General features: G+C 38.3%; 5 protein-coding genes across 5 annotated transcripts; 3 read left to right on the top strand and 2 right to left on the bottom strand.

The window, feature by feature from the left end:
- Positions 1-2,827: 2,827 nt before the first annotated feature.
- Positions 2,828-9,161, top strand: LOC103966460 (homeobox protein HD1-like). Its single transcript, XM_048579953.1, has 6 exons — positions 2,828-2,980; positions 3,397-3,712; positions 3,889-4,009; positions 7,841-8,031; positions 8,150-8,281; positions 8,772-9,161. Exons 2-6 carry the CDS (start codon positions 3,431-3,433, stop codon positions 8,910-8,912), a joined length of 867 nt encoding a protein of 288 aa, XP_048435910.1. The 5' UTR covers positions 2,828-2,980; positions 3,397-3,430; the 3' UTR covers positions 8,913-9,161.
- A 25,701-nt stretch (positions 9,162-34,862) lies between these two features.
- Positions 34,863-40,678, top strand: LOC103966454 (phospholipase D beta 1). The gene is made up of 10 exons (XM_009379621.3): positions 34,863-36,161; positions 36,985-37,098; positions 37,647-37,841; positions 38,195-38,443; positions 38,562-38,630; positions 38,712-38,859; positions 39,054-39,202; positions 39,426-39,599; positions 39,697-39,894; positions 40,364-40,678. Exons 1-10 carry the CDS (start codon positions 35,199-35,201, stop codon positions 40,655-40,657), a joined length of 2,553 nt encoding a protein of 850 aa, XP_009377896.2. The 5' UTR covers positions 34,863-35,198; the 3' UTR covers positions 40,658-40,678.
- A 7,433-nt stretch (positions 40,679-48,111) lies between these two features.
- LOC103966464 (bifunctional dTDP-4-dehydrorhamnose 3,5-epimerase/dTDP-4-dehydrorhamnose reductase) lies at positions 48,112-49,897 on the top strand. The gene is made up of 2 exons (XM_009379629.3): positions 48,112-48,738; positions 49,270-49,897. Exons 1-2 carry the CDS (start codon positions 48,292-48,294, stop codon positions 49,720-49,722), a joined length of 900 nt encoding a protein of 299 aa, XP_009377904.2. The 5' UTR covers positions 48,112-48,291; the 3' UTR covers positions 49,723-49,897.
- Positions 49,898-62,189: 12,292 nt separating this feature from the next.
- Positions 62,190-63,454, bottom strand: LOC103966466 (transcription factor TCP9). The gene has a single exon (XM_009379632.3). It carries the CDS (start codon positions 63,446-63,448, stop codon positions 62,306-62,308), a length of 1,143 nt encoding a protein of 380 aa, XP_009377907.1. The 5' UTR covers positions 63,449-63,454; the 3' UTR covers positions 62,190-62,305.
- Positions 63,455-67,591: 4,137 nt separating this feature from the next.
- On the bottom strand, positions 67,592-71,859 carry LOC103966465 (hydroxymethylglutaryl-CoA synthase). The gene is given in 14 exon segments (XM_009379630.2): positions 67,592-67,894; positions 67,896-67,994; positions 68,372-68,385; positions 68,388-68,520; positions 68,602-68,742; positions 68,861-68,948; positions 69,052-69,107; positions 69,222-69,297; positions 69,400-69,473; positions 69,643-69,801; positions 69,922-70,065; positions 70,199-70,331; positions 70,755-70,861; positions 71,622-71,859. Coding segments are annotated over 14 exon segments (1,395 nt in total). The 5' UTR covers positions 71,685-71,859; the 3' UTR covers positions 67,592-67,786.
- Positions 71,860-72,089: the final 230 nt, after the last annotated feature.

Genomic DNA, 72,089 nt, shown 5'->3' with positions numbered 1-72,089 from the left:
GGTAAACTAAATAGTTTTATCAATCAAACATATTCTCCAACACAGTATCCCAAATACTTGATAACCTTAGGTGTTCGTTTTAGGTGACTACAAGTTTTGGGCCTAAAATTTATATATTTGTTATTGGTACAATTTCGTGCATTCCTCCAACCAAATAAGAACACATATATTAACATCCTCAACTACCAAAGGAAAAATGAAAACAAGGCACTCAAATATTAGACATAATCTTAAATAAGAGATAATGATTTATATGGAACGAGTCCCACATCATCTCACGTCCTTGTTTAATAATATATTGTTATGTGTAAGTTACCCTGCAAATGACAATATATTATTAAACTAGAACGTTATAAAGGCGATAAACTAAATAATTTTAGGTACATCAATGAAACATATTCTCCAACACAGAATTCTAAATACTTCATAACTATAGGTTTTCGTCTTATGTGACTACAAATTTTGGGCCTAAAATATATATATATATTTGTTATTGGTACAAATTCAAGCATCCCCTAGGGCCTAAATTTATATATTTGTTATTGGTACAAATTCATGCATCCCTCCAACCAAATGAGAACAAATATATTAACATCCTCAACCCAAAAGGAAAAAATAAAAGAAAACACTCAAAGATTAGACATGATCTCAAATAAGAGATAATAATGATTTATATGCAAAGAGTCCGTCGTCAGGTGACGTTCTCATTAATAATGTATTGTTATGTGTGAAATTGTCGGCAAGCAACAGTATATATTATTAAACTAGAACATTATGGGGGCAGTAAACTAAATCGTTTTAGGTAAGTTGTTTTATTTTATTTTTTTTAAGTTTCAACAAACAAATTCGAAGGGTTGGCAACTCATCTCTTGGACCCACAATATGCCACGTAGATTGTATAGAAACAGTTGGTACTTGGTGGTGGGTCATTTTGTTTCCCAACAAACGAGTGCCTTAAGTTTTTCTATTGAGTTCTTTTTGTCCCAACAATAATCAAAATATTTGACAAATGGGGAGATAATATTAACAAAAAATCAAATTTGAAAATATGAAAAGCATAATAATATTAATACAGCAGGGAAGGAAACGTCAATAGTGACAGCTCAACCCTCAAGCGACTTTCTTAAATAACAAAACATAGAAAATGCAGACTTGCAAAGGATTTGGTACCAACAAACGGTGCCAATGTGTTGATTAATGGAGCGCCCCCCCCAATCAACTACTTAGTTGGTACTTGCAAACCTTTTCATTTCGTAACAAAGTACATTTCACATTATCCAAGTTTAATTAGTTTCAATTAATCGGCTCTGAAGTTTGTTTTACGATAAGATAAGATACGAAGTTTAGCTTTTTCATATTGCACTGCGATGTTTTGTTCAATTTTCAGTATTTGTTATGGATTTTATTTATTTATTTTTGGGTTGTACATGTATATGGCATGTCCTTTTCCGGTGTCCTTTTTGACCACAAAGGCTACAATTGATCAGAATGTGTAAATTGGCTGGATTTTAAACATCACGGGTGTAACGTTAGAAAATTAGAACTTTTTGTGACGCGTTTTGAAAATTGATGTCAAAATTGAATGGTGCCAAATGTATTTACCCAACTAAATATTTTAACTTCAACATGCTGAAGTCAGTTGCTTACGTTGATGTTAATTACACATGTTTTGGTCATTAATGCACATATGCTTCATAGGGCATGAACGATCAGAAATCACTTGCGCGTTGCTAATGGCAATATTATATTTCATAATTTTTATCAATTATACATGCGTTTTGTGTACTCTATAAACAGAATACATAATCATAGAGAAAATAAAACAATGATATATTATGTTATGCGACGACGTACATGATTGTTTTGTGTGAGAAGGAACGAGGAAAAATTACTTCCATTCATTTTTCTTCTTATGGGACAACCCTCTCAAATTCGATACACGATGATGAATCTAAATATGAAACCTTAAATATGAGCATGAGTACATGTAATAAAGGATGATACTTGCATCCTTATGTGGCGATGCACATATGCACCCATTTGCAAATAATGTATCCTGATCGAATAAAATAACTATGGGAACCGTTCAATTTCTTAATCTTTATTTATAGGTCACCCTAACAAAAAATAATTAATCGAAGATCATTTAGTCATTCACATAGAACAAATCAACTATGTAGGTACTAAGTAACTTATTTATAATAAACTGTCCATTTATTTGATACGTTTGGAGGATAAAACGATCTACAATTCGATGATTTTTTTAAAAAATGATCTTCAGATGAAAATTAATAAATTGAACAGCTCCGATTGTACACACATATACAACTTAGTATCATATTCATATGCTTATTATTTCATCCAATCCTTTAAAAGTTAATTTGCATTGTAAATTGTTTATTGTTCTACAACTTAATACTGTATGACCGCAGGAGCTAGATGGAAAGATCTGGTGTCCGTGTAGTGTTAATCAACAATAATCGGATAGTAGGGAGTGCTCGGTTTATTATCCTGTGAAGTGTCCAAATCACTTCTTTAAATAGATGGTTGAAGCCTACTTGTCATTTTGAAAAGGGCAAATTAAAAATAATTCATTTGTCTGTTGATGCATACCTAATCAAAATTCACTTTTGGTAGCAAATAGTGTTTTATCACAGTGACGAAAAGACATAATGCTTCTGCGGTGTGAGTTTGACTCTTACCGATTCTTCTTTACTATAACAATTAACAAGTTAACTCATTGACGCTATCATTTATCCAGAAATAAAATAAACCCTAATAAACCAAAGATTAGTTATAATTAATTGTATTTAACCACCTCAATCAAACCCTTTTGCCAAAGTTGAATTAAAACCCAAAACAAAAATCAGAGGAAAAAAGAAGAAAAAAAATCAGAGGAAAATCTTTCATTTGTCAGGCCACAGAAGCAACCAGCTTTTATCTTGTTCTTTTTACGAGCTCTCCTGCAGCCGCTTTCATGGTAATGATTCGTGCTATTGCCCCATATTTCTGAAATCTTCTCTCCCCCAAAAACCAAAACAAAACAAAACCTTGAAAACCTCACAACACCGAAGCTTTAAAATCTTTATTTCTCTATGTTTATGTAAAATCTTTGTTTCTCTCAGACGTGGTGCAGAAAGTTGTGTGTCTCAGATCCCAATACACGGCTTTCTTCCCCCACGGCATCTTTCTTACGCCACTAACGATTTTAAACTATACTCAAAGCCTGTATCAAGTACTTTCTCTTTCTTCCTTTCTCTCTCTAACGCACTGTTATACACCATAACGGCATAAAAGCCCCACTCTCAAACCACAAGGGTTTCTACTTTCTCTGTGGTCCAAGCTCTGGATTACCCTTTATAATTCTCCTCTTTCCTTACAAAACCCATTTCTCAGAATCTCCGACGGATTTGAATCGGGTCGTCTAGAAATGCAAGAGTCCGGGTTGGGGATGATGGTTGGTGGCGGCGGCGACGGTCATTATGACCAGCATAACCGGCAGCTCAAGGCTGAGATAGCCACGCACCCTCTTTACGAGCAGCTCCTGTCTGCACACGTGTCCTGTCTCAGGGTGGCGACGCCAATCGATCAGTTGCCGCTCATAGACGCTCAGCTGTCTCAGTCGCACCACCTCCTGCGCTCTTACGCTTCTCAGCAGCAGCATGGCCAGTCAGTCTCCCCACACGAGCGCCAAGAGCTTGACAACTTTTTGGTTAGTCCATTTTATTAATTTGTTACTGTCTAATTAATATATTTGTATTTATGTTTTTATTTTTTTTTTATAATCTGGTTTAATTTGTTGAGTAATTGAATTTGTACTTGTTGGGTTTTATTAGCTGGTGATTTACTTTTTTTTGGTTAATGGTGGTTTATTAATTGTTACTGCAGGCACAATATCTGATAGTTTTGTGCTCCTTCAAAGAACATCTTCAACAACATGTTAGAGTCCATGCGGTTGAAGCTGTCATGGCCTGCCGTGAAATCGAAAGCAACTTGCAGGCTCTTACTGGTATGCCCTCCTCGCTTTTTCTCAAAACTTCACCTTCCTAGCTATTATTGTTAATTTTTCAGACTCTGAATCTCGACTATTCATCGTGTTGATATGTGGTTGAACTTATATTTTTAACAATATAAACCTGACAAGAGAACATTAGATGTCGTAATATATGTTTGAGATGGAAATGTTTAGAATATATGAGTTACAAGTATAAATGTTGGCTTTATCATCAGCTGGTGTTAGAAATGTTTAGAATATTTGTTTAGTTTTGTCAATGGGAATGAAATTTGCTTCTGTTATCTGTGCTGGGACGTTTTGTGATGTTTTAATGTGTTTGGAAGGCATAAAGATAAGAAGGACCTGGACCAGCTATTCTGGGGTTCTGGAGGTTTGAGTACTTTCCTTGTAAGAAGTGGGTGCGGTATGGGGTAGAGTCTACGAAAACTAATTAATCAAAGTTAAGTGGTGGATAGGGGTTTGGCTAATTAGGTTCAACCGGTAATGAGGATAACGGTGAAGTGGTAATATTAATCGACTTAATATAATACGAGTAGATAAAAATATTGTTATATGATAAACCTAAGATATAATATCATCAATTATAGTTACATAATATACGTGTTATAACATGAATAAATTGATAATTCTATGTAGTGTTTAACGTGTCGACGACAAGACTAAGAAACTTTTGCATCCTCCCATGAGTGGTCTCCATGACCTAACTAATAATGTTGCAGTAGAATATTTGGTTTTGATGATTGCAGCGATTAATATTTTTTTTTTTTGGGAATATAAATATAGAATGCATGAACTTGTTTGTTTGTTGGATTATCCATATGTTGGAAGTTTGGTGATTAGTTTGGTGGTGGAGTATAACTAAGTGCATATAATTAACTAATCACATTACATTAGTTAATGATGATTATACATAAGGGTTGGATTTGTGGGGGACCTGCTAGGTGGAGACGGTAGCTGAAACTGGTACAAGGTCTCTTCACTAAATTTATTAATACCAAAAGAATAAAATAAGATTTACGAAGCTTCAATAAATTTTTAAGTTATGGAAAAATGCCTCGTTAGTAGTATTTTAGCCAGTAAGAACCCTATATGATTTAGAAGATCTTTTTTTTGTATGACTTGTATTACTTGAAAGGTAAGTAAAATCCATAATGATTAGAATAAATAATAACACAAGAACAGAAAAACTACAATCAAATTAGACATCTGAGTCCCTTCTCCCATCTCTCTGTCGTCCCCCTCTCCTCTCGATCTCCCTCTAAATATTATTTACTACTACATTTTCGGATTTATATCCTGATTAATTGGTTGTTAGGGTTGGGGACACTGAATAAAAAGTAGAATACAAGTTGCACAAGATATTTTCAACAGTGCTAGAGCCTAGAGACATCAAAGATAAACCCTAAAAGTTTTGATCTCACCCTGAAAATTTCATATATGCTTTGCAGTCTCTGTAGATTATAGTATTATTGGTTAAGTAATTACTTATTTTCAAGCCAATTTTAGGGTTCATGACATCGAAGGCTGCATATACATGGTAATGGTAGCCTGGAATATTAATTTCTTTCTTTTTTTTTTTTTTGCTTAAGAAGAAAGACTCAAAGGCCACTGAGTTGTAAAGCTGACTGGAATGGTCCAAATTAGACTTGTCTGTTTGCCTTAGTTTAAAGTGATGATATGTTGACAAGGGTTTAATAAAAAAGAGTTTTAGTTGTTATCAAGGTAAAGTAAAAGACAAATTAGTAGCAAACATGGAAGATGACAAATTATTAGTGAAATATACTATCAAACACTGACGAGTATATCTATTTAATTAACTATGTAATACAAATTTCGATCTAGCTAGGTTTTACCAAGACCTAAAAAAAGAGAAGAAGAATCCTACATTGTTGTTCTTTTCAATTCTTGCATGCATGCGGAATATCATAATGTATATGCCTTCTAGCTAGAACCAACTGGTGATTATATACATATATATATATATATATAATATACATATGTATATTATATATGTGTATAGAGGGGGCGGGGAGGGATGGAGGAACCTATAATAACTTCACTTGTGGCCAACTTAGACAAAAATTTGGTGATATGTGTTTTGTCATTCCAACATACATAAAATTTAGTAAGTTATCTAGTTCAATTTTTGCCCACCAGTTGAATGTGACATTCTTCTTACGTAGAAATATATTCAAATTTACCAAGGGAGAAGATAACTTGCAATTAAAGAATAAAACTACAATTAATAGTACCTTTATATATCATGTATCCTTTATTGTTTTCCTTAAACCACTAACACAACAAACAATTCATGTGATGTAAACTTGAGATCTCGTAAAAATGACTATACATGGAATTTATATATGTTGCTTTCTATAAATGAAAAAAAAAAATATATATATATATATATGTTGCGAGAAGATTAGACTCAAGGACTTGACTGCTTTCTTGAGCCCCAATAATTAAGGATCTGTTTGATAACCATTTGATTTTGGGTTTTTGGTATGAAGAAGGATGATGGGAGAAGGAAAAAAATTGAGGAAGAAATGAAAACAAAATCTTAAATGAAACAATTTTGTGTTTTAAATTTTCTTTTTGTGCTCCTTTCAACAACAACAAGCCTTACCCCATTAAGTGGGGTTGCTGTATGAATCTTAGAATGTCAGTGCGCTATGGTTTGCGTTAAGTCTTCCATTAGCTCCAAGCACTCCATTTCTTTTCTTAAAGTCTCTTTCCAAGTCTTCCTAGGTCTTCCTCTACCTCTTTGTCTCAAGCGCTTGTCTCATAATCGCATTTCCTAACTGGAGCATCTAATCTTCACTTGCAGTCACTCCTATTTTACCTCAGATATCCTCGTTCTTAATCACATCCTCTATCATGTGGCCACACATCCAATGAAGCATTCTCATCTCATATACACTAATTTTCTGCACGTGTTGATGCTTGACTACCCAACATTCTGTATCATAAAGCATTTTTAGCCTTATTGTCATCCTATAAATTTTTCCCTTGAGTTCTAATTGCATATGACGGTTGCAAAATACACCCGATGTCTTCTTCCACTTCATCAATCCAGCTTGTATTCTTTGGTTGAAATCTCCATCCAATCCTTCGTTCTTTCGCAAGATAATCTAAGATAACAAAAGTGTCACTCTTTGGTACTTCTGATTCCAATCCTCACCCTATCTCATTTGGGCCCTTGTTCGAACTGAACGTGCACTCTTAATACTGAAATTTGTATTTAACCTACTTAGGTAAAGACCTTTAGATTCCAACATTTTTGGCCAAAAGTTAAGTTTCGTATTTACTTCGTCCTGCATTTCATCGTTCAACATTATATCATCTGCTAAAAGCATACACCAAGAGATATCATCTTGAATATGTCATTCATGAGTTCTTACGGCAGTCATTGCTTCATCATACATATCCTTTATTTCTTGTACATTTTGTGCGTCTTTCCTTGTACATTTTTTCTACATTTTCCTTGTACATTTTGTTCCTATGGTTATGGGAAAGCTTTCATTTCATGCGTCTTTCCTTATACATTTTTGTACATCTCTCCCACCATCATTCATTCACTCTTCTTCATCCCTTACTTTCTCTACGTATTTCTGCTGTGTCTCTTAACACAAAAAGTGAAAATTAAAAACAAAATGGTTATCAAACGGTTCATGAAATTCTTAGTCAGTTGACTCATTTCTGTTAACCGTTTATTAGCATAACATTAGCTAAGCTAGGCTGAAGCCACCTGAGCCCAGCCCAAATAAAAAGTAGAAATAATCACTGATATTTGAGGCCTAATTGCCTCTGTTTCATCTCTTTCAGGAGTGAGTCTGGGCGAAGTTTCGGGTGCAACAATGTCCGACGATGAGGATGACATGCCGATGGATTTCACAATGGATCAATCCGGCGGCGAAGGGCATGATATGATGGGATTTGGCCCCCTACTCCCAACTGAATCTGAACGATCGTTAATGGAAAGAGTTCGACAGGAATTGAAGATTGAGCTGAAGCAGGTAAAACATATACACACAAAAATTACACCATTGCTGCAATTAAGTTGTTTCGCTTTCGGGATGTGAACTGAGCTTTCTGTATCCTATATAACAAACGTGCATTGTTAAAAATTTGCAGGGATTTAAGTCAAGAATTGAAGATGTAAGAGAGGAAATTCTAAGAAAAAGAAGGGCAGGGAAATTGCCTGGGGACACAACTACGGTGTTGAAGAATTGGTGGCAGCAACACTCTAAGTGGCCCTACCCAACTGTAAGCAAACAAATTCACCATTCATATATGATTTTATTACACTCCACACACACACACACACACACACACACATATGTATATGTATATGTATATGTATATATACACACACTTAACATTCTGCTTAGACTACAGCGTTAAGAAATGATGGCAGAAATCAGGGAGAAGCTCTTGAATAACATTAATACTGTAGCGAATCAACAACATTGGCAAGATTGACAGCATATTGATACATTATTTGTGACATATCAAGACTATGTGGCACTAGTTACTATCGTTGATTCGTTATAATGGGACTAATAGTGACATTATCAACATCATATCTCGATGATAACAGTATAATGAGACTTTTTGTTACGATAATAGTGCTTTTTGGGAACATTTCTACATCGTGTCAGAGATGATAGCGATATAATTGGACTCTTTGCTATAACAATAGTGTCATTTGACTCCTCCTCGAAGAATTAATGAAAGATTCGCATGATATATGCAGGAAGATGACAAGGCAAAGCTTGTGGAGGAGACAGGGTTGCAGCTGAAGCAGATAAACAACTGGTTCATTAACCAAAGGAAGCGGAACTGGCACAGCAACTCTCAATCAGTCACCTCCTTAAAGTCCAAGCGCAAAAGATAGACGACAACACCATAACCACCGTTGGATCTTGTTTGATAATCGGAGAAACTGATGAACTCATGACTTTTGTGTCTGCTGAATTGTGTGACATTGGGGAAGTATATATAGTCTAATTAGCCAACACTCTGAAAACAGAGAAATTAAGTAACAAATGGCCAACTAATTACATGTGAGAGGTTGTATAAATTCATGTTTTCCAAATTTCGATCGGTAATGGTACTTCATCTTTATGTACTATATTTCCATTTACTTTTGTCTGAGTTGATTTCTTCGCTACTTACGATTCACAAATGTGGATTGGTTGTTGATTTGTTTCTGTGAAATTGCTGCAACATTTTCTAACATTTACATTGGAGCAACGTTTTGAAATTTACAAATATAAGGGCTGCGTGATGCTTGTTGGTAGGGTAAAAACCCCTAACGCCGATCTAGGACCAATTTCAGGCATCAAAAGGACCCGTTGTTTGGACCGAAATCAAGCAATGGGGGTGTTTCGGTTAATATTTGAGCGTTGGGCTTAGCAGAATAAAGGCCCAAAGACACCAAGACGAGATGAACTTGCTCGAAGCCCAGCTACGAAGCCCGAAGCCCATTGAAGCCTTCTCAGCCAAGGCATAGGCCATGTGCCTATGGTTGAAGTGACAAGTGACAGAGATCAACTTACTACCAATCAAAAAACACTTTTTGATGGCATAAGGGTGTAAATACAAGATGACTCACTACCCCTGAAGGCCCTTGGCCAAGAAGGAGGCTAAAGCAGTCGGGCCAAGGTGTCTATAAAAGCCAATGGAGACAACAGAGACAAAGACACTTAACCAATGAAACAAACAACATACAAACTATGCTCTCAAGCTAGATTTGCATCCAGAAAAGCTAAAACTCATCTAGATTCAATCATTTTAGCAATAGTTCCCTTAAAGTAGTTCCACTGGGGGTGAGAAAGGCCAGCACCCAGCCAAAAAACCAGCATGGCACCCAGTGAAACCACTCCAGCCTAGCATTTTGACCGGCACGCAGCCCAAGCTGGTCTTCAGGCTAGCCCAAAATCGACAAAGGTGTGAGTCGACCCGTATGACGCCATGCTGACGTTAGCGTGACGTCGTGGGCCTTTTTTTATTTTATTTTTCTGCAATCTCCACCTGTACCCTTACCGCAATCTCCACCTCCATCACTCTGTCGCGCCTCCGACGTCTTCCGATCCCTGGAACCCCATCTGATACACCCGTACGCCTTTTTCATCTACACCCCATCTCAAATCCCTCATTCCTCTTCCCGACTTCCACTCCGCCAATCCTAGGGCTCTGGTTACTCCGCGCAGAGATAGCTCTCTCTGATTCGAGGAACAAGAAGAAAGACCTGTTGGTCTTTTGATCCAAATGAAGGGGAGACGGTTGGTCAGAGAAATAAGGGGAGAAAGGACCAGAGAAGGAATGGAAGTAGTGGGAAGGAAACAAAAATGCTAGACCTTTCGAGAGAAAGGAAGAAAAAAGAACAAATAAATTAAATGATAAAATATTAATTGATATGAATACAATAAAATAATATTAGATGGGCTGGGTGCCAGCGGATTTTTAGGGGTGGAGATGCATTTGGCCTATTACTGTTTATTGGGGTCTATCACTGTTCACTGAGTGGATAAATGCATTGGGTGCTGGCGCATTTGTGTTAGGGGTGGAACTGCTTTTAGAAAAGCTATCATTTGTCTAAGTGTAAAAGCTCTGCTACCTTCCTTAGTGTTGTAATATCGATTCCCTTGTGTAAAACTTGTTTACCATCCATACCTTTTTAGCATACAACCTCTATAAACTTAAAGAAAAGTGGATGCAAGAGGTGCGACCTTGCCAGACAAGGTGAAATCTTGCCCGAGTCTCTTTGTTCATCCTTTAATTTAGTAGATCTATCATTTTAATGTACTTTTTAGCATATATTCAAGTTATTCCCACCTGTTTTATACTCAATAGCCCCATCTGCATCCAGATCTGGTTAACTTAATAAACCTGTTTTCATTAAGAATAAACTGGAATCGAGGAAATGGTTTAAAAGGCTCTAGACTCCCTTTTTTTTGGACATATAAGATTATGAACTAAAAGTCCTTGTTTACAAGGCAAGAAAAAGAACTTAATGCAGACTTAATCCATCTGCGACAATCCTTTTATAATAAGAAGTTTAAGTAACATGGGGCGCAAGTAATTGACTTAAATCATATCTATTCTACATCTGTTATACTGAGATAACAATGGCACGCCTAAATCTTGGTTAGTTTTGATTGTGAGCCTCAAGGCCTACACCAAAGGCCTTACAAAGGCACCTCTCAGACTAACTTTGAACTCTTCTTGTAGCACACCAAACAAGCAAGAATTCGACTAACAACACACCAAGTGCCAGTTAGCCCATGAGAGCTGTGCGAAGGGCCGACACCATCTTTGCCATGAACATAGTTTTGGCACGCCTGGTGGGACACATAGTCTTTTATGCCAAAAAGAAGAAACGCGCGAACTTTCAGGTGGAACACAGCGTATGGGCCACTTCATTGTCTACCAAGATCAGACATGACAGATTTCCCAGAAGATTTTCCCTCTCTACGAGGCCATGCGATCCTGGAGAGCCCAACTTCTTTTGAGAAGTTGGGCGGAAAAGTTACCAATGAAGATTTGCAAGTCACCATGGTGCAAGTATTGAAAAGTATGGAGAAGATCTCTCTATAGACTAGAGGTGAAGTCAGCTGACTTTGTTCATTAACTGGGAGTTTGCAGAGAAGATTAGATCTGGAGTATTCTTCGCTAATGAATGATCAAACCAGAGAAATAGTCAGGGAAGCAAGCCCTGAAAGAGAGCCAATAATTCCCTTGTTTCATTTGCTTGAGGAAAAGAATGATAGAAGGAATAATAAGGTAGAATATGGAACCCGTCACCTAGAAGCGGAGGAGATACTGGAGACAGATTTACCCGATCCTCTATTATTTCCACTAGATAGTAGGGGGTAGATTGGGCAAGATAAGAGGAAGTATGGAATAAATCAACAAGTTGGGGAGTCTAGCGAGAAATATGAGTCCGCAGCAATAAGCAAGCCTCCTTCTTATAGGCCACCACCAAGGGAAGATGGGCCAAATGCAGACAACTTGAACCAAAGAATGAGGCTTTCTCGGGCAATGAGCGTAGCCCGAAGTGGGAACCTTCTTACACCTTACACAACAATGCAGCTAACCAGTAACTCGGAGATGAGTTGGCTGAGCTAAGAAGAACGATGGTCAAGACTGCCCAACCACAGGCTTACCCCTTGTTCAGGATCACCTACCAGAAGCCCTACCCTGAATATATTGATGAGCATAACCCTTTACCCCTTAACTTCAAGATGCTCACGTTCCCAACCTTCGGTAGGGAGGACTGTAATGTATCTTCTAGGGATCACATCTTTAAGTTTTCCAACTACTGTGTGGCATTTGAAGACAATCCTAACTACAAGTTAAGGTTGTTTGGAAATTCGTTGGTCGGCTTAGCATCCTAGTGGTACTCTCTATTACCCCTTAATTCCATTGCCTTGATAATTGGTAACTGAAGTCGAGGTGTCTGGTGATTCAGAGTTAGTGATCAATCAGCTGAATAGGAATTACAAGTGCAGACACATCACTGTAGCTGATTATTATTTGGCAGTTACTCAATTGTTGAGTTATTGGGGTACTGAGATTCTAGTCAATCATGTTCCCAGAGAATTAAATTCAATTGCCAATGAGATGGCACAAATGGCTTTTGGAGCACTAATCCAAGAAAGAAGGTTTAAAGTGGATGTAGAGGTACGACAAAGAAACCTCTATTCTATCTTTAAAAGAGGGTTCCGTCTAGATATAATGACTAAAGAACATGAGGTAGAAGACTGGAGAACATCCATCATCCAGAACTTAAATAATCCTTCATTCCCCACAAGTAGGAAGGATAGGTGGCAAACAACTAAGTATGTCGCATGGGATAGAACTTTGCTAAGAAAGACTCCAGATGGACTTCTGTTGAAATGCTTGGGCCTGGAAGAGTCAATGAGAGTAATGACTGAAGTACATAAAGGCAATTGTGGGGCACATCAAGCTAGAACCACAATGAGGTGGTTATTAAGAAGGTATGACCACTTTTGACCCGACATGGAAAATGACCGTAAGGCTTATGCCAGAGGTTGTGAAGAATGGCAATGGCATGGGCCATTTCAGCACATACCCTCAGTACCTTTAAATATAGTAGTAAAGCCTTGGCTTTTCAGAAGGTGGGCTATAAACTTCATTGGGCAAATTTACCTAGCCTCTAGTAAGGGGCACACCTTCATAATTGTAGCAACTGACTACTTCACCAAGTAGGTAGAAACCTTAGCCATGAAGACCATCACTTCAGTTACTGTGAAGAAGTTTATTGAAGCTAAGATCCTGCACAGATATGGAGTGCCTGAGATAATTGTTACAGACCTAGGGCCATCTTTTATTTCAAAAGAAGTAAAGGAGTTTGCAGACAAGTTCAAAATAAAGATGATCCAGTTTTGCCCCTAATATCCCTAATCAAATGGTCAAGTAGAGGCTAGCAATTAGATCTTAGTAAATATCATTAAAAGAATAGTGGCAGGTAGTCTAGAGAAATGGCATAAAAAGTTGGGGGATACTCTTTGGGCCTACAGAACCTCCAAAAGGGCAGGAACTGGAACTACTCCTTACGCTTTAACCTTTGGGCAAGTTGCTATTTTCCTTATGGAAATCAATGTCAGTTATGTCAGACTTCAAAATCAGTTTGGTCTACATAGTGAAGAATACATTTAAGCTATGTGTCCAGGAGTTGAAGATTTAGATGTAGCTCGAATTGAAGCCTTGAACAAAATTCAAGAAGGGAAGAGAGCGGTTGCCTGAGCTTATAACAAAAAAGTGAAGTTGAAAACCTTCAAGGAAAGAGAGTTAGTGTGGAAAGCAATTCTACCCTTAGGAGCTCAAGTTAGAGGCTTTGGAGAGTGAAGCCCCACTTGGGAATGACTTTTCAGCATCAACAGGTTGTTAGACCAAAGAGGCTACTACTTAGCAGATTTAGAAATAAGTTTGCAAAAACATCTAGGCAATGCTAAGTTTTTGAAGAATTATCACCCAACTTTGTGAGATGTCAAAGACTGTTATATTGGAAAAGCCTAAGTATTTTGAGAAAAGTTGAATTGAGTTTGTGCATTTACCATAGTTAAGCCTTAAAGAATAAAAAGACAAGTGAAAGGGAAGAACGAAGTCATTTCATTTCATCAAATGAGGAAGTTGCAAAGATCCTAGCCTAACAGCTTTACATCTCTTGCCAAAACAGCTATTCTAGAATGATATGTTTGCATGATTGTAAAAAATCTGCCAGGGTTTTCTAAGTACATGCTGTTGTTGGCTAGTTGGGCCTCAGAATCGTCTGCTTCCTCGTTCACCTTCTTCATTTCTTCTATTTTCTTGTAAAGTTAGCTAATAAGGGTCATCTGCTTAGCTTTCAAAGCAGAGAGCTACTCATCTAGCTTCTGGATCTTGGCTGCAACCACCATAATGCGGTCCTCCATGGCTGAGCCTTCCTTTACTAGCTGCCTCAATGAGGCTGAAGTCTAAGTATGCTTATCATGGTAGCACTTAACTCTATTTGATTTCCTCTCAACCCTTTGGTGTTGATCTCTTAAAGCCCGCAGGTTCTCAAAGAAAGAGATAAAGGCCTTGAACTGAACCTTTGACATTTGCTCAGCTTGATATAGCTCAGTCAAAGCCTTTTCTACATCCTGGAGAGCCTTGAGACTGAAAGAGGTGGTCAAGCTCTTCATCCAATCCATGAAGAGTCGGCACGAGTTTTGAAGACTTTGGGGCTCATAGGAGCACTTAGGAGACCTCAATTTGGTCTTGATTTGCCTGAACTTGCGGACAAGTTCGGGCAAAGAAGCAGTGGCCGAAATGGATGCAAGAAGTGGTGGGGGCATCACCCCAGCACCCCTGGAAGCAGCAGCAGAAGAGCTAGCTTCGGTAGGAAGTGAAGTAGTGGGACCAGAAGAAGTGAAGACATGAGTAGCAGCATTCTTGGTTTTCTTCTTTGGCCAAGGAATGGGAATCCCTGTAACCCTACAAGCCTTGGGAAACCTAAGAAGATCTGCTTTGCGCACCACGGGTGGAGGAGATTGGCCCCAGCCTTCGCCAAAACCCTGTTGCAAACCAAGGAAAAATGAATTAGAAGGATAGCCTGCAATTGAAATTAAAGGAAAACTAGGAAAGTGAAGGTTGTATAACTGAGTCGAGCTTGGAACTTTAGAAGGAGATGGAAGGGTGTTGTTGCTGTTAATGGCTGAGGAAGGTCAGCCCTGTTTGCTGAAAGAAGAAGAGAATCGCCCGAGCCCTTACCAAAGAACTATTAAACCAAAAGAAAAGGCAAGTGTTAGTAAGTCAATTTGTATAAGAGAATGACAAAGGTAAAAGACTTGTATACCTGAGCTGGACCCGGAACAAAAAAAGGAACCACCTTTGTGGTTACAGTGGCCTAAGGAGAAGCCAGTGGGTTAGCTCGAGAAGCAGCCTGAGGAGCCTTTACGCTAGTCACTTCTGAGACCACAGAGATCTTAGGGACTATTGGCTCCCCAAACGTGGTTGATGGTGGTTGATAGTCCTCATGCACTAGAGATAACTTAAAAAAAAACAAAAAAAAAAACAAAAAAACAAAACAAAATAAAGTATAAGTACCAGGTAAGGGGAACTTCAAAGAGAAATTCAGAAAAGTTTAAACGGGAAGGATACTTACTAGATTGCTATCATCCTCAACGTAGTGTAGCAACTCCCCAGTGGTTGGGTTGATTTGAGAAGTAGGTGCCACCACCATAAGTGGAATGAAAGTATACTTTTGAAGGCTCGGCCCGAGAAGGAGAAAACCGTGTTGCTTGAGCTGGAGGAGAGGAGGCCTCGGGCTAGGCAGTCCCTTCACCTCTAGTATCCTATTTCAAAAAACACAAGTTGAGAATCAGTGCAAGCATTGAGGAAAGTGAATTTGAAGAAGAGCTAAGGACTTAGAGAATAGAAATTATACCTTTAACTCCTCGAGAATGGTATCAAGGACTACCTTGTCCTCAAGTTGGATCTCGACGCTCAACTGCCCCTCTTTGGGAGTGGGGGAATGCTTCTTAGTCATTAGAGGCCTTGGTTACAAGAAAAGAAAAGAGGGTGAGTTCATGCCTCAAGATGAATAAGAACTATAACTGAAGGAAAAAGACTAAGACTAAAAGTACTTACTAGAAGACTTTTGCTTATTTCTGCCCACTTCAGCTGAAGGGGTAGTTGAGGACTTAGAGGATTGGGAGGCCTTGGAAGTTTGAGCTTTGGTCATTTTCCTAGTAGGAGTTGCCATCGGGCCAAGTAGAGTGAGGCGAGGCTGAGGTTGCTCATCGGGCTCGCACTCAAAAGACTATACCATCGTCACCCTTGTCCACCAAGGTGCCTGAGTCTCTACTTTAAGCTCAGCTTCACCCTTAGAATCTCCAAATAGCTCGAAGATGTCCCCAACATCTCCGGCAGCATGGTTGGACCCAGCCCCTTGTTTCACAGCTTCAATCGCAGCTTCTTGAAGGACAAGGGCATCCACAACTTCTTTTAGCCCGACATCCACTTCTTCAATGTTGCCTTGGGTTGCAAGATCAACATAACCAAAAGAAGAGTTAGTGGAGGTCAGATCATAGAGAAAGCAACATAAGATAGAAGAAGAGGGCAATAAGATATACCTATCAGAAGAAGCTAATTCTTCTGGTTGACCATCTCTTTCTAATTCTCAAGCTCCCTCGGCTTAGGGTAGGACTTGATGGAGAGTTGCCCTAAGAGACGGTCATGAGCCTTTCTAATGTCATCTCCATACTTCTTGGACCACTTGGCCTTCTACCAAGTGGCGAAGAAAGGAATGCATTCAAAGTTTAAGGCTACAGGCTTACGGGAAATCCTGCTTATCACTTTAAGACTGCGCCTAGCTGCCCAAAATGTAACATCCGAGGGAGAGCGAAGGTAGTAGGAGGTTCCACAGTGCATTGAATCAAAGAAAGGCATTAGGATGACATGTCTGAACCCCAACTACCTACCACTGAAGTTGGAGTGGTAGACCTCTAACCCGCGCTTATATTTGGTGTTGTCGATCCGTACTCCCCATGCTAGATCTCTCTGCTGGATGCAACTAATAAACTTCTCTTTACAAAGGCTACTAGCATCTTCCTCGAAAGCTGCCTAGAAGATTTGGTCCGAAAACCATGGATATCTTTGCAAGACGGAGGCGCCCTACTCCAAGTCTGCCTGAGTCCAGCAAACTTTGAAGAAATAGAGGCAGGAGAAGGTTGAGTGATTAGTGGGAGATACCTCGGCCAAGATATGAGCTGGAGCTACTCCTTCAGGGAACTCCAGATTGGGCGCCTGAAGCTCGGGGAAGTACCACTGGAGCCACAGTTAAACCATCAAGGTTGGCCCGTTAAGGTTGGTCTCGAAGGGCTTACCTCTGGTTATCTCAAAGAGAAGGTGGTAGAGGTGAGCGAAAAGGAAATGCCTCATGGCCACGTCATCAAAGGTATGGAGGGCTTCCACAAAGGGGATCTACTCTAGCTTAACTTCTTTGGATTTGTTGGGGAAGACATGTTTGTTGAGCTAGTACAAGAGAAAGTACATGTGTTTTTGGTCCCTATTCGCAGTGGCAGATGGCAGGCTGAAGGTACTCTTGGCAAAAAGGACGAAGCCAGTGAATGACATCCCATAACTCTTGAAAGTTAAGGGAGTATACTCCAGGTGAATAATAGAGTCAGAAGTGCCCGAGCCTTCAGCCGTCGGGCAAGAAGAGGAAGATCATTCGTGGGTAACATCCACGCATCTGCCCGAGGGCTTTAGCCTGAAAATTTGGGCCATATCAAAGATTGTGAGAGACATGCGACCCATTGTTCATCTACTTCTTCTTCCAGATAAGCTCGAGCCCCATTGTGACCAGGCCTCATCCTTCATTAGTAGGAAGCCTCTACGATGAGTTGACCATTTTAAGGCCGAGATGCTAACGTTGGTGGAGTATGGGTTGGGGGTTAACCAATTAACTTTGGTCATGTTATTCTCCACCACAATTGGGACCCTAAAAGTCCAGGCAGGCCAAAGGGAATGTACTATTTCCTCTTCGAAGAAAATTAAGGTGTTCAGGCCTGCTCGAGAGTGATGAAGACCATTGAGTAAGGGGTGTATGTTGACGATCCCTTCGCCAGACTCACATCCAGGACGAACAGTTTTGGGAGCCATTGAATGATTTTGGGTAAATGTGAGAGAAGGTTGAAGGCAGAAAGTAAGAATGAACTATGAAAGCAAAAGGATTCTGGAAAATCTGGGAATTCTGGAAACTTGGAGAATAAGAATTGCTAAGGTATTTGGCCAAGAGATTTAAGTGGGGATTATATAGTAAGTAGTTAGTTAACATTGGAAATCGTGGGTTAGTGCAAAGGTTTATTCGAAAATAGTTGGTTAAATAGTGCAAGTCCTGAGGAAAAGCATGCGGCAGCTGTTTTAATCATTATTAATGTCTCGGATTGCAGACTTAACAGTGATTAAATGGGGCACTATTTGGGTTAATATTTGAATGTTGGACTTAATAGAATAGAGGCCTAAAGACACCAAAATGGGATGAACTTGCCCGAAGCCCAGCTACAAAGCCCGAAGCAAATTGAAACCTTCTCAGCCAAAACATATGCTATGTGCCTACGATTGAAGTGACAAGTGATAGAGACCAGCTCACTACCAACCAAAAAGCACTTTTTGATGGCATAAAGTTGTAAATACATGATGACTCACTACCCCTGAAAGCCTTCAGCCAAGAAGGAGGCTAAAGCAGTTGGGCCAAGGTGTCTATAAAAGCCAATAGAGACAACAGAGACAAGGACACTCAACCAATCAAACAACTAACATACAAACTCCACTCTCAAGCCAGATTTGCATCCAGAAAAGCTGAAACTCATCGAGATTAAGTCATTTTAGCAATAGTTCCCATAGAAAAGTTATCTTTTGTTTAAATGTAAAAGCTCTGCTACTTGCCTTAGTGTTGTAGTATCGATTCCCTCGTCTAAAACCTGTTTACCATCTATACCTTTTTAGCATACAACATTTGTAAACTCAAAGAGAAGTGGATGCAAGAGGTTTGACCTTGCCCGACAAGGTGAAATCTTGCCCCGAGTCTCTTTGTTTATCCTTTAATTTAGTAGATCTATCATTTAAGTGTAATTTTTAGCATATATTCAAGTTATTCCCACCTGTTTTATACTCAATAGCCCCATCTGCATCCATATCTGGTTAACTTAATAAACCTGTTTTCCTTAAGAATAAACTGGAATCGAGGAAATGGTTTAAAGTGAAGGAAATATTTGTGAAAACTAGTTCATTTGAGCAACATCTATGCATGCAATTAACAACTAAAAGGCGGAATCATGCTTGTATGCACTCAAAAACAAAACTTTGCCCATGAAATTCAAGGCCTAGTAATCGTGGTGAACCAAGACTCAACTCAAATCTTAAAGAAAAGAGTTGAGAAACTTTTATACCTTTGAAGCACCTTTTTGCTTAGCAAAGGATATTCACCCATGTGAGGGCCTTCTTTCCTTAGTCTCCTTGCTCCGTGACTCCATGGATGTGGATGGAGGAACTTTACTTCTTGGATCCATAACTTCTTGGATGGATGAAGGAATTGATTCTCCAAGTTCCCAAAATAAGGAACCTCTAAGTCTCCACACTAAGGAGAGCATTGAGGAAGAGATGAGTGACCTTGAGGAAGAAAGAGTGCTAGCCATTTTCCTCTAGGGTGGCCAACCTCCTAAGAGAAGAGACAACTTTGTGTTCACATATTCTCTTTAGAAAATCCCTAATGAACTTTTGGCTATAAAGTCCTTTATATAGTCACTTCACTTAAGTGACAAAAAGAACCAAAACCAATTCATTTACAATATGGCTGGTCTTCTAAAGGCTTTGGGCTGTTTGGGCCCTTTTGAGTTTTTAGTCATTAAGTTGTCATACAATTTAAGTTAATGGGTTTGACGGTTCTAAGCCCAATGGGTCTTGAGGTCGAATAATTACTCAAAAGCTAAAACAAACTTATTCGTTTGATTAATTAACATTTTAATTAATCCTAGCCGTAAATAATTAAAACATTTAATTATCCTTACTCATCTCCGTTGTTTCTTCAATCTCTACCTTACACGGTGTACGATCCATTTGGTTCCTTTTAGCGAGGTAGTGGGTGATTAGAACTTATCAAATCGATTGTGAATTAAAACATACTTTCAATTCTCCCTTTAGTGATTATACACCTTTAGGGATTCCACAAACCATGAGTGATACCTAGCAGTATATCATGGCTACCTAAGCTAATCAGAAGAGGTGGAAAACCTATTCAGATTAGGATTACAATGCAATACGGTTTTTCTCTAATACAATACACCTTTAGGATTAGACATCTATGATGCCTCAGGCCGAAGGACTACTTTGCATATTGCAACTTACGAGTTCTTACATGACATGTATGTTCGAACTGTCTTTTGATCGTTGTGTATTATACTCGATTACCTTTTGAGCACTTATGTGTTTGTCTTAGTGTCCAACACTAAATGACTTGAGACTAGTCATATTCACGCTTGAGTTAACATAACACATATTAACCTTAGCGGATTGTCAATGCCCAACTGGCAATCCTATGGCTAGGAACGTTTTAGGAATGAACATAAGAGAAATGTCTCGTTAATCTAACTTACTTAGATCACTTCTCTCTTAGATTAAATACATTCCTTGGATTCCCTTATTGCTTAAACATATAATACAATAAATAGTGATTAACAATAAGCTTTGCCCTTTCGTAAACATATAATAGTTTAACATAATAAGTATTCTAAAAGCTATTACATCAAATGAGTGGCTTTATGGGTATACTTCCAACACGGACGAGATCGAGGAGTACTACCAACTGCTAATGGAGTGCAAAGACGTCTTTGCTTAGACCTACAAAGAAATGCCCGGCCTTGACCCTACTATCGCCGTGCATCGTCTTGCAATCAAACTTGGAATGCGACCGATAAAGCAAACTCAAAGACGCTATCGATTCAAGCTCATCCCACAAATTGAGGTTGAGATTGACAAGCTAATTGAAGCAGGCTTATTCGAGAGGTGTAATACCCTAAATGGATCTTCAACATCGTCATTGTCCTTGAGAAATCTGGACAAATACGTGTTTTTGTAGATTTCTACGACCTCAACGATGCTTGCCCGGAAGGATGACTTTCCCTTACCAATCATCGAAATCATGGTAGACGCGACCACTGGCCATAAGGAGCTATCATTCATGGATGGCTCCTTTAGGTACAATCAAATCTACATGGCTCCCAAAGATGAGGAACTAACAGCCTTTCGCACCCCAAAATGTATCTACTGCTACAAGGTAATGCCCTTTGGCTTGAAGAACAAAGGGGCTACATATCAACGTGCAATGTAAAAGATCTTCAACGACATGCTACATAACAACGTAGAATGTTACGTAGACCATGTAGTTGTCAAGACCAAGAAGAGATCCGATCACTTGAAGGATTTGCGAATGGTGTTCGATAAACTTCGGCCTTACAACCTCAAGATGAACCTATTGGAATGTGCATTTGGTGTCGCCTCTGGGAAGTTCCTTGGCTTCATTATCAAGCACCGTGGCATTGAAGTGTACCAATCGAATATTAAGGCCATTTAAAGCATGCTAGAGCCAAGGAATCTACACGAGCTGAAAAGTTTACAAGGATGGCTAGCCTTCATTAGGCACTTCATCTTTAACCTTGCCAGATGGTGTCAACCCTTCAGTCGTCTCATGAAGAAGGACACTCCATTCATATGGGATGACGCCTGTCGTAATGCTTTAAGAGCATAAAAAGGTACCTGGTAAGCCCATTTGTCTTAGGAGTTCTCGTGCCTGGAAAGTTGCTCATCCTATATATTGTTACAAAAGAAGGTTCTGTTAAAGCGCTATTGGCACAAGAAAATGAAGACCAAAAGGAAAGAGCATTCTATTACCTAAGTAGAACTCTCACTGGTGTCGAGCTTAACTACTTACTGATCGAGAAGATGTGCGTTGCCTTAGTCTTTGCCGTCCAAATGCTTAGAAACTACATGCATGCTTACACCATCCATTGGGTTGTTAAAGTCAATTTGGTCAAGTACATTATGTCCAAACCGGTTTTGATAGGGCGACTAGCTAAATGGACATTGCTTCTTAACCAACACAAGATCATCTACGTCTCAGCTAAAGCTGTCAAGGGACAAGCCCTAGTGGACTTCCTTGTTGATCATCTAATCCCAGTCGATTGGAAAATCTCGGACGACTTGCATGACGAGGAGGTGTTCTACATTGACATCTTCCTAACATGGACAATGTTCTTCGACGGATCCTCACGAGCAGACGAAGCGGGGGCATGAATAGTATTCATGTCGCCACAAAGACAAGGACTACCCTATTCCTTTTGACTAAGCGAGTTATGCTCCAACAATGTCATTGAGTACCAAGCACTGATTATTGGACTCCAAATGGTGATCGACATGGAAATCACAACGCTAGAAGTGTATGGCGACTCCAAACTCATAATCAATAAACTCTTGACTACATATGAAGTAAGGAAAGATAATCTCGTTCAATACTTCTAGCTAGCAACTCAACTGCTACAAAAGTTCGAGGCCATGATGCTAGAATATGTGCCAAGAAAAGAAAATCAAATGGTAGACACTCTCGCTAACCTAGCCTCAAGTATGGCACTAGGAGAAGATGAAGTTGGGGACATGCCAGTTTGCCAAAAATGGGTGATCCCACTCGTCACTGAAATTTTACTAAAAGATACAAATATCATCTCAATACTTCCAGTTGACACTGAAGAGTGAAAACAATTGTTGATCAACTACTTAGAGCATGGAAAGCTTCTAGATGATCCCAGACACCGCTTTGAAATACATCGACGAGCATTTAGTTTCCTCTACTACAAAGGAACACTCTACCAACACTCTTATGAAGGAGTACTTCTAAGATGCTTAGACGAGGAAGGAGCCAATCAAGCCATAGAAGAAGCACACTCAGGCGTATGCGGAGTGTATTAGTTTGGACCAAAACTACACTTCCAGCTCAAGAGAATGGGTTACTACTGGTCGAGCATGGTGAAAGACTGCCTGGAACACGCCAAAAGGTGCCAAGCCTGCCAATTCCAATCCAACTTCATACATTAACCACCTGAACCATTATACCCTACAGTTGCTTCATGGTCGTTTAATGCTTGGGAATTGGATGTTGTATAACTAATCACACCAAAATCATCTGCCGGAGAAGCCTACATCCTAGCCGTAATAAATTACTTCTCAAAGTGGGCTGAAGTCGTACCCCTAAGGGAATTTAAGAAAGAAACTATCGTTCATTTCATCAAGGAGCATATCATCTACCGATATGGTGTGCCTCACTACGTCATCACCGAAAACGAAAAACAGTTCTCCAACCGACTCACGGACGAGCTTTGCAAAAAATACAAATTTAAGCAGCACAAGTTTTTTATGTATCATGCTCCAGCCAACGGTCTTGCGGAAGCATTCAACAAAACATTATGCAACCTCCTGAAAAAAGTAATCAATCGAACAAAGAGAGACTGGAACGAAAGAATAAGCAAAACACTTTGGGCATATAGGATGGCACATAGGACTCTTACCCAAGCTACGCCTTATTCTCTCATATATGGTGTGGAAGCTGTTTTGCCACTCGAAAGTAAAATCCCCTCACTAAGGATGACTATACAAGAAGGCTTGACTGAAGTGGAAAATGCAAAGTTATGACTTCAAAAGTTGGAAGCACTCTATGAAATGGGGCTTGAAGCTCAACAACACTTGGAATGCTACCAAGCACGGCTATCTAAGGCATTCAACCAGATGGTCCGCCCAAGGTCTTTCCAAACTGGAGATCTTGTCTTGGCATTATGAAGGCCTATCATCACAACTCACAAGACAAAAAACAAGTTCACATCAAAGTGGAATGGACCTTACGTAATACAAGAGGTCTACACCAACTGTGCCTACTTAATCATGGCGGAATACGGCTTAAAGATCGGCCCCATCAATGGAAAATTCTTGAAGTGTTACTACCTTTAAAACAAACAAGCAATGCTCCTCGCCTGCAGAAGCCTAAACTGCACACGGCACAATGCTCCTCGTATGCATGAGCCTAAACTGTGCACGGCACAATGCTCCTCGCTTGCATGAGCCTAAACTGCACGGCACAATGCTCCTTGTTCGCACGAGCTTAAAAAGCAACACCCAATGCTCCTTGTTTGTATGAGCTTAAAAGGCGACACTCGACACTCCCTGTTCGCATGAGTTTAAAAGGCAACACCCAACACTCCTAGCCCACAAGAGCATAAATTGTGTACGGTAAAACAAAAAGCAAAATCACCATAAAAAATCCATCACTCTTTTGAACTACATCATGACTTGATCCTTCCTCAACCGAGGGTGAGTAGGCAACTTGAAACTTTAAAACTTCAAGTACAGTCACATCATCAACAAAAACACAAGCACTTTGAAGAATAAAGAGCAAATTCAAGAATGTGAATATTTTCTTTAAAGGAAGAATTCGGCTACAAAGCCATATTACAAAATGAGCAAAAAACAAAGACGGTTTCTCTAGTAGTCGACAAGGTGTTATTCCAAGTCATAGCTCCGCTACTGATGCGATCGCCAAGAAGCTCAAACAAAGACGATGGATTGTCACAAACATGGTGCGAAGGATTCAAAATAAGAATCCTCGACATGTACATCTTCTTCTTCGTATTCAGATGACCAAAATCCGTCACCTCCCAAGATACGTCAGAAGACCACGACTTCATATGCATCGAGTTGTCTTTTGCAGGAAGAACAAGCGCCTTAGGGCCAGTTAATGGCGTATAAAGTTTCAACGTCGTTCCTCTATCTTGCATATCACCTTGCTTCACAAGAATAGTGATGGTGTTGCTCGTAAAGCACTTGAAAAATACCATGGCTGCAACGAAAAAAAAAAAAAAAGGCAACATAACCATAAGGTGGGACAGCAAGAAAAAAAAAAGATTGCTTCACTAAAGCAAAAGACATGCGAGAAAAACCTCATGAGCGTTGAAAGATGACGATGACAAAGTCACAACGACGAAAAGAAATCAGCCACAAAGCTTGAGCAGCACAACAAAGAGCGCAACTACAAGACGGTCCTTCAAAGCACGCTACAGTAGCAAAGAAAACCAAAATGCTATGCAATCACACTACGCAACCCCTCAGCGATTATGCAAGTAGTTTCTTGCACTGCATGACAACGCCACCACCGAGGGAAAAATTGAGACCAAAAGACATTACACAACGTAACCTCGCTACAGTCTTTTACACAGCACCACGCGGTAAAAAGTGACGCATTGCTCCAAGCAAGCAACCCATGGCAGCAATAGCAGCAGCACACATGGCACAACATCAAAGACAATGCACGACAAGGAATTGTGAAAAAATACACACCCAATTGTCCTATAAATAGGTGTCAATTGCTTCCTAATGCTCTAAGGGAGAGTACATACCAAATAGCAAAAGGAGGAAAAAAAAAAAAAGAAAAAAAAAGAAGCATATTCTAACCAAAAGAAGGTAGCGATTTCCAAGCAAAAAATGGCAAGTTTCAACCAATCTGCGCAGGCAGGACGTTTTTGGTGATAATTCGACTTTCCGGAAGTTTTTGATGCAAGGCCAGAAGGAAGCTAAGAGGCTAATGATCGTTGTGTCCAAATTTCATAATTTTCCCTAGAGCCAAACGTTCCACTTTTCAAAGTTAATCCCGCAGAAGTTGTTTTCCCGTCAAAACTGCGCAGCTGTGGGAAAATGACGAGTTGAAGGCTTTCCCGATTTTTCTTAGTGGTGTGCAATGTATGCCTGGAAATATAAGAGATAAAGCTACGGTTCGCATATTTTTACAGAATTTTCCAGAAGAGAAATCGACCTCAAACTTGGCATGCAAGTTAGATGACGTGTTTCTCAAACCAACAAGGGAAATGTATGTTGTTTTTGCAACAAAAATCAGCAAAGAAAAGAAAAGGAAACAAAAAAAATAAGGAGAGGGCTTTACTTTCCTTGCCAAAATACAAAAGGGAATCCCTCCAAAGCAAGGACAAGTTTTCAAGTTTCCCAAACCAAAGGGGAAAATACCCTTTTTTCTGTGGAAAAGAAAAAGGTAAAGAAAAAAAAATGCAAATCCTACTCACCCAAGGACAAGCATTAAATCTTTCCGAAACCTTGAAGGAAATCACCAAAACTTTCCAACACTTTGAAGGAAATCACCCTCATTACCAAAATTGAAGGAGGTTCCTACCTAAGGAAGGAAAAACGTTTTTTTTCCCCCACAAGGAAAAAAAATTCAAAATACACCAAATGTATTTTGTCAAAATTATGGAAAATTCAATACGCACAATAAGTATGTGCCAGTTTATTCATTTCCAAAATTTCTTTCAATATCAAGCCTCTACGGCCCTTGAAGAAAAAAAAAATCTCATTTCTTTCAAGATTAAGCCTCTACGGCCCTTGATTAAATTTCCATTTCATTCAAGATCAAGCCTCTACGGCCCTTGAAGAAAAATTTCATTTCACTCAAGATCAAGCCTCTACAGCCCTTGAAGAAAATTTCATTTTCATTCAAAATCAAGCCTCTACGGCCTTTGAAGACAATTTTCATTTTTCATTCAAGACTAAGCCTCAACGGCCCTTGAAGAAATGTTTTGTTCAAGAAATACACCTCTACGACCCTTGACGAAAATCATCATTTCAATTCAAGAAATATGCCTCTACGGCCCTTGAGTTAGAACATTCACATTGCAGGATTTCAAAACATGTTTCCTACATGTGACAAGCACATGCCTACAACGCGCCTTGAAGTGGGGGCATTTGTAGACATGGAAATTTCATTGCATACAAATGATGCATCACAAGGCTCCACGTGGCATATAATTCATCACAAATAGACAAGTCATCAAAGACATATAGCAAAGAAAGCTCAAAACTTCCCAAAAATCGGCAAAAGGGAGAAAATCCCTCTTAAAAACAGCAAAGGGCCCAAATTGCTCCCAAAACTAGAATGAAAGCTAAAGCATTTTCACAAAACAAGGAAGAATTGAAGGTTGCTCACAAAATAGGCAAGAAAGCCCTATAATTCGGCCAAGCAAGAGAAAATGGCTGAAATTAAGACACAAAACATGCCTAATTCTCCCATGGACGAATCAAGACACAAATCAAAGCCAAATCCATCCAAAGGCATGGCTTTGGAAGTCTATAAATACAAGGTCCCAAGACAAGCATAAGGTCGACAATTTCTACATTGAAGGGCCAAAATTCTCACAAAGGGAGAACCTCTGCCAAATCTTTGAAGACTAATACGTTGCCAAAGCACTCGTCAAAGAACGCATAACCAAAGCCAAAGCTTTCTTTTGACCAAAGCTAAAGCATTTCCTTGAAGAATCAATAAGCACCTGTGCCGATTCTTTCAAGACTTTGTTGCAAGCTCAAAACTTGTAAAAATGTCTGATTCAAGATCAAGTCGCCAAGACCCTTGAAATAACGAAATCCTACATCAACACTCCCTTTGCCGCAGCCCTAAACCTGAGGTGAAGACCATCCACGCATTGTTTCAAGCTCAAAACTTGAAGCAATCATTCAATCGTTCATCCGAGATCAAGTCATCACGACCCTTGGATCAACAACCTACGCATTTACATCAAATTTGAAGCCTAAATCAAGGGAAAATTGTAAATAGAGATTGTAACCTAAAATTCAAATCAATACATATTTACTTTGTACATGTGTTCTCGTTTCATTCCTTACAAAAAATTTTTGTTTACACAGGCGTTCTACAAACATTGATAGAAGTAGGCAACGATGAGGTAAGGATCTCTTGGACCATTATTTTGACCGTAATAGTGCATTTCCTGATGCGTACTTTAGACGTCATTTAGAATGCAACGACATTTGTTCAACAAAATCATGATTGCTATTTGCAACCATGATTCTTACTTTGTGCAAAAGAATGATGTTTTTGGTGTCATGGGTCTCCTTCCTGAGCAAAAAATTATTGCAGCCTTGTGGATGCTTACATATAAAGCATCTGTAGACCAAGTCGATAAGATAACGAGGATAGGGAAAACAACCATTCTGGAGTCCCTGATGAGGTTTTGCTTTGCAATCAAATCTATCTACACCAAAAAGTACCTCCGAAGACCCATTACAATGGACTTGCAAAGGCTTTTGAAGAAAGGTGAGATACGAGGTTTTCTTGGCATGATTGAAAGCATCGACTCTATGCATTGGACCTGGAAAATGAGCCAAAAGTATCATTTTGGAGGCGGTGTCATCATTTGATACATGGATTTGACATGCTTTTTTTGGTGTTCCAGAAGCTCAAAATGACCTCAATGTCTTTGCTCAATCCCCAATGTTCAACGATGTCCTGTAAAGAAAAGCTCCTCAAGTCACATATACAATCAATGGAACCGTACACTCAGAAGCTTACTACCTAGTAGAAAACATCTTCCCAATGTGGACATCATTTGTCAAAATAGTCACATCCAAAAAGTAAAAAGGAAAAACACTTCGCAAGATGTCAAGAGGGGTGTAGGAAGGACGTGGAGCGTTGTTTTGGTATCCTCCAAGCTCGTTAGGCGATTGTCAAGGGTGCTACCAGATTGTTTGATTTAGAGTCGCTTTCATCCATCATGATGACGTGTGTCATTCTTCCCAACATGATTATGGAAGATGAGTATGATTATGATGTCATTGATGAATTTAAGCCAAACACGATGAACAATTCCAAAATACAGATATATTGTGCTTATGATGCCATCGAAGAACCCGTGCAACACAAGCCATTAGAAAGATATGGACGTTACAATGAAAGGCTCATTCAACGATATACTTCACTCCAATCCTCATACTATCACAAAGCCCGACAAAGTGACTGGATAGAACACTTGTGGTTGTTGAAACAAGCTCAAGAAACTTGAAATAATCTCTCAGCAGCTTCAACTTTTGCCTTATCTCTAGCCTTATTAGCCTCAAATTTAGCCATTTCCCATGCCAAAGTCAATTCACCTTGGCGAGCAAGTTATTCCATATATTTTGCATAATCATTCTTGGAAGAACTCCCTCTTCTCAATGAAGCCTTCTTACCTTGAGACCTAAGTGGATAATGGATCAACCCCGACACTTGTTCAGGGGTTGCTTCCGGCACTTGTTATGTGTCGCTTTCATTAACATGCAAGTCATGATCTGGCGTAGAGTGTAGAGATGTGTTGTTCATGACAACTTTTGGATCGACAGGCACAGCTCTGAATTTAGGACAATCTTTGACAATATTCCAACATTTCCACCGATTGAATGATTTGTTTTTGTTTTTGGCATTGTACCAAGCTTGTGCTTGAAAGTGTCTACAAAATGCAAGAGAAGAAAAAATTATAATCAAAGTAGCTAATGTAAATTTTGGTATACTACAAACAAATAAATAATATATTGCTACCTGATCAACGTATTTTTCCCCACTTTGAATATTAGTACTAGATTGTGCCAAGGTGTTTCTCCAATGAACAAACGATTGGCTAAGTATTCTCCAACAACTTGAGAGCGATTGTTCCCCTCTTTCGCCACCAATTTTCTCAAGAAAAAGGGAATAAACAATGCTCCAAATTGCTCGTAATTGCATCTCATTACTTGTAATCGGATCATGAGTAACTTCAACCCAGGTAGAACATAATGCAACATCTTCAGTAAGCACCCAATTCGTACTTGCATCATTGGCCATTTTTTTGGAAACAAAAGTATATAGAAACTTTGAGAGAAAGATTGGAATGTGGTTGAAAGTATTTGAGAAAATATGAAAGTGTGGTGTAAGGTGGAAGATAATGATAAGGTACTTATAGAAAAATAAAATAATTTTTAAAAATTTTTAAAATTTTTTTTCGGATTTTTAATATATATTTTTAATTTTTATTAACTTAATTAATTTGTACTGTTGGATTATACAAAATTTGAAATCCAACCCTCCAGATGGTGACACATGGCATAATGGTAACATATCAGATTTTTTTTTATTTTAATTTTTAAAGCCGAAAACTTAGACCATTGATCTGGATTTGAAAGGCTTAGATCGTGCCACGTCATCTAGCCATTAAGGGAGTTTTGAAATTTTTTTTTATCATTGAAAATCGAACGGTCCAGAAAAAAGAGTCGTTGAAATCCAATGGCCGAGTGGGTGCCATGTTGCACCTAGCAATGGCTACAAATAGCCTGTCCAGCACGGGTCTCATTTCTTGCAAATCCTGTCAGTGACAGACTTGCTAGAGCAGCCGATCCCCTTGGCGTTTTACCATGCTAGACTTGCTCTTAGCAACTTGGATCAAAGAGAATGACCTGAGAGAGAAAGGCTTACCTTAGAAATAGGAGATGGTTCTATAAAAGGCAGTAGAAAGGAAGAAAAAATGACGCTCAACTCAACATATAAAAGACTTCAAAGCTTTGTAAGCCTACTTTTACAAATTTCTTTTGTACTTCAAGCACCATGTACCTTTATAGCTTTGCTACATTACTTGTAGTATCAATTCCTTGTATTAAAATTTGTAACGACCCATCCCCAAAAATTACGGTTTTTATAATTTTAAAATGTGAAATTACGAAAATACCTTTTAAGGCGAATGCGTTGACTTTTGTTGACTGCTTTGTCATGTCACCTAAGATTCATTTCCTTAGCATATTCTGGTAGTAAGCGGAATTGAATTTGGAGCTAAAACAAAGATTTTACGGGACTCGGAATGATAAGGGCATTTTGGGATCTCTCATTTGCTGACATATGGCGAAATCTTCCCTATGTCTGGGGTGTTTCATTCTCTCCTGTGAGATACCTCTCTGAAACTCTTTCTCTATAACTTTTCATCTCCTTTCTTTACTAACTTTGGAACTCTCTCAACTCTCCCTATACTCTCTTCTTCTTCCCGAGCAACTCACACATGTACACAGACTACTAACCTACTCTCTCACTGTTCCCTCCCTTCCTTCTCAACTCTCACCTCTCTTTGTGCACATTGCAATAGAGAAACCACAAACCTTCACCATCGTGGCTTACTCTCTGACGATTTTTCTCGATGAACCTCACACTCACACTCCCAACTTCAGTAAAGACCCACACCATGTCATCTTATCTTAGTTTTCAATTTCTAGCTCGATCTCAAACTTACATACGAGTTTTGTATAAATTCTATGTAGAAACCAGCTCGAGAAAACATTTCCCAGTTTTTCGACGAAGACATTAGTTTTGCAGGGCATTTCTGGCCAACGTCAACAATAACTCAGCCCCAAATTGGTATGATTTTGTTCTCCATGTTTTAAGCTTCAATATGGCTTTTGAATCATCAATTTTGGTTGAGTTTTGGCCCTAAATCGAAGCCGGGGAGGTTTCCCGGCCAAAAACCCCATGTCTGACCTTCTTCTTTGTTGGGTCTAGCGACCCACGAACTTAACCGGGTCAACCCAACCAGCAAACGGCAAACCTTAAGCCTGATCCATTAACCCAGCCCAAACCATTGGGCCATGCAACCCATCTAACTAAGCCCAACCATTATCCGGCCCAAATCTATGAACCCATTTGCCAAGCCAAACCTTATAACTCGGCCAACCTAACAACCCAGATACTAAACCAAGCCTAAAACCCTTGGCCCATTACCCTAGGCCCAACCCAACAATTTGCCTAATCCATTAACCCTAGCCCATATTCAACCCGACCCGGATCTCAGCCCAGGTTCCATGGTCAGAGCGTAGGTCCGCACGTGGGCTCGTATATACACTGCCATAGGCCAGCATATGGAGTGCATGCGCCTCTGCCGGAGGTACTGTGCCACGACTATGGTAACGCCGATGACTTTTTTGGTGAACTTTCCAGCGACCCAACTCGGCGCATGGCGGCACGTAAAGGAACCTGAGGTCCCTCTTTTGGTTTTTCGACGTGCTGAATCCGAATCTGTCGTCCATTTTGCAAAGTTCGATAATTTTAATAGAGTTTTACTAAATGGCCTCTATATATGGTTAGGTGCATTGGTGAGAAGTGACACCATCCTTGCTTGTTCGAGCGGCTCTTGGGCAATGGAATACCAATGAATGAACCCTTTCTAAACTTGCATGGTTTTATAAAATATTAGGTTTGCATGCATTGCATATTTCATGCATTGAATATGTCTTATATTATGTTTTCCGAATTTCTATATTTATGCTTTATAAAAGTGATTTATTAAAATTGTTTTTATGCATATTTATGATTTATTGAATTTACGTTTTTACTGAAGGTTAAGAATTATGGGATTTTCATAATAAGAATTCTATGGATTTACGAATGTGAGTTATCTTGGATTTATGTGTTGAGGCTTTAAGCTTTTGAGCTCCAGATTTGGATATGAGATTTTGAGATATGTTTTCGGTACGTATCTAATGGGTTATCATACAACATATCCACACAAAACAGGTATGTAGATGTCTATGGCCATATGACACAGTTGAGGAGATTTATGTATATAAATTTTCTCCAGCGTAACCTTCGGGTGATGGACCATAGTTTCTTCACTAGCGTAACCCAGTGTCGTTCAGTTTCACCTTTGGGTGATGGACAGGCACTGCCTTCGGGTGAATGAAGAGTGAGATATTTATGCTATACCCCCAGCTAGACTAGCCAGGGATAGTGTTGGTGTGTGATGTTATATATCCTCTTCTCCAGCGCAACCCGGAGTCGTACAGCTTCACCTTCAGGTGATGGACCATGGTTTCTTCATTGGCAAAACCCAGTGTCGTACAACTTCACCTTCGGGTGATGGGCAGGTACTGCCTTCAGGCGACTATGATACCCCTAAAGAGTACAGTATGATGTATTTAACGGATTTGCCTTCTGAAGGTGGTATTCATTTCTGAGCACGGTTTTATACGTACTGATTTTATGAACGCTTGCATGGTATGTAGAGTTTTCAAAAAAACCTATATACATATGAGTTTTCAAAACAGAGGGTTAGTATGTTCCTAAATAAAATGGTTTTTCCTATTTCAAAACAGGGGGTTAGTATGTTCCTAAATAAAATGATTTGCCTTCGGACTGTGGTATTCATTTCTAAGCACAGTTTTATACCTCCCTTCTGTAGGTCCCATTCCTCAGTTCATACCTTTCCATAATCATTCTTTCCCATTATTCTTGTTGAGTTTTATGCTCTGAACATCTAATTACATGTTTTAGTTATATGCGTGTTTAAAATGGCTTTGTCACCCTTGGATGTCGACCAGCACGTGCCTACCCTGATATTTGGGGATATTGGGGTTGGGGCGTGTCAAAATTTCTTTCACAAACACTTTCTACATGTACTAGGATCTACCCGATCGGTGGATAACTATGCCTAACTATGGGTAAAACTTGCCTTAATAGGTTTAATCTTTGCTCGATCACTTGTATTATTTGTTTATTTTCAATTTATTATATTTTCATGCAATTTAGTATGGTTTAATTAATATTTTGCAAGTCTTGACAGCTTCTTACTTTCACCTTTTTACTTGTACTTTGTTTCGTTTTACTTACTGTTTTTTCATTTATAACAAAGATTGCAAACTGACTTAGATCACTTTTGATCAGTTTGTGGTTCTCTCTTAGCATCAATATAAAAGAAAATAAAAGTCATTGTCACACCTTGTCACCAAGGCATAAAAAGAACTTAACATGGATTTAATCCTCCATGGAACAATTTTTGATAAGAAGTTCAGTTTACTTAGGGCGCAACCTGACAAACTCAACAAATACTTAATAAACAATCAATCTGTTGGTCTTAACCAACAGTGGCACACTTGAAAGCAATCAAATTGTTTATAAGAGCCTAAAAACCTACTCAAGGTTTTGACAAGGCACCTTAAACTAACGCAGAGTTCTACACTCATGTAAAAAACGTGTGGGGATTGACCATCCAACACTAGTAGTGTTTTCATAAACCACTGATCACGTCACAGGATATAAGGACATGTACACAAATTGCGTCAATAATAAGCAAAGAGATACGTCACACAGTTGGCCCGATCAATACGTGAAGGATTTACAATCACTGCAGTTTATTAAATTCAAAAAGCTGTTACATATAGCAATCACTGGATACTTTGGTCCTCATAAGCTGCATGATAAAAGTTCATTAACATCGAAAGGTGTCCTAGTGCTCACTAGTTACTAAAGATATGACATCACATGCTCACCGCATAAAAGTTAAGGAAAACTAAAGAAAATGATTTGAAAATTTTGAGTTTTAATTAAAATGACAAAAATGTGTTGTAAGTGAATAGTACCATAAGTGATATTTTAGAGTAAAAATATCTTTTTGTTAAAAGTGAACATTACTGGAAGTGTTTTGTTAAAAACCCCATTGAAAATTAAGCATCAAACTTAAAGATATGACATCACATGCTCACTACATAAGTTATAACACAATATTTTGCATAAGATTTTGCGTTCGATTTTTTCTCCTCTAATATTGCTCGTATTATGTAGTAATTAGACAATATCATGCATGACATGCTTCTCTGAAATTTCAGGATGTGTTCGTGTTATTTTTAAAATCTCATGATAAAACATGAGAGAGTGTTGAGATAATAATTAAATTATATCAATTATCAAGCATGGTAATGCCATGGAATAACTTTAAAACCTCAAAGGGGTTTCTTCATGTAATATTCCAAACTTGATCGAACTTTCCACGCAAAACCAAAGACAATCAATCATATATAATTTCTCCCTATTTTTAATGTCGTGTTGATTATTCAATAACTCTCCATTTTTCAAATAATTAAAATAATGGGAAAGTTTGCGTCTTCTTCCTTCTTCACACTCATTCAAATTCAACTGCTGCTGCTTTCTATTTTATAATATTCATCTTTTCAAGGCCACCTTATTTTACTAAGTCTAACCCACCCACCATGTTTTTTTTTTTTGTCCTCCCTTTAAACCCCACGTTTACTCTTATTTTTTGGCCTATTCCTTCTGGTACTCCAATATTTCACCAGAACATCTGTTTCTTTCTTTTCTGGTGGAGCAACAAGAATCTTTGGGGTGTTTTCTGAATTGGGTTATCGCCATTTTTTTATTTCGAATCCTGTTTAGCGAAAGTATTTAGTTTGATATGTAAGTGATATAGATATCATCAAGTTCAAAATCTTTGAGTGGTGAGCAAGTACTCTTGATTATATGGCGTATCCTGCGTACACGTCGCTATCGTTTGGAGGTTCAGAGCATGGGCAGGGCCAACAAGTTTTGCCATTCAAGACTGCCAAGGGGTCTCTCAAGGTCTGTCTTTTACATGGCAACTTAGTTATATGGGTAATGGAGGCCAGAAACCTTCCTAACATGGACATGGTTCATAGGACTCTCGGCGACATGTTTGCTAAATTTCCAGGGAAGTTTGGCAGCAAGACCGAAGGGCAAGCGCCGCAGAAGATAACCAGTGATCCCTATGTGACAATTTCTGTGTCAGGTGCTGTGGTTGGGAGGACGTTTGTGATTAGTAATAGCGAAAACCCGGTTTGGGGGCAGCATTTTGATGTTCCGGTCGCGCATTATGCTTCGGAGGTGCAGTTTGTTGTGAAAGATAGTGATGTTGTGGGATCACAGATCATGGGTGCTGTGGGAATCCCAGTTGAGCAATTACTTTCTGGCATGAAAGTAGAGGGAACATTTCCGATACTTAATTCGAGCGGGAAAGCGTGTAAGCCTGGAGCCGTTTTGAGCTTGTCAATTCAGTATATCCCAATTGAAAAACTGACATTTTATGATCAGGGAGTAGGTTCGGATCCTGATCATCAAGGCGTCCCCGGCACTTACTTTCCTCTTAGGAGAGGCGGTAAGGTGACTCTGTATCAAGATGCACATGTTCATGATGGTCGCCTTCCGAATTTGGAGCTTGACGGCGGTGTTCAGTATGAGCAAGGGAATTGTTGGCAAGACATGTTCGATGCAATAAGTCAGGCCCGTCGCTTGATATACATTGCAGGGTGGTCTGTGTACCACAGAGTTAGATTGGTTCGGGATAAGAATGATGCCGCGGATTACATGTTAGGTGATCTTCTTAAGGCCAAATCACAGGAAGGTGTGAGAGTGCTGCTTCTTGTTTGGGATGATCCAACTTCCCGGAGAATTTTGGGATATAAAATGGTAAGGCCTTCGAGATTAGTAAATATAGTAATTCGGGATTCTTTCGGTTCACATCAAATTTATTATACTTTTCTTGCATATAAGGATGATTTTATAAGTTTTTCCCTTCGATTGAACAAGTTATTATTGGCTCATTGTTGAACCTCTGAAAAATGCTTTCGCAAATCTGAAATATTTCTATCTTAGGCGCCAAGAATACTGATTGCTACTTATACCAACTGTTATGCTTTGTTCTACTTCCTCATTTCTCTACAAGAAATAAAAGTGATCAAATCATCAAACATCGTAAGAAATGACATAAACAGAACAAAGTTTGTGTTTGTTCTTAAAAAAAAATTATCTTTCACTTAATGTTTTAATATTTGAGTTGAGAATTGTGTATAAGAAATTGAAGCAAATGCTAAAAACAGAAGATAGAGACAATGTAGGGGCGGCTGAAGATGAACTCGAATCTTGATGAGAGCGGGACTGAGGAGAGGATGATAGAGAGCTCGGATTAGGTTTACCAAATACTACTAGATTCATTTGATTTTTGCCTGATGTTGTACTTCAAAGCAGATGCAGTTATGTATGATGTACCAAGCTAATTGACCAAAACGTTATAAGTAACTCTAAGGTGCATCTACAAATTGCCCGTTTTCTGCAGTCTCGTATTTCCCTTTGTACTTTTTAAATTTTGATTTTGATTTTCATACATGTACCGGATTCAAAGGCTATGCTCTTGATCCGGCTGACACCAAAGTATAGCTTGAATAAATGCTTGAGAAGGCTAATCTTTATTTTGTACATCATTGTCCATTTTGATTGACTATATGATATGCAGGAAGGGGTCATGCAAACCTCTGATGAGGAAACTCGGCGTTTCTTCAAGCACTCTTCAGTCCAAGTGCTGCTTTGCCCTCGATCTGTTGGGAAGGGTAGCTGGGTCAAAAAGCAGGTTAGATAAAATAACCAACTTAGTTATGCTGCAAGTTGAGAGGTGAACATTGTTCAAGTCATTTTGTTTTTCATACGTGGTGCTAAAATTTTGCGTTTCCTTCACTTATTACACTAGTAAATGGACCTCGTAAAATGAAATCTGGAAAGTCCAGAGTTCTGTTATGATATGCCAAGTTGCATATCAATTACAATTATCCCACTTCAACTAATTTGGGGCTGAACATCAAGTAAATCCCACACAATCTTTTGGAGGACTAGGAATCAGTGCTGCTTATTCTTGACATGGTGATATTATCATCAACTGAGAAAATATAATCGATATCTTCTATGGCTGGCAAGCTCTAATCTTTTGTAGTATGTTAAAACTGTATGGACATATATATAGGACAACTCAGATTTGATTTATGTTTTCGTGTTCTGTTCGGATACTTATCAAAAGAAATCATCAGGTGTATAATTGCCTGTCTCTATCTCTTTGTATTTTCATGCTTAATGTTCTGCGTGAGTGCTTCTTTGAACCTTTATACTTCTTGTCTTTGGTCATAGGAAGCCGAAACTATCTATACCCATCATCAGAAAACAGTGCTTGTGGATGCTGATGCAGGCAATTCTAAAAGAAAGATCATTGCATTTGTTGGAGGTCTTGATCTATGCCTGGGGCGCTATGACACTCCGGATCATCCAATCTTTAAGAGTTTACAGACAGTGCACAAAGATGACTGTCGTAACCCTACTTTCTCGGTAATCATTGTATTAATTTTTTATTTTTCTGTTGGATTAACATCCATTGCTAGATGACGTACACACAATGAAAAATTGATAGTTTATAAGCAATTTTTTTTTTTTTTTTTTTGTGTAACACGAGCAATAATACTTATTAGGTATTAGTGCATTACATGCCCTCTTCTTAAAAAGTTCTCATACTTTTGTGATCCTATAAGAAGTGTGTAAGTCATTGATGTTACTAGTTTACGAGCTCCCTGTCGAGTTTTCATGAAAAGATAGAGGATCACCTTGATGATTTGATTCAATAAATAGTATAGTTATGTCGAATTTTTTCTTCTTTACCATATTCACCTTTGCAACACAAACAGGAGCGCTCTGTTGGTTGTCCAAGGCAGCCATGGCATGATTTGCACAGTAAAATTGATGGTCCAGCAGCATATGACATCCTTGCCAATTTTGAGGAGCGTTGGTTGAAAGCTTCAAAACCCCGCGGGCTTCAAAAAATTAAAACACCGCATGATGATGCACTACTAAGGATTGAGAGAATTCCTGAAATTATTGGGATGGCGGAAGTTCCTTGCCTGAGTGGCGATGATCCAGAAGCTTGGGATGTTCAGGTATATTAGATCTCAATCAGCCATGTGATATCTTTTGTCTTCTATGATTTCTAAACAAATTGGTCAATTTTTAATCTTCTCCTCCCCCCCCCCCCCCCCCCCCCCCCCACAATTGAAGGTTTTCCATTCAATTGATTCCAATTCTGTGAAAGGATTCCCGAAGGACTCAAAAGATGCTACAAGCAAGGTGAGAAATTTGGCTTAACTTCTTTGCACTAATATAAGGTATCTCACAGTTTACACTAATGTCTCACCATGTCTGCAACAGAACCTGGTTTGTGGGAAGAATGTGCTGATAGACATGAGTATACATGCAGCATATGTCAAGGCAATCCGTGCGGCTCAACATTTCATTTACATAGAAAACCAGTACTTCCTTGGGTCATCATATAATTGGAACTTATACAGTGATTTAGGTGAGGACTCTAACCTTTGAAGCAAGTAACCCGAAAAATGAATATAGGTGGTTCATAAACATGTCGGTGCTCTATTTTTCCCTTCCCACCATGTAGCAGCAATGCAGCATTGGGATTTATGAAGCTAAATTTGTATTGTATTTCCATGTGATTTATTTTCGTAGAGACATCGGTGATGAGGCCTTTTTATGCAGGTGCAAACAATTTAATACCAATGGAAATTGCTCTTAAAATCGTAAACAAAATCAAAGCAAATGAGAGGTTTTCTGTATATATTGTAATCCCCATGTGGCCAGAAGGTGTTCCTTCAAGCACTCCTATTCAAAGAATTCTCTTTTGGCAGGTAATCTGATTACTGTTTAAGAAAGTACTTGTACTCGAGCAGTTATCGTTGGCTCGAGACTCGTTAGTGTTCTAGCATGCCTTATGAAGCTTTCTAGGCCGTAATAACGCGAGAACAATTTCAAGGCATTTTTTTTTACCAATCAGATGAAACATCCATAAAAACACTAACAATGCAGCACAATTTTGTTTTTCCCATGGCTTTGTTTTTTTCTTCTCTGCAGAATAAAACAATGCAAATGATGTACGAAATGATTTACAAGGCTCTAAAAGAGGCTGGACTTGAAAACAAGTATTGTCCACAAGACTATTTGAATTTCTTTTGCCTCGGGAATCGCGAAATACCGAATGGTGAAGAAACTTGTGCTGCAAACAAAAAAGAAGCAAATACTCCCCTGGTATGTCCCCTAAATTTTTTCTTGAACACACCTTTAGCTTATGAAGCTAGGTTTTCCGATATATTTCAATTGCTTGTGCTGGTTTTCTGTAATGCAGGCGCTCACTCAGAAGAATCGGCGTTTTATGATTTATGTCCATTCTAAAGGAATGATTGTGGATGATGAATATGTTATAATAGGATCTGCAAATATCAATCAGCGATCCTTGGAAGGTACCCGGGATACCGAAATAGCAATGGGAGCATACCAGCCTCATCACACCTGGGCTAGAAAACTCTCTAGTCCACATGGAAAGGTAAAGCCTTAATTGTCAAAGCTTTCTGTACCCATATTGCTAGAGGTTTTCCGGTGCATCTTTTTATCCTACCTGATTCCTTAAAGTTTAAGGTTGAGAGAAGTTTCTGAATCATGGCAAAATGCAACATGTAGCACTATTAAAATTTTCGAACATAAGTATGTTATCCGAGTGTCCAGATTTTGGTGTTAAGTAGAAGATACAACTGCAAGATTTTCAATTCTGTCTGTTGAATAATTGGGAAATGATTTCCGAAACCTTTTTCTCCTGCACATCCCTATTTATTTCTTTCCCTTGATTTTTTTTATTTATTCAATCCAAATGCGAGAAGTAACAGGGCAGGGGGAGAAAAGTGGTGTGTGGAAATCACCTTACGTTATAATTTCGAAGAGGTCACCATTCATACATATGGAAATGGTGCGCTACAAGGGGAAAAATTGTAATAATTTGCTTGTATATATGATTGCAGATATATGGATATAGAATGTCACTTTGGGCAGAGCATACAGGATGTCTTGAAGAATGTTTCAAGAAGCCGGCGAGTCTTGAATGCGTGAGACGGGTGCGATCCTTGAGCGAGCAGAACTGGAGGCAATACGTTGCGGATGAGATTACAGAAATGAAGGCTCACCTCCTGAAATATCCGGTTGAAGTCGATCAAATGGGCAAGGTGAAGGCTATTCCGGGCTGCGAAACTTTTCCAGACGTCGGCGGCAACATACTGGGGGCATTCAAAGCCATCCAAGAAAATCTCACCATCTGATCACAACAGATTTTTCAGTGCAGATTTGAAGTCCCAGTTGATAAGTATGCTTCTGCCTCAAATTCTTGGTCATATGAATATACAACCAGGCCTGCTAGCTATGTGGCACCAACTTGTCTATTTTACCTTGTACATTAGAAGGTAGGATTTGAACATGCATTGTCCCACATGCGTTGTAATGTATATGGTTGGTGGTGAGTTATTTTGTCCAACTCTGCTTAGAATGTCGAAATAATTTGGGGTGAAAATTTGAATCCTCAATGCAGATTAAGTCAGTTGGTTAGAGCAATGTGTTATCTTCTTTACACTCAAGTTTAAATTCTTTCGTTATAAATTACGGCTGTTTAGAATAAAATATCTAGTAAAACAAAACTATGAATGACAAATATAAGAGATACCAAATGTTTTTCTTTTGTTGATTGCTGCGTGGGGGCATTTTATACTCAAGCTGTCAAACCTTAGGCGTTAGTGGGGAAAATGGCATGCATAAATCACTTTCTTGATTTTTTTAATTTACAAAGGAAATCGAGCTTAGAATTTATTTTCATCATGGTTCTCGAGTAAATCAATTTTTTTTTAACTCTAAGAGGTTGGTTAAGTGGAAAGCGAGTAAAAGTTTGAAGCTTTCAGCTTAAGTTTGAACTTCTAGGGATATGCATTCTTTAGGTGAGCCACGAGCTCTACTTTGACAAATCGTTGGATCCAAGGCAAAAAGTACATTACACTTGATGTGGTACTGAGACTGCATAGAGAGGAGGATGATTAGTTTGTAATCAATGTATGATGAAACACTTTATATATATATATATATATATAATAAAGTCCTTGCTTAAGTAAAACATTAACAAATTAGGAATGTAGTTGTTATAATCCTGAAATGTTTATTAATATATGTAACGAGTATAGATACATCTCGCTTATGTTTGTCGATCTTATCGTGTAATCATACATATCGTTTATTTCCATAATGTGATTGAGAATAATGGAGAAGAGAAACAGAGCCGTGAAAATTAGTAAAATCATGAGTAATGGTGGGAGCTGAAAATCGGGTCCTACATGGTTTGCCTTCGTTATCACACGATTCACACTTGAGCTAAAGGTGTGTGTGTTCTTTCTCAAACCACCCATTCTTTTGCACAAAAAGATCCGTATCCTATTTAAGCATCAGACGAGGTATTATTACAGTGTGTTGCAGGTGCATCAACTATCATCCTGCCCTTGTAGCCACAGTCACAACAATCATCGACATTTTATACATTGGTCATCTGTATTAGTTGATACAATTATACATACATACATACATACATATACATATATATATATGTGTGTATATATATATATCAATATCATAGCTAAAATGATGTGGGATGATTTTGTAATTCGATTACTACTGTTTTTTAAAGTATTAATACTAAGGGAAGGGGAGTGTTCAAAATTATTACAAAAACTTAAGAGAGTAAGAAGTTTCGAACCTGAGACGCGTATGTATTGCTTAACACTATATCTATATCCACTAAGATATTAGACCAAATGCTACTTACAAACTTGTTATTTGAACTAATTAGGTGAATGTAGAGCATACTAATATGTTGTTATTCCAGTTAACAAGTTTAAGAGTTCTCTTAACTAAATAAGAGACAGATCCGTGACACCACTTTTTTATACAATTTTGACACACATTTTTGTGGGCACCACTTTGTAATTTTTTTTAATGATTTGAACCATCTATCTTTTATATCTTCCCTCAAAGCTCATGTCTACCAAAAATACTCAAATCTAAAATCATATAACTGTTAGATTAATGGTTTAGAGTTTCTTTGTATAATCATATTTGACTATTTTCTTTACTATAGGTGAATGTATGATTTTGGATTTGTCAAATATTCTGCAAGGATGATCTATATATGAGGTTCTAAAAGAGAGACGGTTCAGATCATTAAAATATATTACAGAGTGGATCTCACAAAAACATGTGTAAAAAAAGTGACGCTACTGATCCGCCCCCAATAAATTATCGATAGATATAAAAGTTAGCATAGCTTGATTTCATAAACTATGTTAAATTTTTTGAAATGAGTAGTTTGCATTCTACCAAAATACAATATATATATATATATATATATATGATTTTTAGGCTATCTCCAACGCAAGGGGCTAAAATCCTAGAATTTAGCCCCATATTTTCAACTATTCATCTATATGTATGAGGTTCCCCGTTCTTTCCTTCAAGGGGTAGGGACGTATAATTCCCACCCCAACCAATTTATAATCTGTTAAACTTTTGTATTCCATTGGTTTTTTTTTTTTTTTTTATGGCTTATAATTTTGGAATTAGTTTTTGTATCTTACCTTAAAAAAAACAATTGTTGAGAAAATTGAAATTTTTATGGATTAGTGAAAATTGATAAGATTTTTGGAGGAGTTTTGGTGTTGGATCTAATTTGGATTAATTAAAATTTGAGCCATTGCATTTTTTTATTACCATGAAAATTAATTAAATTGAATTTGAGCTATTGGATTTTTTTTTCTTACCGTTAAAATTGATTAAATTGGATTTGAGCTGTTGGAATTAAAAATGGATATACTGGGCGCGCCATACTGGATCAAAATCTAGGAGATGTGCTAGTCACTGGATCTGAACAACGCATGTATCTGGACAATAGAAAAAGTACTTGTTGTGTGCTCACCCACACTCGAACTTTCATTTTAGATTTGTTTTGTTATTTTTTAGTTTCCCACCCCATATTAGAGTTAGCCTTTAGATTTTATGGAACGTTACTGCATTGGAAGTTTTGGATCTGAGATTTATGCAATGGTTGAGGAATTAGAATAAACAAAGTGAAAGTAAAGAGCAACAAAAATAAAATAAAGGTGAAAGAAGAAAAGATAAAATAATAAAAAATAAAAAATAAATAAAAAAAAGGTAAGCAAGGAAGGATATTAATATGGACAAGGATTGTTTGCTCTCCCACTTTTGATGCCCTCATATGCCTTCCTGTTTGTATAATCACGGTTAAGTCACGTCAACATTTTATATTACTATTCATTTTTGTCTTATTATCTTTATAAAAAAATAATATAAAATGTTGACGTAGCTTAACCGTGACCACACAAAACAGGAGGGCACGGGAAGGCACCGGAAGTGGGAGGGTAGACAATCCTTGTCCTATTAATATACCTTAATTAATTAGAACATGTAGAGATGAAGCTTGAACATCTAGAGATGAAGCTATGGGTCGACTCTTTCATGAGAAACTATGAGTGCACTCTCCACTTTAATAAATATTATACTACAGATAATACTTATGTACCCACTTCTTAATAGTGAATACACTATGCATTCACTTTTTAATTGATTCAACTAAAAAAATGTCACGTGTTTTTTATATTTTAAAGTGAAAAAAAAAAATATAGTAATAACATGTGCATTAGTTTTTTAAACAATAAAACATGTCTTAAAATATCATTCGACAAAACTAAAAGGAGAATACTCACTCGTGAGTATGTAAGCATTATCCTTGTACCACAACTAGCAAGTGGCTTGATTTTCTGAAAATTTTGAATTAAGATATAAACCGTACCATTACACAATCTTTACCTATGCTCATTTTGGCTAAACTACCTAAGACACTCTTATAGAGAAAAATAAGTTCTTTTCGACCGATGGATATTAATTTTGAAATTTTAAATCCTCAAACTAAGATATGAATTGATTTATGTAAGTGTTTTTCGTTTGATTTCAATGTTTTTTAGAATTTGGGAGTGTATCGCCTGCAAAAAAGAACTTTGGAAGGCCAAGTATGTGTGAGAAACAAAAGAAAGGAAAAAGGGATTTATGCCAATCAAGTGTTTTTCGTTTAGTTTCAAGTTTTTCTAGAGTTTAGAAGTTTAAGGTCGCAACCATAAGCGATTTTCCATGGACTGTTTAGGCATACTATTTTGTAATGCAATTTTCCATGGTTGCAACTGTGGAGAAAATTTTCATTGTGACAGGAACATAGGTGTTTTTATATAAAGGGTGAAAAATTGTATTTTTGAAGTTATTAACTTTTTAGCACATATATTCCACTATTGGTGTAGTGACACATAATATACTACTACGTGTTCTAGTCACATTGAAAAATCTCTTGCAACCGTGCGTTTTTGTATCTGCATAATTTGCTTTTCGAGAAAAAGTTTTTAATTTTTGTTTTAAAGACAATTTCTTAAAAGAGCTCTTATGTGCTGACAAATTCTTGAAAGTTTTACATTGTAAATGGGAGATTATCATACGAACATGGTAAACTTGTGTGAAATGCTTTCCCATGTCATATGTTTTTGGTAAACATGTTTTCCCATCTTTCCCTTTGCATCCTTGAAAGAAGAAAATAGGTGTTTTATTATTGTATTTTTTTTATTATCAGTAATATGTTGAAATTTTCTTTGTAGGAGCGAGCATGATAGTTTGGTTTATTTCACGTAGTTTCTGGATTTGTTCTTTTAAAATCTAGGGATAACTAGCTATAGATCCAATTTTGTGAGCCACTAGTAGAATTAGTCCACTTTGTTGAAATAGGTCCAATAATTAAGATTCCATGTATGCTTATTTGTGGTTTGTACCATATTTACCCATTAGGCTTATGAATTGTTATATATACACAAAATTTATTAATTATGAGATTATTTGTCGTTTAACTAAGTCCTTAATTGTAGGATTAGTTATAGCCATATAATCACCTCAACCCTTAGTCCGTTTCATCCCACATTTTTTCCTTCTTCCAAACAACTCCCTCTATCAATCCTTCTCTTTTTTGTCTCTTCCTTTCATGGGTGATATTTTTGTGTTCTTCCCTCCAAATTCGTTCCTTTAATGGAGGTATATTATCTCATATTTATATTTTTATGTTCCGCCATGTAGGTTCCTAGCATTTTTCTTCCAATACAATAGGTAGTTTATTTTTGTTTTGCAGGTAGATTATATTTGCTTTGTAGGTATAAAGCATTTTTCTTCCTATACAATAGGTAAGTAGTTACTAGATTATATCGGTTTTGTTTTCTTCATAAATAGCAGATAGTTACTAGATAATATTTTAGTTTGAGTATTTAAATATTCAAAATTTAAAAACTGAATAAATGATAAAAAAAATTAAAGAATTTAAATATTTTTATCTGAAGGGGCAAAATTGATATCAAAATATGTAATTGGATAACTGGACTTAGTCCTAAAAACTATCTATGTTTTTGGACCTAGATCCAAAAGCCCCTAAAATCTATTAGACAACTACATACGGTCGGCTCGGTAAGTTTAAAAGTTAATGAATTTATGTGGTTTTTATTTTTTAGATTTTATTGAATTCTTTAAAATTCTTATTGAATATCTTTAAATTTCTTAACTCCTTTAAAATTCTAATAGACCCTTTAATCTCCATAAATTATTGCCACCTTCCCTTAATTACTTTATACTTACTCTCTTAACGTGATCGGCATTTACAGTTGAAACTTGTCAACAATGAAAAGGAAGGCACAACAATGCATCAACTAATGAATGACCAAATTGGAAAACTCACTTGGATCAAAAATGAAAAATAGGAAACCAACTTGTCAAAGTGCCTACATTTAAGACAACAATTCTAATTTCGAAATAGGTAAAACTCAATTTAATAACTATCAAACTTTTGTAACCAATATACACAACCATCAAAAAACAAAATACAAAAACACTCGTACCTTTTTTTTTTTTTTTTTGAATAAATGATATTATCTACATTAAGGGGCAGAAGAGTGGGCTAAACCTCTATTTGGGCCCAAAATATTATGATTGGGCCGAGCAGCAAGATGTGCTCGGCCCAAGGTAATGACACATGCTATGGGCCAAATAATGAAACCCGGACCAGCTGGCAGGGTCGGCCAGATCCTATCTTAAGTAGTCCAGATGAATGAGGAAAGGTCGAGGAAATCCTGGTGCGACCAGGATTCTCGACCGGCAAGGGATAAAGCCTCAAAAGGAGGAGAATTCAGAATCCCAGTAGGACTACGATTGTTCGAGTTAAAGGTGAAATGGGACAAGGACTCCCAATCCAAATCAGAATGGGATTCAAGGAGCGAGGTGCTATAAATACAAGAAATTACGCAATAGAAAGGACCCCTAAAACATCAGCACACAATTGCCCTGCGCAAAGCCTCTCAAACACCTTGAGATTTTTCCTTTTCTTTTCCTGCCGACACACCTTCAGTTTGGATAAACAGCACTGTGGAAGCAACCGGTGAGCACCTTCAGTTTGGATAAACAGCACTGCTGCCGCAGAATCAGCCGACCGAGAAACACCTTCAGTTTGGATAAACAGCACTGCGTCGAGGTCGACCGATTATCTATCTAAGTCTCGGCCGAGAAGGGTTTTCAAACCTTTGTTGGTAGAGGTCATCTGACTAAGCCTTTTCGGCATAGTTGGGTGTTACGAATTGCATTGCTCGGCGTATTGGACGCCGAGTGAGTTTATGATTGGATACTCGCAAGTAAGTTTCAGGGTTCGGCATTCCGACGGCCGAACTACGTTTACCATCAAGACATACATCACATTCGAGTACCTGTGCCCATATAGTTTGGTCTCGATTCGGCGTGCTTATACTCTTACGAATATAATCACAGTGACCGAATCAGGGTCCGACGACTTGTGAACTCTGTAGAATTAGTAGCCTTGTCTTCAGGCTATAGAACCCAGAGGCCGAGAGCGTTCCTTCCTCGGTCGCAATCGCAAGATACAGAAGTCAATAGCGCACCTAACGCGACATCACATTTTACTCCTCGGCCGAGCTCGGCCGACGAGTTGGCACGCCCCGCATTCAACCGAAGGACGTAGTTAGCTCATTAGTTACTCGGCCTGCGCGCCACGTAGGTTTTGTAATTTTTGTAGTCAACAACCTCACAATAGACTAGCAATAATGTAGTTTAAATTCGTCTTTGGCAAAAATCGAACCTAAGATCTCTCACTTACAAGTGAAGAAAAATACCGTTAAATCGTAGTACTAAGTGGGTAAATGCCCATACTTGAATTCCTATTTACAATATAATTTGACCTAATCATATCAAAATTTTAGTGGTAAAACACTTACCTTTACCCTCCTTCCACTCATAAAGTATAATTCACGCTCTCTTTCTTGGATTAAATGAAAGCTCGATTCTTGCTCTCTTCCAAGTTGCAACAAACAAATTATTAAGCAAAAAAATTGCAAATGATTCTTTACACTTACGTTTGTCTTTTTCTTTCATTAATATTCTCTATTTATTGAATCTAATTGTTAAAAACAAACATAAAATACGTACGAGAAAAATATGGGTAGAAATCACTTGTCAACTCGAAATCTCCACTAATATCAAAAGTGAAAAAAAGAAGTGAAGTCTATGGTAAGGTTCTATAGGGTCTCCCACATCCCAACCCAACTATAATATTCAGGCAAAGAATTAAAGATACACCATCAGTGTCCGATACAGTCGCATTCGACCACCCCGTCTCTCGTGTTCTTCTTTTTCTATTGCCTATATACACCACCCACACCACTCATTCCATTTCTCACACAATCCCCAGATCCAAATCTCAAACACTCCTCAGCTCGTTCTCTCTCTCTCTCTCTCTCTCTGGTCTGTGGTTTTGGCACTGATGGGTTTCCCATCCAATGGCGCCCAGAAGCCGCTCAAGTTCCTGATCTACGGCCGGACGGGCTGGATAGGCGGCCTCCTCGGCAAGCTCTGCGACGCCCAATCAATCGACTACGTCTACGGCTCCGGCCGCCTCGAGAATCGCAGCTCGCTCGAGGCCGACATCGCCAATATTAAGCCCACCCACGTCTTCAACGCCGCCGGCGTCACCGGCCGCCCCAACGTCGACTGGTGCGAATCCCATAAGGTCGAGACCATCCGGACCAACGTGGTCGGCACCCTGACCCTCGCTGACGTATGCAGAGAGCGGGGGTTGGTCCTCATTAACTATGCGACCGGGTGCATTTTCGAGTACGATGCGGGTCACCCGCTCGGGTCGGGCGTCGGGTTCAAGGAGGAGGACACCCCCAACTTCATCGGATCTTTCTATTCCAAGACAAAGGCCATGGTGAGTCAATCGCATTTTACCTTTTCACGTTTACCAATTTACGTTTGCATTGTAATTACGTATTTACCCTTGGTAAGATCTCATCTGGGTATCTTAGATCCGAAGATTTTACTGTTGGATCTGTAATGTTGTGAACCTTTTGGATTACAAATGTTGTGTTTTCTAATTGCAACGGTTAAGACAGCAAGCAAGGGCCCAGTAGTAAGGACGGGGCTTCCTGATAAATAAAAAGATGTGGGAGGATCAGATTTGATGCTGCGAGATGGTGAGTCTGTTTGATTGTGGTCGGAAAGAGGAACATGGCCTGATAACTCTGACTTGCCACTAATGCAACTAATTGTTAAAAATATTCGCTTTTGTAACTTTTTACCATCAAAATCGGACTTACTAACTTGTTACGAGATATCGTAAAATTTGTAGTAGAATTTTGATGTCATTGACAAATTTTCAGTTTTCAAATGTGTAACTTGATCTATAAGAATGCTTAGAAAGTGGGAGTTGCTAATTTTGGTACTTGATGATACTTGAAAGGTGGAAGATCTGCTCAACAATTTCGAGAACGTTTGTACTTTGCGTGTTCGGATGCCGATTTCATCCGACTTATCCAACCCCCGTAACTTCATCACGAAGATCACTCGATACGAGAAGGTAGTCGACATTCCAAACTCCATGACAATCTTGGACGAACTCCTCCCCATTTCCATCGAGATGGCAAAGAGAAACCTCACCGGAATCTACAACTTCACAAACCCCGGAGTGGTCAGCCACAACGAGATCTTGGAGATGTACAAGGAATACATTGACCCCAGCTTCACTTACAAGAACTTTACTCTTGAGGAGCAGGCAAAGGTGATTGTTGCTCCTAGAAGCAACAATGAGCTCGACGCCTCGAAATTGAAGAAAGAATTCCCTGAACTCTTGTCGATCAAGGAATCGCTCATCAAGAACGTTTTCAAGCCAAATCAGAAGACTGCCGCAGCTTAAAAGCTTTTAGGTTTGGATTTTTGGTTGTCATGCTGCTATTAATTGAATTCAGTTTATGTGATCTCCCCATTATACAGCTTCCGGGTGGCATTCACGTCTGCCTTGTTTGTATTGGAATGTTGTCTTTGAAATAACTCGATCAATAAACTAGTTGCAAGTTTGTACCAAGCTCAAACCTTTTTTTCTTCCTTAAGTTATTGATAATGTATTTATCGCATTTGAATTTGACGAGCTCCAGTTTAGTCTTTTGATTCTGTTAATTAGTGTGATCAATGTTGCGACTGAAATAAAGTTTAGTCCTTGATAATTTACTTGTTGGCAGTAAAGTTTGTCGCCTGGAGCTATTTTTGTTATATTTTTAACTGTGATTTACCGTCCGAGTGTCCCTGGTTGTACTAGCATTGTGTCGAAAGAGTAAGATAGCGCCATATACAACCATAGATATCCTGTTCTGTTTTATTTCAATCTTGTTCAGGCAGGTGCAGAGTGAAACGGGTTTTGAGTTGAGTTTACTCCGAAAAGAATTGGCTTACAAAGAAATCATTTGGTGGCAGTACAGAGTGAAACGGGTTTTGAGGTCACTCCGACGGAGTTGCTGCTATGATTTGAAAGAAATTGGTAGTTGGCTGCTGCTGAGGAACCCATTTATGTCGTACAGAGAAGAGCCTTTGAAGCTTGGCGTTTTCTCAGGTATGGAGGAGTAAAAAGCAGCACCAGGGAGGATTGTATATATAACAATTGGGCTTCTCACTACATGGACCCATCAGTCAATACGATTGAATCAGATACGATTGGGTGCTGTGACAGTGGCAGACTACGTACCTTCATGGTAAAGAATTTTTTCTTGCCAACTGCCGAAAAATTCAGCAATTATGGTGTTACAGAAATGCTGGAGTCGCGTAACTCAGATCCCACATTGATGATGGAATAGACCGAGTTTTGGGAGCCAACATTGGTGACGGTTTCAGTCAAGACAGCATTAATTGGCTGGCCATCTTCAACTGCAAGGGCCATTGTCACTGGTGATAAGCTTTAATGTGGTGCTGTTGTAACCCTGTTTGCAGTGGAAATGCACGTCGTCTGCCTCAGATAGATCAAAGACGAGCCCATGTTTGACTGCTTTCAGAGGGTTGATGTGACCAGACCGGTAAGCAAATTCGAGTTCATTGTGTTTGTTTGGGTCCATGACATGAGCTATTCATTTCATGGGAAAAACAAAAGGTAGTAGCTTAATAGAGAGAGGCATGTCGAAAATAACAGGAACTGGTTAGTTTCCAGAAAAACAAAAACTAGTGTTTATATGACTGTTCATACATGTAGTCATTAGGGCAGATTTTAGTGCGGCAGCGACCATTTTGGCTGGGCAGTCTTGACATATGCAGCAGCACCGCTAGCATGAGGACAGACATGGAAGTCCATGAAATTATGTTATAATCGACACCCCTGGTGTCATGGAAGTCAGTGGATGGCGGTGCCATGGGAGACCAAGCAGCAAGTATATCAGCACCAAGGGCAGTGAGATTAAACTGTACATCATTTATCTCAACTAATCAGCATATAACGTGTTCAGAAGCATAGTTAAAAGCCATTTAAGCGATGACAAAAATGAAAATCATGACATTCATTTGGAATTTTGTCACCTTGGAACATCCAGGTTTATGGGTTGGGTCCTCCAGAAGAAAACAATACAACATACGGTGCCATGATGTCCTCCTCTGTCTCAGCAACGAGAATTGTTGCAACTGGATTCTTGAAACAAACAGGTCCGTTTTCTTTCATTAAAATACATGATGCAGAAAAAGGAATTTTAATTGTGTAAGATTATATATACTTGCTCTGTTGATCTGATATAGTCCAAAACACTGTGTCCTCATGTGGTGATCAGAGTTGCTGGTAAGGGTTAACTGAATGCAGAATCAGTGTAAAATGAATCAGCCATAATTGCACCCGCGCCATCAGCTACCATGATGCCAAAACCAGTCCCAATGGCTTAGCAGAAAACAATCTTTCCCTTCAATTTGTGTGAATTCATGACTCCATTGATACAATAGCTTGATATCGCTGAGTTAGCAGTTTGCAGCATCTCCTCCAATAATTAGGGGAAACGACTTCCTAAGAAGGTCGAAACTGTTAACGGAGATTCCCTGCGTTACATCATTGAACAATAATGGTATGGTATTAGTACGATGATGACTTGTTATGGTACAGCTAGATATAAAAGGTGCAGATCAGTGTCAAACTCACATTGTAAATTTCTCCATTCCCAAGTATGCTTTCGCAACAAACTCTGTCAATGGTTCTGGTAGCGACTGTCAGAATCCGAGGTGCATAACTGGAAACCGCTTTTGGAAGAGGCCCAGAGTTTCCAGCAGAGGTCAGAAACCAAGCAGCAAGTATTCGAGTGGAAAGTCAGAGCCAAGTGAAGTTGATTCCATCTGCTATTGCATCATCAAATGCTGCAAGGATATCTGGCACTGGCACATCCAGATACCCAGCAAACTTTGTAGACAGCAATCCTAGAATCGGGGACACTGCCTCTGGCAGTTCCGGAAGCTAGCCCAAAGTAACCTGCTGGCACCTCCATGCCTGCAGCAATCGAAGCAGTGTGGCTTCCATGCCCTTCGGAGTCTCTTGGCTATTCGAAGTCAGTGGTGTCGTAGTTTCCTTCACTATTGTAGAACCGGGCTCCAATGAGTTTACTGTAAGCTCAAATGTTCCATCTCCATTAGTTGCTATTAAGATGAGCCAAAGAAGAGTTGCCTTGGCCATTGGTAACCAACTTAATTAGTATAAGTTTACAAGTTGATATGCTGGATAGTAAGATCTCCATTGTGTATTTATATAATCACATACTTGGAAGATTGCAATGTCGTTGCTCGCCGGTCGGACTGCACTGCAAATTCCCTCGTAGAAATCAGTTGCAGGCAGGCCTGTCCTTAATGCTTCTGGTTTTGTAATTGTCTCCAAACAAAGGTCTAACATGGTGTTTAATAAGATTGAAATGCCACAAATAATCTTTTTAACTGTGTTAAAAAAGGTTCCTTTATTTTTTTTTTACGTGTGGTTCACCTTAACAATGCTCCCTCACGTGAAGTTTTATTTAAGCCTAATACATAGACAGTACGCATTGGGTTACATGAGAACACGTAGATGACCTTGATGTTAATATTTATTTTCGTCAGTCAAATAATAATTTCTAGCAGTATTATTCCCTTTGTTCATCAGCGGACCAATCTGCTCACTGAGAGTTTGTCCAAGTAGCTTTTTTTTTTTTTTTTTTTTTTTTTGTTTTTGTTTTTTTTCAAACTTGTTTGTCTTAGCCCGCTAAGTTTACCAGAGAATATTAGGAGAATCAGATTATGATTCTAAATCTTTTTAGGCTATATTTTAAGTTACTTAGGAAATCTCCAACCTAAGGATGGAAATCCCAAAATTTAGCTCTGTATTTTCAATCTGTTCATCTATACGTACGAAGTAGTCAGTTTTATCCTCTTTGGGTAAGGGACCTATAATTCCCACCCCAACTTTATAATTTGTTAAACCTTTTTCTTTCTTTGTTTTTCTTTTTTTTTTTTTTTTTTGCCAATAATTTTGGAATTAGTTTTTGTATAATCTATCTTGTTTTAGTTTTATAGATATTTTGATGCAAAAAAAATTCAAATTCCCAAAAAAAAAAAAAAAAAAAAAATTGTCGAGATATATTTTGGTTGGATATTGTTGAAGTCCATCTCACAATTACTTCTAATATACTGTGAACTATCTGTCTAGATGTCCTACATACTGAAAATCTAATCTTTAAGATTTTTTCTCTTACTTTTCTGATATCCTATCTTCTTTTATCTTCTCTTGTCTGATTTTCTACACATTTGTTATCTTCAATTCCTTCTTTATAAGCGAAAGGAGTTCTAGGCGCGCACACACCCATCCTTCTTAAATCTCATACTTTTGCTTAAACATTTCATTTTTCAAGTCGTGACAAGTGAATTCAGATGCTAGAAGTATTCGATACAGAGGAAGACAACCATTAACAGGATGTTGTTGTTGTTGTTAGGACAGAAACTAACGAGCATCTTTCAACAGCTTGCATACGACCTCCTAGCTAATTCAACCCGATCAATATACTAGGGCTCAATTTGGTATTGCTTTTTTCATCAAAAGCTAATTGACTTAAAAGTCAAGCAGTAAAAAAGTATTTGGTAAAAATAAAATAACCTACGTATTTTAAAAGCAATAGTATCCAGACAGCAGCTTTTAAAAGCAACCTACATGTTGCTTTTAAAAGTTGCTTTAATAAAAAGCCAATTTCAACCTTCAATGAATATTTTTAATTTCTATAATACGCTCATTAACTTCTTTTTTGAAAGTACATACGATAATTTTATTGAAAATAACTTAAGGAGCATACATATCTTGGTTGAGAAGCACCCTAATAGCATTAGGGGGTTCCTCAAACCAATTAACTAAAGCACCTTCTACCAAACTTAATTTAGTACGGCAATGAGCCACACTATTACAAACACAAGGAATATATGAAAAAGTACATTCCAAAAACTCCGTCAATGGCTCCTGTATATCAGTAACTATAAAACCAATGTTGGAGAGGTCCACAAGATAACTCTTACACACCTCAACAACTTCAACAGAATCTGTCTCAACCTGCACTTGAAGAAAACCAAACTGAGATGCAAGCCTGAGCCCCTCCCTGACAGCAAGCAATTTAACCTACTTCACCAATAAACTGCCCTGGAAACGCCAAGTACCAGCCACCATAAAGTGACCAACGACCACCTACCACTACTAACCTAACCTCTTTCACCACCGTTACCATTACCACCATCATTGTTGTCACCACTACCACACCACAATCGCGTTGCCACCACCACAACCATACCTACTACCTACTACCACCAAAACCATAACTCACTATTATTGTTGCCGCCACTGCCACTACCATCATTGCTACCACTGCCACCACCAACATGAACACAATTGTCACCACAACCACCACAACAACTGCCACCATCGTTGTTGTCGCCACCCCCACGACCATTGTTACTTATGCAACCCAACCACCACACCCCTTTATTGGCACCACCACCACTACCATCACCACCATTGTCGTCGTCATTGCCCACACTATCATGTCCATTTTGTCATTATATACCATTATATCACTTTTACTTTAAAATTTACCAAATGCTTTTATGTTCCTTTTCTTACTCACAACACTTTTAAAAATACAATTTATCAAACGTTGAACTGCTTCATTTTGCAACTAATTATTCTTAAAGCAAAGAAAAAGCAATTTTAAAATAAAGTACATCAATTTGAAACTGGCCCTGGGTGTGGAGAAGCCACAGCTATTGAGGCTTTCATGAAGTTCTATAAGGCTATTGTAGAGATCTACGGATAATGGTACCTCCGGCGCCCAAATCCCGCTGACATTGAAAGGTTACTAAGGAAGGGCGATCGTCTGGTTTTTCTAGGACATCATGGGAAGGTCTTGATTGCATGCATTAGGAGTGGAGGAATTGCCTTTCTGGTTAGGGTGGCCAATTTACTAGGAACCATGGTAGGCTGACTGTGGTTCTTGAGGCTGTGGCATCTTACGATACTTAGATATGGCCTGTGTTTTTTGGATCACTCGAATCACTCAACAACATCAATGTGTTGGTCAAATCTCCTCTATTTGATGAGGTTGTTAAGGTTTTGCACCATAGGTAGCCAATATGGTTAATAGTATTCCTTACATATTGGGTTATTACTTGGAAGATGGTATATACCCAAGTTGGGCTACACTTGTGAAAACAATTCCTTCACCTAATACATGCAAGACAAAACTTTTTGCCAAAAAAATGAGAAGCGTATAGGAAAGATGCGGAGAGAGCCTTCAAAAGACTCATGCTTGATGGTCAATTATTAAAGGGCCTTGCCATCTATGCGCACCAACCGACCTACAGTCAATCATGATGACGTGCATAATATTGCACTATATGATTCATGAGAATGAGTATGAGGGAAACAGAAGATGAAAGTGAGTATGTGTATGATCATGTTGTGAGAGTGAAGTATGACTATGGCCACAACCCACCACAATAGGCATAAATTGGTAAAGTATATGGATTGGCATAATAGGATTTGAAATGCAGATGCTCACCACACTCTTCAAAATGATTTGATTGAACACCTTTGGAATCACATAGGAGATGTTCTATCAGATGTGTAGTGGATAATGAATGAATAAGTACCACCAAAGTGCTTTTATTAACGTAATGTAGTTTGGGGTTGTTGTGTTTTTTTTTAAATGTTTTCCTTGTGCTGTGAGAATAAACAGATGTGAAATAAAAGGTAAGTCTTTGGTGAACCGTAGTGTGATTGTTTTCAGGTGAAAAAAAGAAATGAGGTTAAGATTGTTGGAAGTTCATTAAGTGAGTTTATGTTTTCTAATCTAGCATATGAATGTGTTCGGATATGATAATGAGTTGATGATAGTATTATAATAAAGCAAGGTTCTAAAAGACGCTGAGCGTTAGTTGCTAGTCAGACAACGAGCTAGGGCCTAACGCCTAGGCGGACTAGGCGGATTTAAGTAAATTTATAGTTTCGTTAAATAAGTGTATGTTTATACTTAAAATATATTAGGAAGTTTTGGAACATAATAAAACATAGGGAATATGCATATAATGTGTATTAATTTAAGTATTCAACAAGTTTCTTACAATTATTAAAAAAATAAAATGCAAAATGAAAGTATCTATTTTCTGTCTAAGTGAGTCGCAATCTGGGGGTGCCTAGGCGAGTCTGGGCAGCTAGGCGGGTGCCTAGGCGGTTTAGGCAAGTGTCTCAACAGGTCTATATGGTACCACACATGCCACCATTAATCGGAGCGGTGCCCAACTGCCTAGCTCCTAGGCGGGGATTTTTATAACAGCGACTGCAAGTAATAAGAAAGATTGATACAAAACTAAGTGTGGAAGAATGAAGTGAGCTGAGAATCGTTAACTATACTGTAGGTTCCATACTATAAAGAGAATCACACAATAAATCAACCCATACCAGGCTAAGTTGTCATTCCGAATCAAGGCTGATTGCTTCTATTAAGATATCCCCTTCAATCCTTTTACATATAAAACCAAACGAATACAGAGGACTGGATTCATCGATTCATAGTCCAATTCTTTATCTTCCTCTTCCTTTGAAAACCTAGTTCCAATTCTATATGGTACCACACATGCCACCACCAATTTCTAGTTTCTCCTTTCTCTCTCTCTCTCTCTTCCCCGCAAGATACTAATGTCTGAAAAAAAAATTGCGGGTGCAACTCCCTATTTATAGTCGGAGAAGGCAACAGCTTCCTAGAGTACTGAAAAAGCACTTGGAGCACCTTGCTGGCGACACCCCAGCCATCCTCATCCATAAACTTAATGGGCACTTAGTAAGCACTACTAAAGGGAAAAGGATCCTTGCCGGATCCTTTTCTTGGTGATCCCATAATCGTGGCCATTTATTGTACACCGTGCAATTAGTTTTCGTTAGGTACTATTTATATTTAATTTTAAATTTGAAATTTTGAAATATTTTCCGATCGCACAATTTATCATGAACAGTCACGCTCACGGGATCTCCAAAAAAAAAATTCCGACGATGATCATTTTCCCTACTAATGGTTACCTTAGGAAATTAATACATTATAAGACAAATATAATAATAAAATATAATCTAGTAAAAAAAAAACTATATAATACACATTGGTGATTTCTCAAAAATACTCCACCCTTATAAATGGCAAATAGTTTTAATTACTATGTATAATATATATTTAAAATAAGGGTCTTTACTATATGCCAATCTCAACTATTGAAAGATTGCTTGTTGTGCGCTCGCCCACGTAGATGATTTGGACCCCAAATTTGAGTTTTTTTTTTTTTTTTCCCACCCACTGTTGAAGACAGCCTTATACTCAAATAATTCTAGAATGGCAATAAAAGTTGTTATAAACTAAACCAAAAACCAATCAAGCAACAAACAAAACACAACGATTTCAGAGTTCCTCCAATATAGGAGTACCTCTCTAACAACGGAAGCTTTATTAATTACCAACAAATACAAGAGAACTCACAAACACAAAGTGTTCTCAAGTTGTTTGGACCTAAAATTACACAATCGGCCCGAGTGATCGAGGCTGTTGAATGAGCGAATTCTAAACTATTGGATTTGCTAAGATAATTTTTTTAATTATTATTTAAAGGATAACATTATGATTTTTAATCATATATTTATCTCTTAAAAGATATATTAAAATTATCTATACAGTTATCTAGAGCACAGTGTGTAGGCATGCAAAATAGGATACTAGAGAATATGTTTCTCTTTTGTGGTATTGCTTTGGCCACGTGAGTCATGCATCATTAGGACTCCTGATACAAAGTGGTACTTGGTGGAAGATGGTATCTTAAGTGATTAGCTGATATTGCAATTAAATTGTAATTTACTTTGCATGTATGGTTGCACCTGGACAGACACCATGGAAAAATAAGGCTTTATAGTCACATTGGGACTCTTAATGGGATAAAGCAAGGTTACTGATGGAGTTCGGATGATGATGTGATTAGCCTTGATAGGCTTTTGTTTTGTTTGAGAAGGCACAGATATCGGTTTGAAAGATAGCCTTCTGACACGGATCAATTTTCTTTCTGCAAGTTTGAGTTGCAGTTGGACTTTACAAAATTATCAGCCCGTGTCAAGCAGAAAATATGAATACTATAAATACAAGTGCTCTGCAACAGAGGGAGATCCTTTCCAATTCAACACACAAACTGCCCTGCGCAAACTCCTACTCTACGCGAAACCTTTCAACAACCTTGAGATTTTTATTTTCTTTTTCCGCCAACATATCTTCAGTTTGGATAAACAACACTGTTGTTGTAGAATCAGCTGACCGTAGAGCACCTTCAGTTTGGATAAACAGCACTGCGTTGAGGCCAACTGGTTATCTATCCAAGTCTCAGGTCGAGAAGGATTTTCGAATCCTTATTGGCAGAGGTCATCTCATTAACCCTTCTTAGCGAAGTGAGGTGTTACAGGTTACTACATTTGGCACATTGAAAGCCGAATTTTATATTGAACTTCGCAAAACTAGCAGCCTTGTCTTCAGGCTCTAGAACCCGAAGGTCAAGGCGTGTTCCTTTCTTGGCCGCAGTCACAAGATTAAGAAGTTAGCAGCGTGCTCAACGCAACATTAACACATTTTACTCCCCGGCTGAGCTCAACCGACGAGTTGGCATGCCCCACACACAACCGAATGACATAGTTAGCTCATTAATTACTCAGCATGCGTGCCACGTAGGCTTGGTAGTTTTTAGGGTCAACATAAGTATACAAACTTATGCCTCTCAAAAACACTCACACACAAAACTCTATCCCACATCCATCTATTTATACTAATAGATGTCCTAGGTTTACACAAAGTTCCTAGAATATAAGAAACCAAACCTATACTTAAACCAAATCCCAAATCAACTAGGAAACACAAATCCAAATATCTTGCGTCCTAGATATCCTAATCCTTTTTAGTTTAGGCATGTTGATTTAATGCCAAATCCAACAAAAGTAACTGTATAGAATATGTTTCTTAACAATGTGTATTCAAATTGTTCAAAAAATAAAAACAAAAACAATGTGTATTGAAAATAGTGAAGACTAACTTGGGTATCAAGTATAAAAGACCACCATGCATGCAGTCGTTAGAGCATCTCCAATGAAGTCCTTATATAGGGACAACCACCATATAAAGTGAATATAAATCAAATATAGGAACAAAATGAATATCTAATTGGTCAGAAAGTAAATCCTTAAAGTATAGGAACTCACTGAATACTTATTGTATATGAACCCACATATAAGGACTGTATAGGTATTGAAATGGTAGACCTCTTGGACAATTAAAGTGGTAAAGATGGCCCACCAAATTAAATGCTGCTGTGCAGCATGAACTCCAAACGGAATTTTGCAAGAAGAAAGGGAAATTTTGGACCTTTTGGGTGGAATATCATTTTTACTCAAAAACCTATTTAGGTTAAAAGTATATAATCTATGGTTTAGAAAATATTTTAAATGTCTACAGTAGAAAATTAAATAACTATTAATCTAAGCTGAAACATAAAATTATTTATTTACTTAAATTAAATTATTTAAACTAAGTATTAAGTTAATGTTTTGTTCATTAGGTACAAAATTAATGTATTTCTTTAATTAATAGTAAGCTAATGTCATATTTCCATGTCTCCAATTATTCCTTATATTTTCACCATTGCCCTGGTTTAATTAAAAGAAAAAAGAAAAAAGAACGAACCACATATTACAATATATGAACTCTAGTTTTTTTTTTTTTTTTTTTTAATTTATTATTATGTGCCCAACTGCGTACCTAATCAATTTGCAAGGGCATAATCTAATAATGAAGCAATTTGAGGGCATAATTTAATAAAGCTAGGTCGGTATCCTATATATCAAAGCATCTCTATCGATATAGAGTTCAGTTTCATACCTTGGGTTGGATAACGAAACAAGAATTCCTAGGAGATGAACTAATTAAGGCCTCCTCTAATTCCTCATGTCGATTAATTATCTTCGATCATAAAAGTTAAATAAGACTTGTAACTTAGCCAATGTTTTGGTGAGTAAAATTGTAACACTTTTTTTTTATTCCTTTCTTCTTGGGCCGGTCAAACTGCCGACCCCGTGGAACTCATGTGAAACACAAAGCCACCAGGCCATAAAGAGACTAAAATTGTGACACAAACTGGATTGACTACAAACCCAAAATAAAGGAAATATGATGGGTTATGTAATCCAACCACACACTTGGGTTATGTAACACATCTCTATCAATTCAATCATATTTCTAAGGCTCAATCTCATCTAATTCACTAAACGAACCCTTAGAGGTATCACAACGTCTCAGTGACAGTTATACGTTATGACGCCCTTATTTGGAAAGAAATCGCTCCTACATGAGTGCCACGATTAGTAAAACATGTAATGTATGAGAGGAATTATCCTTTTTTTGTTTTTCATTTTCAAAAATAGTATTAAATTGAACAAAATCAAAATAAAATCAAGAATCGCAGTTGAATGAAACTTTGTAGCAGCCTAGAAGGTAAAAATAGTATGCAAAAATCACTCCCCTTCATTTTTCTCTGTGAACTCAAGATTAAAATTATCAACATGATCTGGTCATCATCCATCATAGAGTATAGAAAACTACATGCACAAGTTCACATATGACATCATGGACACAATATGCTACGTTAGTTATTCTCACGCATGAAAGTCCTTTTCCTAATAGATAAATGCTATGTTCAGTCACTAAGTGCTTCAGTGACTCTAATGGTTCGTTTAGAAGCGTTTTTAAAGTAACTGAAATTGCTTTTAGAGAAAATAGTTTTGGTTTTAAAAAATACTTGAAGTACTTCTTGTAAGAAGCACCAGTTATGTGCTTGTTACAGAAAACACTTTAAGTGTTTTTCTAGAATTCACTTGCACTTTTACTAAAGATTGATTCAAATAGCATTTTCCTCGAAAACACTTTTAATCTTTTTCTCCAAAAACGCTTTCAACATTTTCAAAAGTACATTCAAACAAGTTCTAAATTGTTGATGTAAACATCATTTACAATCACTCATCGATCATGATTATATAGTGAACATGGATTTGTAGATCAACGGTTCATAATCATTCATCAATTAGAAGATATCAAAACAAACAAAATATTAGAGATGGGCCACCAGACATATGAGCCGTCCATAGTAGGACGGAAGGGCCCCATACAAATGTGGTTGATGAAAGGAGGTGAAGGGGAGTGGACCCCAATCTGTGTGCCCTCCCCATCTCGATCGGGGCAACCAACCCAACTTGGAAGAGTGCAAATGTGGGCCCAGTAAACATATAATCTCCAAGTGTAACGAATGGACCCCGCCAACCCCACCCCCACCACCTCCCTCGGTGCACGCGACCTCCTCGCCCAACCATTGATGTTTGACAACTTCAACGATGGCCCACCATCCACGGGGATCACATCTCTCTCGTTGATGCTCCTTCATTATCAACGCCCTCACAAGGAGCGTGTTTCACACATCCCAACAGCGATAACAATGGAACGTAACCATTGTTGAAAATATCAGTAGTGTTAAAAATATCGATATGTAAATTTGTAAAAATATCTACATATATATCGAATATTATTATCGATATCGATTTTTTCAATGAAAATAATAGCAAACTAAAATGAAATTTTAGCACATGTGCGTACGGTCGTCCCGCAAAAAAATGGTTGTCCAAAAGGCAAAAACACAGATAGTTAGTCCCACCTCCGCCTCTGCAACTCATTAACTCCAACCCATCGCGGCATTCATTTGCGTCGACAATTATTTTTGCATGCATTTTTTAAAATTTGTTTGAGAAAATAATATCGCTAAATCGAAATTAAACCACAAAATAAAAACACAAATCATTCACATCTGAATTTTCGGAACAAAAACTAACTAAATCACTCAATCGGACGTGAACCGGTTTAGGTTCAATTTCACTGGGTCTGTTGTTGATGTGCCGGTCCAACGGGTTGATCCATGAACTTCAACTCCTGCTTATCGTAAATTTCCAGAGAAAAATCCCTCAGCATCTGAGTCTTGGTCGTCGCGCCGCTTCCGCTGCCGTTACTGTTGTTGCTCGAGGAGCTCACGCTCGGCGGCGCCATTGTCGTTGACGACCTCTTCGCTGCCCTCGCTCCCACCGTGCTCGTACTCGCCGCCGAGTTCGACAGCGCTGGAGACGGAGCCCGAACCTCCACTCCTCCTGCTCCTCCTCCGCTGTTCACTACGAAACTCGATATGGGCCGGGCTGCTCCCACCATGTTAAAAACCGGCGTCATCGTCGGAGATAGGGCCCATATCTGCGGTTGTGGACCAGAAGGTGCCGCCCCCGACCCCACCGGGCCCATCCAGAACGCATTTGCCGGAACGATCAACCCGGCGCCGCCCACTGCCCACACCGGAACAAGACCTTGTGGAGCGGTGGGACTTACCGGAGCAAGGCCCGACGACTGCGACACGGCGTCCTTTCTCACGTCCATGAATTCGGAATTGGAGGGGCGTTTTCGCTTCTTGGTTGCGGAGGTTGGTGAGGAGTTATCCTCGACCGACATGGATGAGGTGGTGGGTATCTTGAGTGTCCCGCCAACGGAGACGGCGATGGCGGGAACGGTCCCGGTGCCTGTGGCTTCAATGATGGCTTGCTCGGCGTGTTCTAGCAGCCAACGGACGGTTTCTCCGTCGGACTTGTGGCCGAGTTCCCGTGTCAGCTGGAAGATCCTGGCAGCGCAGGTAGCGGGTATTCTGATCCGCCGGCCGCGGCCCTCAACTTTCGTATGGCGGTCCTTGGTGGAGGATCGTCGGGTCGGGGCAGAGACGGGTAGCTGTACGGACATGGGCATGGGCATTTGCATCGTGTCCGGGAGCATTCCGATGGGGTGACCCTGCGGCGGTTGTTGTGGGTCGGAGTCAATGGGCTCCTCCTTCAGCGAATGGAGCTCCGTCGTTTCTTCGTAGTTGGGTTGCGTCGAAACGACACCGTCTCCGTTGGTATGGTCGTTGTCTCCCGGGTCTCCGGTGCTGGTGCTGAGATCAGAGGCACCTCCGTCGTCGTCCTGATCCTCCAAATACGACGTCATTCTTGCAAACTGAATCAGAAGAAACGGAAAATATTTGTATCGAAGGAAACTTTGAGAGAGAATTGGAGTGTTTGGTTGCCGAGAAACTGCGAGAAAATGATAAGGGTTTTGATCAGTTTCTTTTTCTCCCGTTCTATATTATCCAATATCCAAACACGCGAAGAAGGAAGAATGGGATCGAACTGTAAAATATAGAAATATAACGGAAAGAGAAGAAATCAAAAGAATGGAGGCCCCCCGCCCCACACGCATCACTGCCCCACTATTTTTGATTTTTTATATCTGCAAATTTCACAAACACGATGCGAGATTTTTCAGTGGGACTAGAAAATGGAATGGTACACTATATATCATTATACTAATAATGTGATGTATATTAAAAAGTTAATAACTTAAAAAAATAAAAAATTTCACAACTTACATAAAAACACGTGCTGTATCTCCGTGTTTCCGTCCCAATAAAAAATTTATCCACTATCATATAGTGTTTATTGTTCATTAATATACTGTCATGGATTTGGATCTCATCAGACTTCTTTTTGTAAGGATTTTAAGATTACTCACATCCTATTTGTCGTTTGTATATCGTTCAGTCGTAAATTATTTTGTATTTTTTTATTTAAAATTAAATACAAACAATACCTAATGAAAAATGACTTTACGATGTATGATGTACAATGAACGGATAGTATGTGAAGATCTCTAGAATCCTCACATAAAGAATCCTAAAAGGATCCTCATCCCATTGTCATATGCAAATTTTTCTCTACATAATAATCTATTATTAGATTAGAACGGTAATAATATATTATTAGATCTGAGCATTACCGTTGTATATAAGTTGTTATTCCAATTGGTAATGCAATTAAGATTAAATTTAGAGACTAAATTTGCAAATTAAATAATGTGTTACGAATATAAATGAGCACATTTATCAACGCTTAAATAACAAACCAATCATAAACTTACAGATAATTTAATTTATAAAATTTAATCAATAAATTTAATTTCCTTGACATTAACCTATTCTAATAAAAGGTGCTCCAGTGGGGCGGCACAAAACGAATTGGATAGGCAGAGGTGGAGCCGTTCGGAAAGGTCTGGAAAATTGCTTTGCTGCATTTGAATGGATTTTTCACCGGTGTTGGTCGGCACTTGGCAATTTGGCATCGCCTATCTACCACTGCTCGCACGATGTGGTCCATCGCCCCTACCAAAATCCTAAAGGCCTTCCCACCTTTTTCAAATTTTCCTTTTTAGCCAAACCCAACGTATTAGCGTGACCATTAATGGTAAAATTTACTTACCAATGTCGGAAAAAAAAGATATTTCTCAATTGTGGTACCATATCAAGTTACGATTAACTAACAACTCACATTACGTGTCAGATGTTGTAACTACTCTCTATCAATGAAGAAGAAAAAAATCCAAATCAGAGTATTTAACAAGACAAAGAGAAATATTATTAAATTAGAAACTGATTGATAAGTGTAACGTCACTCCAATTTAAGTGACTGAGAAGAGCATGTAGATTGGAGGGTATTCTAATTTAGTTCTTTGTTGATTTAGGTGATAGAACAATAGTATGTTTGTTAGACCAATTCTTTGGCGATTACGAGTGGTCAAATGAGATGAAGCCAAAAGAGGGGTTGGATAATGTAGTTTCTGTTACACAAATCTGTTTGAGTGACTATGTTGACTTGCCGGCAAAGGGTCAAGTTTATGAGCTCCCCTCATAACTATAACCACCAAACCTCATTACGACAACTTTCATGTCACCAGTTGTATATCATTTTTAATTTCAATCTCTTTTCACATCTGAATATCTCATACAAAAACAGAAAAAAAAGAAACAGCATACGTTGTTGTAAGTGATTTTCTTTCGATTATTAGTATCTCAAAATTACAAAATCTCTTGAGAAGGGAGATAAACAAAATGTCCAAAATCAAATATCTAGGTAAATTATTATCCAGATTCCAGAGAATATTCTTGGCTGATTCCTATATTACCAACCCCTAATTGGGTTATGGTGGACAATTAGCATCAAAGTGCATTTTATAATTTTTTGGCCCCTAATCATTGACCACAGTGCGACGGCTTTGACTGCCCTCATCATATTAGACAATAGAAAAACTCTTCTATTCATACACCTGTCATGTGATGTATCAGAAACGTACAACGGATGTATGAAACTTGTAGAAAGACGCAGTCGGTGTAACCAAGTTTGTCTCCCTTATAAGCCACACATATGTTGAGCATAGTGAAATAGTACACTTAATTTGCATGTGATCAAATATCTTAGTGGATGGGGTATTAAGTTTCCATCCATGCGTCTCGAGTTCGAAACTTTGTCCTCTCCTCTTAATTGTTGTAATAATTTCGAATTCTCTCCTTCCTCTTAATAATAATAATTTTTTTATTTTTAAAATTAGTACACTTAGGAAATGATATCCGGTAACTCCTTTTCTCCTCCAACATTTGAACCAAATAAACCAAAGGAGAATTTGAACATAAAGCCTCGTTTGATAGCTTGAACTTTACTTACTATTTCAGTTGGATAGGAGAAAAATAATCATCGGATAATACTAACTAAATCAATATGACATTTAATACTGTGTAGGATTAATCTATCCATTGAAAAATACATCAGACTGCAATAATATTGTACAAATTTTCACAAAATAATTGATGTTATATGGAAAAAATGGAGAAAACCAAAGAAAAGAAAGAACAAAAAAAAAAAAAAAAAAAACCTAAACTAAACTAAACTAAACGTCATTACACTGATAAAATTTATGAAAAAAAGGAAAGAAACCCAAGTATCTCTCCCGATCGTGTATTCCTTTCTTCATCATCTTCCCATGCATCAAATCCCACCCTCCCATACGAACTCACTTCCTCATTTCTTCAATCTCCCAAAATCCACATTGATTCACCAACCCAAGCAATACTACTTATTAAATTGAAGATACAAAATGATGAAGAAAAGAAATAAATTTGCAAGAAAAAAGACGAATCAACTAATTGCATAAGAGAGAGAACAGAGAGGCAAACAGAGAGAGAATGGAGGAAGAGGAGTAAGAAGAACGAAGTATAAAACCAGAGATGGAATACATGAGGAGGAAGAAGAACAAAGAACATCAGATGAAGTTCGTGATGAATAGGAAGAGAAAACAGAGAAGGTGCAGATTCGTTTGAGAGCGAAGATAGAATGTGAAGAAAGTTGAGGTTTTCCTATAAAACCAATTGACAATATAGGGAGTAGCCCAACCTCTTATAAGCTCATGTAAAGTCCCTCCTTCCATCAATGTGAGACTTATTCTCAATACGCCCCCTCCCGTGTGGCAAATTTTCAAGTCTAACACGTGAGCAACACAACTTGGGTGACGTGAAGCACGTGTACTAATTTTATAAGCTCATGGGACAACCTGCTTTAATACCATGAAGAAAGTTAAGGTTCCACTACAAAACCAATTAGTAATATGGGGAGTAGCTCAACCTCTTATAAGCTCATGTAATGTCTCTCCTACCAATAATGTGGGACTCATTTTCAAAAATCTCAACAAAACGCATTTAAATTATCCTTTTGAACCCGCTAAACTATCCCCTTAAGCTTTTGAAGGGTATTCTTTAGCAAGTGTGAGCCATACTAAATAAGTGAGCCCGGGATATTTAATTGGCGGCTAATTTAATCCAAAATGAGCCAAACACCTCTCTCGCACTATTATTCCTATCCGTAGTCTGATACGGCATACCAAACTAGGACAAGGAAATATGAGCACAGAGAATGAGAAAAACCAACAGGATCCTCTCCGGATTCTTTTGGTGAAGATTCTGAGGATCCGTAAATCGCATCCGTACATCGTACATCATACGATCAGTTTTTATTAGATACTATTTATATTTAATTTTAATTAAAAATATTTAAAATAATACTTAATATATGATGAACGGATATGATTCACAAATCCTCACAAAGAGGATCTGTCGAGATCCGGGTTCTTTTAAAAAAAAAAGAATGCAGCAATCATTTCGTGTGTACTTTTTCAAGAATGCTTTTGCAAGTACAAGTAGAAAAACAAGCTACGAAACATGGGCTTGTGATCATGGGCTTGTGATCTTCCTTTTCAACAATCGTGGACTATCATTATCATTCAACAATTTTATTAAAAAGAAAAATAAGAAGAAACAAAAACAATTTTTTAACCTGACAATACTTAGCTGCCGATCAAACTATTCGCTTTTAACATACAAACTTACGGAGGCCAGCATGTTCTGTTTGACATCTAGCAACATAAATCTCTACTTAACCGTGTGACCGGCTTGAATTACGTCCATCAGTGACCGTTGGCAACCACACCGTTGGCATTGGAGATGGCGGCCGCATCCTTCTTGGCATAGAATCTACGGTACTTAGAGTCAACTTCGGTAAGATAGTATGTGCCCTGGAAGTAGAAGGCTAATGTCCTGGTTGGTCACAAAGTCTTTGCCTCCATACCTGTGCTCCATGATCTTCATCACTTCAACAAACTTCTCGGGAGGGAACTGCATCAAAAACACACGTTGTTCAATAAATGAATTCCTTACCGAGGTGCTTTTCTAACTTATCAAGCGTGATAACTCAACCGAATTCCCGTTGGACAGCATATGGTTCTAATTTTCAATAGCACTCAATTAAACGTGGTGTTAAATGCATCATCATGCATGACAACGTTCAGGGCAGAGGAAGATGGCTTTCGTGTTGCCAAGGATTTTAACATGGCAGTTTCAAAAACAAAGTAATGAGCAGTATGATTTATTGGAATCACATTGTAATCAAGATTATTACTCAAAGACGCAAGCATTACTTGAGAAAAATAAAGTTTGTTCGCATCTGAATGGTACAACTATGCTTACAGAAAAAGGAGGAAAAAAACTAGTACCTCATGTCTTGCCTCAACTTCTCTCCAACATTCATCACAGCTGCGATGTTCTCCAAGCTAAAGGGCTGTTGACCAGCATTAAGACGCAATGAGAACATGGTTGCAGTTGAGCCACTTCCATAAGAGAACAGTATCACCCGCTTGCCATCCTGTTATCAAACAAAACTTATTAGGCCAAAATGTACAGAGGAGAAGTCGAGCCTTTTGGATAAGAAATTTATGGGATTTACCAAGGAGCTGTGCTTGTTGTGGAGGAGGGATACAAATGCCGCATAAAGAGATGCAGTGTACATGTTTCCAACTTGCTTTGGTACCAAAGTTGTTGGTACAACCTTAGTGTCGTATAGGGGCTTAGCGACTTGCTGGGATGCCTGTAGTTAAATAAATCGTGAACAATGATCAGCAGATATAATTAAAGACTATGCTCACAATCAAAGGAACCGAGAAAGTTGCAAGTATAATAAGAATTTTCAAGGGTTTTAACAGTACCTTTTCAAGATCCCGGCTATTGTAGCTATCATCACCAGGAAGGTCAGCAAATGGAGCCAGCTTTTCTTTACCCGCCTCATCGATGGAGCTACGTATGGAAAGAGAGAAAATAAATCACCACGTAAACATACATTAATAATAAATGTCCGGAGCATTATGATTCTTAGACGGGATTGAGGAAAAACAAGTACCTTGCATTCCTTACGGAGTCATTGAACACCAAACGAGCAAAGCTTTTTTGTACAAGCTGCAACAAATCAAAGCACAATTATTTTAAAAGGAAAACAAAAACATTCAAAATCTTAATTGTAAACCAGAAAGAAAGATCAATTGCAAGATCACAAGTTCTAAGAATATATACCTTGTTATAGGGAGAATGAAATACGAAGTACTCAGCATCAGCGATAGAAAATTGTTTACCTTCCAATTTCTCATACCTATAGAAAGAAAGAAAACAATTAGGCATTTACATAGGAACAAATAATAGCGAAAACAATACAACGAAGTCAAATGACTTCAGTATTTTTACAAGAACTCACTTTTTACATAATTCCTTGTAGCAAGAATCAAGAGCCTTCAGATAACAAGTCTGAGAAAGCTTTCCGTCAACAACCTACAAACATTGCACAGGAATGATAAATTAGGATAAAAAGGCCTAGAAACGTATCACTCAAAGTTAAAAATATAAATAGTCCAAACTCAATTGGGAAACAAAGAAAATAAGAACATGTGATTCCTACTGTCCTAAACACATATATGTCAAAAATGGTAAGAAGAATTACCGGATATTCACTGGCAAGGTCGGGCTTGTAAAAATCATATACGTGGGCCATATGACTTCCCCTAATTTTGCTCTCAAAAGCAACAGGAGCATCAGGTCCAATCAGCATGGCAATGGCAGCTGCTCCACCAGTTGGTCGTGCTGGTCCCTCTGCGTAGACCTGAAATAGAAATTCTCCCATAAGATAAATAGAGTAAAAGTACAGCATAGAGGTAATGTAAATGGAAATCTGTGTTAGACTATTATCAACGTTAACATACGATAAAGTAAACGGTCATACCGCACTGTCAGTGCACACGACAAGCCCATAGCGCCCATCCCATGAGCTACTCTCCACCCAATTGACACAGTTGAATAAAGCTGCAGTTCCTCCATAGCAAGCATTAGTTGAGTCGACACCTTCAATGTCAGTGTTACCGTGCTTCTGGATATTTGATAATGAGAAGAAAGTGTCAGAAAAAATTATCTATCAACATTAGCTCATAAAATAGGATACCAAAGAAACATCTTATTAAACGGGGTAAAGAAAGAGCATATAACAGGGGAAAAAACAATACCTCAAAAATTGTCATCAGAAAGGTCTTAATAGATTTGCTTTTGTCGATCACAGTCTCACTGCCTACTTCCAGGCGACCAATTTGTTTTGGATCAATCCCATATTTCTCAAGAAGGGAGGTAACCACTGTCAAACTGAAAATTCAAAATTCAATGTTAATGACTATAGAGTCTCCACAAGATTATCCGTAAAGTGAAATAATACATATATAACACAAATATTACAAGGTAAAGCCATAAAGATACGGTAAAAACCATAAATAGTTTTAAGACTAACATGCACATCAGAAAAGAAATGTGATCAAGAAGATGAAATTATACTCTGTGACCTGGTCTTTTTTTCCCAACAATTATGATCATGTCCAAACTGGACTAGAAGGTTGCGTTATCAATGCAATTTTTCGTTTTAAATCATCAGATTTCGACTGTTTCAGACAGTTTTCGAATCACGTGGTCTTAAACCTTGTGTTTAATACTAAATGCAATGGCAAGGAGCGGCTTAATACAATGTATTAGGCTACAAAAACATTGAGGATTGAATGTAGAACTAACTAGTACCTCATTGAGATGACATCTTCCACCTCTGAACAAAACGCCATGCAATCTTGTCCAAGTCCGATAGTGTACTTCCCCTTGCTGGCACCATCATGAGCCTCCAAGGCTTCCTATTTTGCATAAAGAACGAAACTTTCATTAGTTGACGGAAATCTAACTAATTTGGTATGGCTAACAGGACATCATGATGCAAATATCAAGATAAAATGCCCGGATTTGTTGCTAGGAGTAATATTGCTTCAAACACCCTACCGCTCTTCGTGTGCGCGATTGCAATTAAGAAAACATTAGATGTTCATTTTATTCTAGAAATTCAATCAAAAACTCCTTTCACTTAAAACTTTTTATATTATTTCCTAAGATTTTTTTTGTAAATTATGATCAGCTAATCTACAAAGTTGTCATCTTTCCAATTGGACCCTTCAAATTTATAGTCACTGCCTGTAAGATCAAAATTCTGAACAAAAAAACAAAGCTCAAATTACATTTAAATCAACATATACTTAAGTTCTAATAAATCGATATATATAATAATAATTTTTAATCCAGTTCCAGATCAAAATGTCTAAGAACATTTCTTCACACGTTAATGCAAAAAATATTCAAGAAAAAAATCAACTACTCAATTAACTGAGTTGCTTTCTGCTTCTTTTTTTTCTTCAATTTTTTTCTCTGATTTAAGAAAATATCGAACAAAAAACTGAAATGATTATTAATTTCCATTTCCTCACTTATTCAAGCAACGAAAATAAAATTACAAAAATAAAAAAAATTACAGGCACGACGAGGAATCGTTGTGAATGTGAAACGAACATTAAAATTTTGAAAGAAAAAAAAAACGAAAGCAGTTTGAGAGTGAGGGATCGTCACCTGCTGAATACAGGTAGGGGGGAAGTAGATGTCGACGGCGAGAATTCCGACGTTCTTGGCCATTTTCTCCGGCGTTCGTCCGAGTCACTCCGATGAATCAAAATCCCTCGTCGAGCTGAGTTTAGAGAGAGAAAGAGGAGAGAGAGAGATGTGTGGAGGTTTGGAGGTGCTGTACAAATGGGAGGCTTCGCTGTATATTTATAGGGGGGAGTGAGTTGCAGAAATGCAGACTTCGTGAGCTTCGTGCAAAAATACGATGCGATGGAGGGCGCCTTCTATCTTTGACCGCCAACTTTTGTCAAATTTACTTCCCTTGCCCCTATTCTCACGGTGACAAACGGCATCATCCATCCCCCGATTCCCCCATTCCCCGGTGGTTTTTTATTTTTAATTAATGTTGTTAGATTTTTATACCCACTTTACATTTATGTATCGGCTCTCGTTTTTCTGTAGTACTAAATGTCGTGA

The sequence above is a fragment of a genome, unplaced genomic scaffold (genome assembly GCF_019419815.1).
Source record: "Pyrus x bretschneideri cultivar Hongxiangsu unplaced genomic scaffold, Pyrus_bretschneideri_v1 Contig14, whole genome shotgun sequence".
Classification (NCBI taxonomy): domain Eukaryota; kingdom Viridiplantae; phylum Streptophyta; class Magnoliopsida; order Rosales; family Rosaceae; genus Pyrus; species Pyrus x bretschneideri.
The sequence above is the reverse complement of the archived record's forward strand: the minus strand, read 5'-3'. Positions and strand labels throughout refer to the sequence as shown.

Excerpts from the sequence above, each read along its gene's own strand:
- LOC103966466 (XM_009379632.3), bottom strand. The coding sequence starts at position 63,448 with ATGACGTCGTATTTGGAGGATCAGGACGACGACGGAGGTGCCTCTGAT.
- LOC103966460 (XM_048579953.1), top strand. The coding sequence starts at position 3,431 with ATGCAAGAGTCCGGGTTGGGGATGATGGTTGGTGGCGGCGGCGACGGT. Across the intron at positions 3,713-3,888 it reads AAGAGCTTGACAACTTTTTG|GCACAATATCTGATAGTTTT; the intron begins GTTAGTCCATTT and ends TTGTTACTGCAG. Across the intron at positions 8,032-8,149 it reads TGAAGATTGAGCTGAAGCAG|GGATTTAAGTCAAGAATTGA; the intron begins GTAAAACATATA and ends AAAAATTTGCAG.
- LOC103966464 (XM_009379629.3), top strand. The coding sequence starts at position 48,292 with ATGGGTTTCCCATCCAATGGCGCCCAGAAGCCGCTCAAGTTCCTGATC. Across the intron at positions 48,739-49,269 it reads ATTCCAAGACAAAGGCCATG|GTGGAAGATCTGCTCAACAA; the intron begins GTGAGTCAATCG and ends GATACTTGAAAG.
- LOC103966454 (XM_009379621.3), top strand. The coding sequence starts at position 35,199 with ATGGCGTATCCTGCGTACACGTCGCTATCGTTTGGAGGTTCAGAGCAT. Across the intron at positions 36,162-36,984 it reads GAATTTTGGGATATAAAATG|GAAGGGGTCATGCAAACCTC; the intron begins GTAAGGCCTTCG and ends TATGATATGCAG. Across the intron at positions 38,860-39,053 it reads GAACTTATACAGTGATTTAG|GTGCAAACAATTTAATACCA; the intron begins GTGAGGACTCTA and ends CTTTTTATGCAG.